Source organism: Petaurus breviceps, unplaced genomic scaffold (assembly GCF_028583685.1).
Source record: "Petaurus breviceps papuanus isolate PSGF00001 unplaced genomic scaffold, PetGlider_PUasm1.0 229, whole genome shotgun sequence".
In the NCBI taxonomy this organism is placed as follows: Eukaryota; Metazoa; Chordata; class Mammalia; order Diprotodontia; family Petauridae; genus Petaurus; species Petaurus breviceps.
In genome coordinates this window covers 4,306,582-4,376,483 of record NW_027185903.1, presented here as the reverse complement: position 1 = coordinate 4,376,483, position 69,902 = coordinate 4,306,582, and the positions used below count along the sequence as shown (strand labels likewise).

Genomic DNA, 69,902 nt, shown 5'->3' with positions numbered 1-69,902 from the left:
GATAGATAGATAGATAGATAGATAGATAGATAGATAGATAGATAGATGGATGGATAAGATTAATCAGAGACCCCCGTGACTATCTCACCCCTTTTAATGAGATTGTAGAATGAAAGGGATGGGTGACAAAGACAAAAGGTGTTACAGTTTTTCTCTTTTGAAAATTAAAGAAGTCATAGTTGTACCTCATAAAACCTGTGAGGACCTGAGGCCCTCATGCCCTAGTAGCCTATTGGCAGATCATAAAGGCTGCAAAATCAGGAGCGACCTTTTCTCATCTGGTAAAGGAAAGGTAAAGAAGTGCTTATAATCCATTAGCTCCATTTGGCAATATAAAGGAAATCCTCCATCAACTTGATAAAATTATAGGTCAGCTAGCCTTTGACTGGCTGAAGATTTAGTCAGTCCTAGTGGCTTTTAAAAAGCAAACCAACTAGCTTTGTGTTCACTTTCAAAAGAGAGCTAGCAATGAAGAAAAAAATACAGCTCTTGAGAGAGAATAACTCTTTCCCTTGGGCCTCTTCCAAAGCAGGGGAGGTTGAGAAGAGGATTTCTTTTTGTCTTTTCTTCATTCTCAGTAGCATCTCACAGAGAGACTGTGTGAAGCAGAGAGGAGGCCCAGAGAGTCCAGTTGTGGAATCAAATTGAATTGTAGAGAGGGAGAGGGTACAGAAGTTTAACAGAGGAAAGTGCCCAGCCAATACGCTGCACCGGGAGAAAAGAAAATATATCTGGACCTAACAGTGTTGGGGGTGAGTTACCTTGACCATGTGAGGCCCCTATATGGAGGCCTCACTACTCGTGCCAGGAGTGTGCTGGGGCCACTTGCAGTGTCTGAGATAGAACTAACTGTTCAATTTTTAGCATGACTATTCACATCTCAGGAACTGGCAAATGCTACAAGTAATGAATGACTTGATTTATTGTTTTGCTGATTCTCTAGACTTAAGAAAGTGATGAAGAAAATGTTACTAATGCACATTAAATTTAAAAGTGTGTACTTCATATATTATTTTTCAGAGAACCTGTTGATAAACATTTACCAGAGAACCCCTAATTGTGGGTTATGTGTATATATACCCATTCTTCCCACTGCTGCTGTGTGTATTTGTGGGAGAGTGTGCCCCAGGTTCATGGTCTAGGGGGGAAATATTTTGTAGTTTTTGTCCTTACTATGCCATTTCAGTAAGTACTTTTACTTTTAACTAATTGTATTAAAGATTTGCATTTGCATTGGTGGGAGCCCATGAGTTTTAGTTCAAGGAATGTATAACATCCCTTCTCTGGGATACCCTCCCGGCAACTTACATTCACAATGTTCCTGAGGGGCTGCTACTTGAGGGTCTCAACTATTTGACAAAAAGTTTATAATGATCCACATCTCTACCAACTGTGTAATATGGTGGCCGTTTTTCCCACCAGAACAAAATTTTATTTTGTTTAATCTATCTCTGTATAAAGTATTATCTCACAATTATTTCCATTGTCATTTAATTATTAGGAAGTTTAGCCAATTTTTTTCAAGTGGTTGTTTATCACCATTATTCCTTCTTTTGAGAACTGATTATTCTTTTATACCTTTGACCTACAGACCTTTGACACCTTATGCCTTGGGAAATGGATTTTATTCATATAATTCATATTAGAAAGGCATAATCTTTCATTTTCCTCTTTTAAAACTGAGAAATTCAACTGTGTACCTAAATAAATTTTTACCTTCTGAAGCTAGAGCTTGAGCAAACAGAAATTAAAAAACATAATGGCATGACTTGCACATCAGACTCCACTTAGCTGATTCCTGTAACAAGAGTACTAACAAAGATATGGGAGAAAGCAGATTGGGGGAGGGGATATTCAGTGGAATCGCTGTTTTGGGGTGGTGGGTAGGGAAAAATGGGGAGAAAATTTGTAACTCAAAATCTTGTGGAATTGAATGAAGTAAACTAAAAAATAAAAAAGAGAGAAAAAAAGAATACTAACAGGATGCGTTCCAAATTTGCTTTTGTAGCAACTGCTTTCTGAGTTTATGTTTTGTTTATTGTTTTAAGCATTAAGAATTAGACTGTGTGTGTGTGTGTCTTCAGAGTACAGAACTATTATCAATGAAAGTTATTTAAAAGGAGAGACTCCCCGACAGTTAAAATAGTCCAAAATTCAATGTGTTACCTTAAGAGGTAGTGGGTTTCCCCATCCTTGGAGATCTCCAAGTAAAGACTGAATAGTCACTTGTTGGGAATATTGTAGAGGGAATTCATTCTTCAGGGAGTAGATGGACTAGATCATTTCTCAGATCCCTTCAGTCAGTGACCCTGGGAAAGTCACTTAACATCTCCATACCCACCCCACCCCCACCCCCGAGAATTTTCTAAGACTAAATTTCAGAGCAACCAGTATTAATAGAGCAGAGATCCACTCAAAAATAAATCAGACAGAATTTTAGCACCATTTCCACGTCTAATAACCCAGATAATAACAAACTCTAATTATGCCCCCTGCCCCACAAGCAGAAGTCAGTGTCAGTAGAGATCGTTTATTCATATGTTAACTTGTACGTTTATTTAAACAGTTCATGTGTGTCTTTCTTATCTCCCTCAACTAGATTGCATGTCCCTTCTCTGTCCCTCAGAATGTCCGGTGCAATGCTCAATAAATATATGGCTTGAATTTTAAAACAAAATTCTGGTACCCAAGTAAATGAAGGCTGAATAAGAAGAACCTGGCCAGATGGCTGGCTGTAACCATGATCCCTCATTGTGCCATTGCTGTGCAAAACAAATGCACATTAGCATAGCAGTGTGCCTGAAATGGAAAATTTCCATCACTTTCTCTAGAGCTCCAACTGCTATGTTTTTAATACTTTTCCTTGATAAACTTTCATTGTTTTAAGGCCTGAGCCCTGGTTGTATTATAAAAATAACACAAACCCAATGAATGCAAGCTGGGAAAAGGCTTACAGAAAAGACCAATTTTTTCATCTTACATATAGGGAAACTGAGAAATGAAATTACTTTTCTTATGCTCTACATTGCATAGCAGGAAGGACAGTCACAGTCAATTTTGTGGTTATAGATGACCTACCTGGAGTGGCCAGAGGCATACTATTGAAGCAATGTCACCCAAATATAACTTCTCTGGATGGACTGATATTTGGAATACATAATTAACCTAATAGGATCATTGATAAAGAGTTAGATGGGACTTTATAAGCCATCTAATCAAATCCCATCATTTTACAGATAGGGAAACTGAGGCCCAGAGGGATTTAGTCACATGCTTACACCTTACATATAAGGAGTAAGAGACAAAGACAGCATTTGAACTTAGATCCTCTGACTCCATGGTCCCATCATGGCACTGAAGGAACGGGTCTCAACCCATAGAACTGGGAAATTTTGATGGGGGTGAAGAGGTATATCCCACTCTGCTTGTTTCCTGAGCAAAGAGGGCCCTAAGAGACTAGAGCCAGGGGTGGGGAACCTGTAGCCCTCTAGATCCTTAAGTGCAGTCTTTTGACTGAATCCAAATTTTACAGAACAAATCCTTAGTATTCAGTCAAAGGGCCACACTTAAGGATCTAGAAGGCCACATGTGGCCTCAAAGTTGCAGGATCCCCACCTCTGGACTAGGTAGTGAGCTACCTGAATCAGAAGATAAGAAGGGGAGGAAAAATACTAAAAAGAGCTTCTGACAAGTGAAGGAGCACCATAGACAGACTTCATAAGGTTGTCTCAGGACAATCAATCATCAATCAATCAATACACATTTATCAAGAGCCTGTTTTGGCCCAGGTCCTGTACTAGTGTGAGCAGCCATTTAAGTAAGAACCCTCTTGATTCATACCTTCCTGCTGTAGTTGACCTGGAAAAGCATTTTTAAAATACAGTCCCAGGATGAAATATTCCTGAGATGTTCTACCTCCCTTCCAAATTAAAAGTGTGAGACAGAAGAACTCTGCCCAAACTGTATCACTGGCTTCTATGAGCCTCACTCTGGAGAGCTTTGGCTAAAATACACTCTAGGCATTGCACCAAGAATTTTCTGTATTTTTTTCAAACTCCTATAAACACAGAGTGCCAATGCTGGATAGGTATTAATACTGAGTTGTTGCTTCTGGCTCAAAGAAAGCAACCAGGAAAGACAGACAAAATGTAATTAATCCGCATATACAAAAATAGTTATTGCAGCTTTTTTGTGGTAACAAAGATTAGGAAACTAAAGAGATGCTCACGAATTGGAGAAAGGCTGAACACATTATGGTATCTGAATTTAATGGAATATTATTGTACAGTAAGAAATAATAAAGGTGATGGTTTTAGAGAAATCTGGAAAGATTTGTATGAACTGATAAAGTGAAATGAGAAGAACCAGAACAATTTTTACAATAACAACAATACTGTAAAGAGAAATCACTTTGGAAGTCTTAAGAACTCCAGGGGGCCACTAGGTGGCGCAGTGAGTAAAAGCACTGGCCCTGGAGTCAGGAGGACCTGAGTTCGGTTCTGGCCTCAGACACTTAACACCCACACAAAAAAACTAGCCGTGTAACCTTGGGCAAGTTACTTAACCCCAATTGCCCTCCAAAAGGCAAAAATAAAAAAAGAACTCTAATCAGCACAACGACTAATCATGATTCCAGAGAACCAATGATGAAGTAATACTACCCACATCTTGATTGAGAAGTCATGAATTCAGGGTACTGAATAAAGACATATATTTGGGGGCATGGACAATTTGGATATTTGTTTTGCTTTACTATGTGTGTTTGTTTAAAAGGTGTTTTTTTTTTTTTAAATTGGAGGGAGCTGGAGGAAGAGAAATTGTTAATTAACATGAAATAAAATTAATAAAATGTCTTAGAGAAGTTTGAGAAACTTCAAACAAGTCTATATTCTCTATTTGAGAGATATTCTGTATTTACTTTGCTCTTCAGTCCTAGGTTGGCCATTACTGATATGTAAGAGGTATGTAAAATATTTTCTTTTCATTAGGATATTATAGAAACTTTAAAATGACTGTTTGTAACCGGCCATTCACCTAGTCTAAGACTAAGTAGAATATCTGATGACAGCGGTGGTAAGGAAAGTTATAATTGTACTTACAATTAGATGGTGCTGTAGAGAGAGCACCAGGGCTGGAGTCAGGAAGACATTTTCCTGAGTTGAAATCCAGCCTCAGACACTAGTTATATGACCCTGGGTAAGTCACTTGACCCTGTTTGCCTCAGTTTCTTCATCTTTAAAATGAGCTGGAGAAGGAAATGGCAAACCACTCCAGTATCTTTGCTAAGAAAACTCTAAATAGGGTCACAAAGAGTCAAATATGACTGAAACAACTGGACGAGAAAAGAAAAATTGACTAATGTCAGCAGTAAATGATGGATAAGCCTGTTGGTTGTTCAGAAGAAAAGGGAGAGTTATCCAAAATCACTTTCAAACAAACTTCAGGCTCTCAAACTCTCAGCTCCACATAGGATAAGTGCAAGCTCTTCACCATGGCATTTAAAACCCTCTAGTTCAGCTCGTTCCAGACATTTCAGATTGCTCCTCTTCAAGCTCTCTCTGTTCCTCTTAAATTAGGCCTCCTGGCTCTTCTCTATACATGACTTTCCAATTTTCTACCTCAGTGCTTTTGAAGAAGAGTTCCCCCCCATGTCTGATGGGCACCCACTTCTCACTTCCCCCTTACACAGCTGACTCCAAAACACAGTTCAGACTTCTGATTTCCCCCAGTTGTCTTCTCCCTCCTGAAATTACTTTTTATTATTTCATGTATTCTTTGCATTTCCTTACTTATTTGTGTATTCTTTGAATTTATGTACTTACTTACATGCCGTTTCCACCCTCATCCCCCCAATAGAATGTAAGCTCCTTGAGGTCAGAGATTAGTGCATTTTTTTTCTTTATACCTCAGAATTTAGCACACTGTCTAATTCCACAGTGAACACTTAACTGTTTGTTGAATTGAATTAAAACCCCAAAACTTTATTTAGTGGAATTGTACATTGAAAAAATATCATTTGCTTCTGAGAAACAAGGAGATTTTGGCTGCAAAACAAATTTTAAGTGTATCGAATCAATAATTTTTATGCAACAACTAAAGAATATGACTTCTTAGGACTCAAAAAGCATCATCTGATTCAGTGGAAATAAGGATTTCTCTTACATTATGGTTCAGTAAAGTCATAAGCCCATAGAGGAGGAAGGATCCTTAGAGATCACTTAGTTTGAGCCTTTCATTTTAGAGATGAGGAAACTGAGGCCCAGAGAGATTAATTCTAGCTATTCAAATCAAAGCATCCTAAAAACAAGCCAGCCTACTAAAAAGCATTTGCACCAACATGCCCCAAAGTAGTCTGGAAGTAGGTAGAAAGTGAGACAGTCTCTCAACCACTTCATAAAAGCCCAGATGCTCTTCTACCACGAAACCCAAAGGGCTTCTGAGGATTAATGTTCCCTTTTAAACTCAGAAGTGTTCAGGAAAGCAGAGTAAAAGGCAAATGATATTTTCCATACAAACCTCAGGCTGCCCTTAAATAAATTATATGCCACAACGAAGCCACTGGATCATCCAAAATGGTGGCAGGGTGAGGTGTGTGCGATGATGTGAGGAGGAGAATGGGGGAGTTTCAGATAAGAACTCTTTATTTTTTGCTAAATTTTGAAGCCAAGAAGGTGGGCATTTGGAGGACTCAGCCACCTGGGGATCTTATTACCTATGTCCCAGCGTTAACTTGACCTTTTTCATTTCTGGAAATTATTAGACACATCCTCCATAGCCTTTAGGTAACATTCAAATTATTTTTAATTTGAAAAGCAATCACCAGCCTTTTCCATTGGGGTGGGGATGAAGGGCATTTCACTATAGGAGGAAGTCAGATAGATACTGGGACAGCTGAAAGATTTTCACTTTTTTTGTGGGGGGTGGGAGGTAATCATGTGTGCAAATCTATTAAACTTTGTAATAGCTTTAAGATCCCTAACCTTCAAGCTATATTCCATTGCTGTTTGGAATTTTGAAGCTGTATATTTATCAGTCTTAGCCTTTTGTTTAATTTGCGTTTCATTTAATTTGTATTTCATTTGTTAGAAAGGCCTTTGTGAATTTTAGGGACTGAATCTGTAATTTCATTGATATACAAAATTCCCTCCACCGATACAGGACAGCACTTTTTCTTTAATTTACAGCCTTAAAGTTCCATAGAACACTGAATAGTTGTCACTTGCCTGAGATTACACAGCCAACACACATCAGAGGCAGAATTGGAACCCAGGTCTTCTCAGCTCTGAGGTCAGCTCTCTATCCAGTGTGTAATGCTGCCTCTCTCTGCTAGACTACGATACCCATTTAGGGTATTGGTGGCTCTGTGCAGCACTCTCTTCTCAGGTGTCCTAATCCCAATAACATCTCAACTACACAATGAAATGAAACAAGATTTTAAAAGCAGGAAAATGCTTGTTGTGTATAACTATCACTTAGAAGATATTATGATGGGTTATAAAACATGCTAGGAGGGAAAATTAGATTTTTAACCCATTGAGAAGAATAATATTTTCCCACTACTATTCCCTTTGAGGAGGGGTGCTTTTTCTTGGGGGAGAAGAGTGGCAAATGTCTTTGTGTAGTAAAATCTCTAGCAGGGTGGAAATAGCAATGGATTGGAGGAGTTCTGAGGCTAAAAGTCCAGTCGCCGCTGATGAGCTGTGTGATCCTGGGTAATCTTCCTCATCTGTGATATGAGAATTATGGGATCATAGGATTAGATTGCAAGCAGGAAGGAGCCTTAGAGTATCTATCTCCAGGCCTTCATTTCTTTCGAGGAGGGTGGTAGGGGAAGGTTGTTTGATTGAATACAGCACTGGCCCTGGAGTCAAAAAGACCTGAGTTCAAATGTGACCTCACACACTTTAACACTAGCCATGTGGCCTTGAGAAGGCACTTAACCCCAACTGCCCTTCCTTCCCCCCTCCAAAAAGCAAAAAAGAAAAGAAAAATAAATTCCTTGATTGGTCATGTTAAAAAAAATATGTCTCATTCTGCACCCCAAATCCATTACCTCAGTCGAACGTGGACAGCACGCTCCGTCATCAATCACTTTTCAGGACTGTCCTCTTAAGTGTTGTTGCTATTATACAAATTGTTCTACTCGTGTCCCTCATCGGTTTATAAATCTTCAAGATTACTCATTTTCATAATTTTAACATACAATATGAATTGTTCTTCTAGTTCTGCCCACCTCCCTCTGAACCAACTCCTAGAAGTCTGTGTCTCTTTGAAATCACCAATTTTCATTTCTTACAAGTACAAAAATATTTTGACATTTATATACAATAATGTCTTCAGCCCTTCCTCAATTGATGAGCACCCCTTTAGTTTCCAGGGTTGCTTTTTTTAAAAATCACCATAAAGAGAAGCTATAAATATTTTTGCACATAAAGGACCTTTACCTCTCTCTTTAATCTCTTATCTGTATGGGCCTAGCAGTGGTATAGTTGGGTCAATCTTTTGTGCACAATTCCAAGTTGCTTTCCGGAATGGTTGTACCAATTCACAGATCCACCAGCAGCACACCAACCCAATGTGCCTTTTTCTTCACAGCCCCTCTAACAGTCATTTTCGTTTTTTATAATAGTTACCAACTTGATGGGTATTAGGTGAAAATGAGGTGAAGTGATTTACCCAAGGTGGAAACCTCAGATCTGAGCCCAGATCCTGATTGCATATCATGTGTTATTTCCATTTCACCACTGTAAACTTGGCCTAGAGGGTCTCTAAATTCTCTTCTAACCTCTTAAATTTTAAATCTACTTAATAAAAATATTAAAAATGTTAATTACTCTTGTTGGGTGGAAGTATTTTATCATCTCTAATAAGGAAACTGCTAGCCTCTAAAAATAAAAAAAAACCTTTAAAATTAATAATGATGAATCTGGACTGCAGAAACTGTATGCGCAAGACTGCATAAGGATTAAAATTTAAAACCAGGAAAATGTTCACTTTTCTGTTGGAAGATTGAGCTGCACAGCGTCCTTGTGTCTGCAAGTGACCTCATGTACCAGAAATGCTTCAGAGTTTCTTGTTCCATTTTAAAATGGCTGCTCCTTTTAAAACTTCCTTTGTGTGTTATGTGCCAAGCTAATGACTCTGGGATTATATTAAAAAGTCTGCTAGACCTTTCAGTCTCAGGAGCAAATTGCCTAAAAGTATATTAGAGGCAATCGGTAACTTGGAAATGAGTGAACTAAAAAGGGAATCAGGTTCAAATCACAGCTCCTCCACTTACAACCTGTGTGACATTGGACAAGTCAACCCATTTCTCTGAGGCTGTTTCCTCACCTGTAAAATGAGGAGTTAGGAAAGCTGACCTCTAAGGGCCCTTCCAGCTCTAAGTCAATGATCTGATAATTCTAAGTGTCTCATGAAAAATATTTTATCTTCTAGGATTTCAGTAAGTTCAGCAAACACGAAGCCTTTCTTACCAAGATGACAATGCCATCAATCAAAAGGCCTAGGAAGCTTTTTCAATTTCAAAGGATTTGCATTTATCTATCCTCACATTAACACCTCATAACCAAGGATAGGTACCAGCAAAACAATTGGCTGGGGAAAAGGCAGTCTCTTTACCATGAAAGAGAGCAAAATTCATGGGTGCTTCAAATGATTAATGTGAAGCTTTGGCTTCATTTCATGAAGTACAGCAAGGTAATGAAATTATTCCCTCCCTACTAAGGCCAGGTCCTTAGGTCTCATCTCCCCATCATCAAACACTACTGACGCAAATTAAATTGTGAATGCATGTTAAAAAAAATTAAAGTATACATTTACTTTTTTTTGTTTCTGGTCTTAAAACATTAGAAAAAATTTCAGTAAGATGAAGACTTCATATGTGGCAACTTCAAACATACTGGAATCATGACAAAAGTTTATGTTTCCGTTCTGCTCAACAATTTTAAAATACTTGATTCAACGCATTGAAAATACTGTTTAACTTAAACACATCTCTAACTCAAAGCATAAGGCCTATAAAGACTTTAACTAAAAAGTATTTAATGCCCTTTGAATTTAATATATTTACCATGAGTCTTAATAATTATGGTTGAATTGTGCTGCTAATAACACAGTACAAGTAAAAACAGAGTAATACAAAAGACATTTGCAAGGTTCTTGAAGTGGGCAACTATAGCACTGGTTAATCTCTCCCTAGACTATCACAACACTCTTATTAGTCATTTAATCGGTTCAAAGGAGAGAGTTGTAAGTTCCTTTGGACAGGGAACAAGAGGATACAGAGGAGCTGAGAAAGTTAAATTTGGGGGTGGCTAGGTGGCGCAGTGAATAGAGCACCAGCCCTGGAGTCAGAAGGACCTGAGTTCAAATCCAGCCTCAGACACTTAACATTTACTAGCTGTGTGACCTTGGGCAAATCACTTAACCCCAACTGCCTTGCCCTCTACCCTCCAAAAAAAAAAAATAAGTTAAATTTGTCCGTTTCCAACTGTGTAAGGAACTTGGAAGAGAAAAAATGAAAAAGGCAAAGACAGAGTTAGACTTGATAGGATGAATCTTTAGGATCAGAAGACATAGAACTGTTAGTGAAAGATGAAAAAGCTAGAAATTCCATACCTTTGGCTCATATATTACACCACTGGGCACATACCCCATGGAGTCAAAGACAGAAAATTTCCATAAAAACCCAAGTATTAATTATAGCAGACTTTTTTGTTGCAGCAAAAAAAACAAAAACTAGAAATGATGTAGGTGCCCACTGACTGAGTAATGCAATCTGAAAACAAGTTGTGGCACATTAATATTATGGAATAGCACTACACATTGAGAAACAATGAAAAGGAAGAAATCAAAGAATGGGAAGATTTACATGAACCAATTCAGAAGTAAACAGAGTTAGTAAAACATTACACACAATAACAACACAGAACAACAAAATAAATCCTGTATAATCCATTATAATGACCAAGGTAGGCCCCTGATATAGAAACTGCACCTTTTTCCTTCTTTCCAGAGGTGAGGAATGATGGATGGATGGATGGATGGATGGATAACATTTTTTACATTATCAGATACAGTTGATGTTTTGGTTAGTTTTATAGAACTACTCTCTCCCCCTTCCCTTTATATTCTTTGTTACAAGGAATGGCTTGCTGAGTAAAGAAAAGCGCAAAACTGTATTTTAGAAACTAAGGTGACATAATAATAGCTAGCATTCATATAGCACTTAAGCATTTTATATACATTATCTAATCTGACCCTCACAATAAGTCTAAAGATTATTTTCCCCACTTTATAGATGAAGAAACTGAGGCCTAGAGAGATTAAATGATTTGCCCAGGGGTCAATAGCTAGTAAATGTCTGAGGCAAAATTCTAATGCAGGCTTTTCTGATTTCCCACTGTCACCTAGTTAGCTCAATGTAAAAACAGAAAATTTCAAAAGGAAAAATAGGGAGGCAAGGCAAAGCAAAACAAGGAATAAGTAGCCCTAAATAGATTAAAATTTTACCAATTTTGAAGCTAGAAAATACACTTTGAAATAAGCATTAGATTCATCATAACTTATCAAAAACTGGTAAGACTCTCAGGTTTCCAGAGAATTGCCATTGTGGTCAATGTCGTTTTAGCAACTTATTCTCTAAGGATAATTCTGTTGTGCATGCATGTTTACGGAAGGTTTATACCCTCCAAATATTAAAGGAAGAGGTGACTTTCTTTAATAGTCATATCTTGTCTGCCCTTCCCTTCCCTGCAAAATTTGGACTTCTGGAGAATGTATTTTGAGACATGTTTAAGCCCTGACTATGAATCATTTTTATTCAAACTGTGACTTGTTACTGACCAGCGCATTTTGGAAGAGCAGAGAACATCTAATTATAATAACCATCCTTGTTTCTGGCATCCTATCGCTTCTCTTTTCCTTCTTGTTTCTTATCTTCTATCCTGTCTTGTAGAGGTTAACAAGAACATCATTCTCATGTAAATCCCAAAGCCCCAACTCAATAAAATTAGAGTCCAGAAAATTTTGTCTTAGTATAAAAAGTCTAAGATTTCTCATCTCCAGAATCTATCCTTCTGACAATCTAAAAAATCTGTAATGCAGAAAACATCCTGCTAAAGTGTCTCTTTACATAATAAATTCTGAACCATCTGCTGCTTGCCCCATCCTATTTTATGGCTGTCACTGTGCCCAGGGACAAAGTGTAATAGAAATACATTTCTATTCAGTCACCTTATTTCAAATTACAGATCTAAAAAATTAAGGATTGTGCCTAGTTTTTATATTGCTACTAAAACACCAAGCTGGACTAAAGCTATACCTTAAAGAGTTATTTCTACTAACACTGCTTTAAATTACTTACTTAACTTAACTAACCCTAACCCTACTAAAACCACTGCCATTGGTTTTCAATCATTTCTTTTTCCTATTTATCTATCTCCTTGACCAATATTTTTAAAATTAATTTTAAAAACATAACAGGGATCATGCTATTAGAAAGAAAAAGGGGGAGGCTAGGTGTCGCAGTGAATAAAGCACCAGCCCTGGAGACAGGAGGACCCGAGTTCAAATCCAGCCTCAGAAACTTAACACTTACTAGCTGTGTGACCTTGGGCAAGTCACTTAACCCCAATTCCCCTGCCTTCCCCCCTCCAAAAAGCAAAAAGGAAGGGAGGAAGGAAGGAAGGGAGGGAGGGAGGGAGGGAGAGGGAGGAAAGGAGAGAGGGAGAGGGAGAGGGAGAGGGGGAGAGAGAGAGAGAGAGAGAGAGAGAGAGAGAGAGAGAGAGATTGAGAGAAAGAAAGAGAGAAAGAAAGAAAGAAAGAAAGAAAGAAAGAAAGAAAGAAAGAAAGAAAGAAAGAAAGAAAGAAAGAAAGAAAGAAAGAAAGAAAGAAAGAAAGAAAGAAAGAAAAGAGGAAAAGAGCTCCCTCTCCTAAGCCTCAAAGCTCTCCTTACTCCAGCTATGAAACAAAACTTAAAACAGAACAGAATAAAGATGACTGGGCTGCTTAAAGGGAAAATTAGAAAACAGAACAGGAAAAGACCATGTGTTAAAATAATTTATTTCCCCTCTGTACATTTCTGACCCACATGAACCAGAAATAAATCAAGAAGATGAGCTTTAGAGTATTTCACCCGTTTTAGAATTTCCATTCAACTGAGACAACAAAAGTGTAAATCAGTCAATGAAATGTTTAAAAAATATATATTAAACAAAAATGTTTATACAAGATAAAAATACTCGTCCACACTGCAAGAAACTGCAGATTCCATAGATGTGTTACATTTTAATAATTCCTTAGATCATTTTCAGTCCAGGTTTTGGTTTTGAATTCTACAGACAATCAAAGAGTAAAATTGTCTGCTGAAGGCCTATCGGTTTTTACGTTTTTCTTTCTTGCTCCGGGCACTGGCTGCACTACTTAGAGAGGATGTGGAAGGGGCTCTCGCATGGCTTGTGGCCTTCAGGTGATCAAATAGTTTATTTCGAGATGAAAATTCAGCATGGCAGGTTGTACATCGGATAGGAACATCACTCTAAAAGGAGAGAAAGAAGTGGAAATAAAAGCAGATATAAGTACCAGGTAACATTTTCCTTATTTCCCGTTAAGACTACTTCATTAAAGATTGGTTTCTGACACACTCAGACCCAACTCAGATGATCTTTTCAAAGGATGCAGGATGTACTCTTCTCCACCACATTTAAAAGCCCTGCAGACATTCAAAAGCTTACACCCACACAGGGAAGAGAAATACTTAACCCCAGGAAAATTCAGAATAGTGCTACTTGGATGGTTTCTTTTTTTGTAAACCAAGGTCTTTAAGTTTCCAAAGTGATTTAAACCACAAGCTATGAAAAACAACCCATCTATCATAAGCACCATGCCACAAGAGCTTCACATCCAGTTTGGTAAAGAGAAGTACACCTTTGGCACATGTTCAAATGCTGCACCCCAGAGTACCAAGACTATCCTTACACTTAGCTAACATTTATAAAACATCTATGTACCAGACAAGACAATACACTCCGTGAAGAATGGCCCCTTTTCTTTCCTCTGCAACTTCAGGGTTACTGAGATAACATTTATGCTCACAGAAAAAAAAAAAAACACTTCCAGTACATCAATCTCTATACCAAGGTTTACAAATGGTTTCTACCTACCACTACTTGTTGTTCATCAGATGTTTTGACAGATTTTTTCAGATCCTTGGCTTTCTTTCCTTTGGGTTTTGGAATACTGAAAAGAGAATTGAAATGTTTAGCATATTTGACTCAAACTGGGTACATTTTCATTCCTATCTCATAATCACCAAGGAATGAGAAACATTTAAAAGGTTTCTAATGAATTTGTTTAATTAAACCTCTCATCAATCACAAATGTGATGTATGTGTGTGTGTGTGTATATATGTATATGTATATACACACTGTCATTTTTAAGTGAAATTAAGCTTTATAGAGATTTACTCCAAATTAAAACCAGTAAATAAAAATAGAAACAAAATTATTCAGAAATCAAAAACAGAAACAAAATTATCCAGAAAGTAAATCCCCAATATTTTCTAGCACTTTTTTTACTCATGCTGGTCTTCGTAACTTTCACCCTTCAAAAAGCCCCCTCCCTTTTTTCTCAACCACATTCAACTCTTGAATAAAAAATTACCTGTCAATGCCCGCTAGGCCCCTTCTATTCTACTTCCAATTTATGAACACTCCTCTAATTCAATTATGCATTCTCTCTTCCAGAATTATTTCATTGTTCCTTATCTTTAAATGCCCAGTATAATATAAGTTTACTGTGGGCAGGGACTGATTTTCTTGGTATCTCCAGTGCCCAGAAAAGAGCCCAGCACGGAGCAGGTATTTAATAAATGCTTGTTGAATAAACTGAATTGCCTCACCTACCTAAGAAAATAAGCATAAATATTTGAGCAGGCAACTATTTATGGAAACAAGTAAGTAATGTTTTAGAGACCACCTATGGCAAGATGTCAAAGTTTATATTAAGGCAGAAGTTTCAGCTCTTACATCATCATAGAAAGTGAAAGGCAATGTAGGAAATATTGAAAGGTAATGATTCAGAGTAAACTGGGCAGTCTTGTATCAATTGATTCAGAGTGAAGTAGGCAGAAGCAGCAAAACAGTTTATAACAACATTATAAAGAAAAACAACTCTGGGGGGCAGAGCCAAGATGGCTGAGTAGAAGCACAAACCTGGTGTGAATTTCCAATACACGTAAAAAAATGACTCTAAACAAACTTTAGAGCTACAGAACCCACAAAGTGACAGAGAGAAACAAATCTCCTACTGAAGGTAGCCTGGGAGGCGGACAGGAAGGGTATATCACACTGAGCTGGGAGCCAAGCACAGTCCCGCATGAGCCACATGGTTCTGGCCCCAGGGCAGCCCTGATCAGAAGCAGCATGAGCAGACTTCAGGAGAGTGAATCACCAGCAGCTGTGGAGGTTTCTAGACCTCTCAACCCATAAACACCAAAGACAAAGTAAAAGGTAAGTGTGAAGCAGTGGAGGCACAGCAACCACGTCACGTGGCTGCCTCAGGAACTTCTGGACTGCAAATCATAGGGGGACTCAGCGAACATTCAGAAGCTAAGCACTCTTGCTTTGACCTGCTTGGATATGGACTGTGGTCTTGGGTGGTGGTCCTAGAGTGTGTGGCCAGTGAGCCAGAGTGGGGGCTGTAGAGAAGGCACCCTTCTAATAGCTCCAGCAGGTGCAAAAACCCCCGTGATTTAGGATAAAGCTCCCTCCATTCTGGAAGCAGAGTTCTACTATGGCAAAGAGCTCAAAAGTCAAGTAATTGGCTGGCAATATGAGCAAGGAGAGGAAGCACAAATAGAGCATACAATCCTTTTTTGGGGACAAGGATCAAGGCAGAGAACTGGAGGAGGACAAAAAAGTCAAAACTCCTGCATCAAGAGCCTCCAAGAAAAATATGAATTGGTTACAGGCCATGAAGGAGTTCAAGAAGGATTTTGAAAATCAAGTAAGAGAAGTGGAAGAAAAATTGGGAAGAAAAATGAGAATGATGCAGGAAAATCATGAAAAGTGAGTAAAAAGCCTGCTAAAGGACACCCAAAAATACAATGAAGAAAGTAACGCCTTAAAAAATAGACTAACTCAAATGGCAGAAGAGTCCCAAAAAGCCAATGAGGAGAAGAATGCCTTAAAAAGCCAAATTTGCCAGATGGAAAAGGAATTTCAAAAACTTACTGAAGAGAATAACTCCTTCAAAATTAGATTGGAGTAAATGGAAGCTAATGACTTTATGAGAAATCAAGATACTATAAAACAGATACAGGAGATAATTTAAAAACTATTGGACTACCTGAAAGCCATGATCAAAAAAAAGAGTCTACATACCATCTTTCAAGAAATTATCAAACAAAATTTCTCTGATATTGTAGAACCAGAGGGCAAAATAGAAATTGAAAGAATTTATCGATCACCTCTTGAAAAAGATCTCAAAAAGAAAACTCCTTAGGAATATCATAGCCAAATTACAGACTTCCCAGGTCAAGAAGAAAACACTGCAAACAGTCAGGAAGAAACAATTTGAGTATTGTGGAAACACAATTAGGATAACACAAGACCTAGCAGCTTCCACATTAAGGGATTGAAGGGCTTAGAATATGATATTCTGGAGGTCAAAGGAGTCAGGACTAAAACCAAGAATCACCTACCCAGCAAAAGTGAGTATAATGCTACAGGGGAAAATATAGTCATTCAATGAAATAGAGGATTTTCAAGCTTTCTTGATGAAAAAACCTGAGCTGAACAGAAAATCTGACTTTCAAATACAAGAAGAAGAGAAGCATGAGAAGGTAAAGAGGAAAAAGAAATCATAAGGAACTTATTAAAGTTGAACTATTTACATTCCTACATGGTAATTCATGAGACTTTTCTCAGTGTGAAGACAGTTGAAGGCAATATATATGTATATATGTATACATACATATATGTATGTATAGGAGGGTGTGTGTGTATATAAATATGTATGTGAGTGTGGGCATATGAATGTTCATGTATACATAGACAGAGGACACAGGATGAGTTGAATATGAAGGGATGATATCTAAAAAATAAAATTAAGAGGTGAGAGAGGAATTCATTGGGAGAAGGAGAAAGGGAGAGATAGATTAGGGTAAATTATCTCACATAAAAGAGGCAAGAGAAAACTGTTACAATGGAGGGGAAGAGCAGGAAGGTGAAAAGGAATGGGACAACCTGATTCTCATTGAATCTGGCTTAAGGAGGGAATAACATACACACTCAATTGGGTATCTTACCCTACAGGAAAATAGGAGGGTAGGGGATAAGAAGGGGGATGGTAGAAGGGAGGACAGATTGGGGGAGAGGGTAGTTAGAAGCATACACTTTTGGAAAGGGATAGGGTCAAAGGAGAAAACAGAATAAGTGGGGAGCGGGAAAGGATGGAGAGAAATAGTCTTTCACAATATAACTACTATGGAAATGATTTGGGTAACTATACGTGTACAATCTATATTGAATTGCTTATCTTCCCAGTGGGGGGGGGGGGAGTAGTGAGGAGGGAAGAAGGGAAAATATCTGGAACTCAAAGTTTTAAAAACAAATGTTTAAAAAAAATTTGTTTTTTTATATGCACCTGGGAAAGAAGATATACTGGCACTGGGGTCTAGAAACACATCTTGCCCTACTAGAAAGATAGGGGGGTAATGGGGGAAGATATAAGAGAGAACAGATTAGGGGCAGCCAGGTGGCGCAGTGAGTAAGAGTGCCGGCCCCAGCGTCAGGAGACCTGGGATCGGTTCCAGCCTCAGATACTCGGCACCCACACAAAAATAACTGGCTGTGTAAACTTGAGCAAGTTACTTAACCCCGATTGTTTAAAAAAAAGAGAGAGAGAACAGGTTGGAAGAAGGGGTAATTCAATAGGCTTGCTATTTAAGGGTGGGGTTAGAGGAAAGATGGAAAGAAAAAAATTGTAACTCCAAATCTTATGAGAAAACCCCTGCGTTTGGGATGAAAGCTCCCCTGTCTGGTGGCAGAGAACTACTGTGGCAAAAAGCCCAAAAGTCAAGTAATTGAGTGGCAAAATGAGCAGGCAAAGGAAACAAAGCAGACAGAAGATTCCAACATTACACTCCTATTTTGGAGACAAAAAGGAGCAAAGCATGGAACAGGGGGAAAACAGTGAAGTAAGAACTCCTGCACCAAAAGCTCCAAAGGAAAATACAAGCTAGTTACAGGCCATAGAGGACCTTAAGAAGCAGACAAGAGAAGTGGAGGAAAAATTGGGAAGAGAAATGAGAACTATGCAAGAAAATTATGAAATGAGAGTCAACAGCCTGACTGAGGAAAATAATACCTTAAAAAACAGACTGACTCAAATGGCAAAGGAGGCTCAAAAAGGCAATGAGGAGAAGAATGCCTTAAACAGTCAAATTTGTCAGATGGAAAAAGAATCTCAAAAGCTCAATGAGGAGAATCATTGCTTCAGAATTAGATTGGAGCAAATGGAAGCTAATGACTTTATGAGAAATCAAGATGCTGTTAAAAGATCCAAACAAATGAAAGAATAGAAGATAATGTGAAATATCTCATGGGAAAAACCACTGACCTGGAAAATAGATCCAAGAGAGATAATTTAAAAATTATTGGACTACCTGAAAGCCATGATCAAAGAAAGAACCTAGAAATCATCCTCCAAGAAATTCTCAAGGAAAACTGACCTGATGTTTTAGAACCAGAGGGCAAAATAGAGGTGGAAAGAATCCACTGATCACCTCCTAAAAAAGATCCCAAAAAGAAAACTCCTAAGAATATTATAGCCAGGTTCCGGAATTCCCAGATTAAGGAGAGAATATTACAAGCATCCAGGAAGAAACAATTTGAATGTTGTGGAAACACAATCAGGATAACTCAGGATCTGGCAGCTTCTACACTGAGGGATCGAAGGGCTTGGAATATGATATTCCAGAGGTCAAAGGAGCTGGGATTAAAACCAAGAGTCACCTACCTAGAAAAACTGAGTATCATGTTTCAGGGGAAAATATGGTCATTCAGTGGAATAGAGGACTTTCAAGCATTCTTGCTGAAAAAACTAGAGTTGAATAGAAAATTTGTCATTCAGATACAAGAAACAAGAGAAGCATGAGAAGGTAAACAAGAAAAAGAAATCATAAGGAACTTATCAAAGTTGAACTATTAACATTCCTACATGGAATAACAATAATTGTAACTTATAAAACTTTTCTCAGTAGTTGAAGGGATTAGAAATATATATATATATATATATATATATATATATATATATACACACATACATATATGAATAAGGGTATATGGGCATATGAGTACATATGTGAATGTGTACATATATGTTTACAGGTATACATAGATAGAGGGCACAGGACCAATTTAACAGGAAGGGATGATACTTAAAAGGTGAAATTAAGAGGTGAGAGGAATATAATGAGAGGAGATGGGGAGAGACAGATTGGGGTAAACTATCTCATACAGAAGAGGCAAGGGAAAATGGTTACAATGGAGGGGAAGAATAAGAAGGCAAAAGGGAATGGGTCAACCTTATTCCCATTGAATTTGGCTTGAGGAGGGAGTGAAATACACACTAAATAGGGTATCTCACCCTCCAGGAGAGTAGGGGGGGGAAGGGGATGAGAGGGGGGATGATGGAAGGGAAGGCAGGCTTGGGGGGGGAGGGAAGTTGGAAGCACCCACTTTTGAAAAGGGATGGGATCAAAGTAGAGAACAGAACAAGTGGGAGGTGGGATTGGAGGGAGGGAAATATAGTCTTTTACAATATATCTACTATGTTATTGTTTTGCATTAGCCACACATGTACAACCTATACTGAACTGCTTATCTTCCCAGTAAGGGTGGGTGACAAGGAAGGAAGGGAATGAATCTGGAATTGAAAGTTTTAAAATCAAATATTCAAATATATATATGTATATATGTGTGTTTGTGTGTATATATGTATGTATATATATATAAACATATATATGTGTATGTATATCTATATACTATTATTAATACCATCTTACATGTAATTGGGAAATAAGATATACAGGCACTGAGGCATAGAGACCCACTGGAAAAGTTGAAAGGGGTATGGGAAAAAATATGGGAGAGAGCAGATTGGAGGAGGGGATATCCTGTGGGACTGCTATTTTGGGGCAGTGGGTAGGGGAAAAATGGGGAGAAAATTTTGTAACTCAAAATCTGGCGGAAACAAATGATGTAAATCAGAAGTTAATAAAGCATTAAAAAAAAGGCTTTCTGAGTTTGAGACCAGTTTGTATTCCCCTTTAAGGTTTGGAATGTGGGTATATTGACAATGTTGTCCTCTCCTGAATTTGTGTTGATCTTCCCTGTCACCAAGATACTTCTCCATGATCATTGTTTTTATTTGTTGCTTTTTGCTCATGTTGTTTAATTTTTTTCTAGCTTTTAAAGTTGATCTCTCCTTCTGGGGTACAGAGGGCACCGTTCCGGGCTTCTTGTGCTGGAGAATAGAGGCCTGGTTACTGGTTTTGTGTGCTGGAGCCTCAGGTGCTGGCAGCCAGAGGCTGAAGTGGTCTGGTAGCTTACCTGGTGCTGAACTGAAGCTAGTCGTGGAGGCTGGTATGTGCCTGGTGCTGGTGCTTGCCCACTTCTCCACCCTGGGGCTCAGGATCTCCCACTGGTTTGCTGAGGTGGGGTTTGCTACTGGCTTGTTGGGACACCTCCCATCCTGTACTGGTCCCCTTCAGCCTCAGCAAGAGGGGCCCTTCCCCATAATCCTCCTAGCTTCTCAAGCTAAAAGACTGCAGCACCTTGTCTTTCTGCTGGCTCAACTATTTCAGGATTTTTCCTGGGGCAACATTCTATGGGCTTTTCAAGGTCAATAAAAGAGGGTGAGAGGGACTTACTGCTTACTCCACCACCTTGGCTCCTGGAAGTCAAAATAGGTGACTTTCAAACACTGTCTGTGGGCTGACAGCTCCAGGAGCGGCTGCTGCCACTGCCACTGCCACGACCACTCTTGTTACCAATTCAGTCACTCCCAAGGTCTGTTCCTGGTCTGGTGGGGCTGTATTGGCATGCCCTGCACTGGAATGCACTTCTCTCTCACCCAGTTCTGAGAGACCCCTCTCACTGACCTTCTAAGTTGTCTCTGGTGTCTGTGGACTGAGAAGTCCGGAAACCACCCCTGCTGCCAGTGAGTCAGTCCCTCAGGCCTGTTCCAGCTTTGCTGGGGTCAGGTCTGAGCTGGCACGACCTGCACTAGACTGCGCTCCCCTCTCAGCCTGGTGTAAGAAAACTTTCCTGTCGACCCTCCAGGTTGTCTTGGACTGGAAATCTGCCTCACTCTGTCTCTTTGTAGGTCTGTCACTCTAGAGTTCAGAGTCACTTTTTAGAGGTATCTGAAAGGATTTGGAGGAGAGCTTGGGCTATTCCCTGCTTTCACTCCACCATCTTGGCTCCACCTCATCTGATGAGATTCTTAAGAAGATGAGGAAGCTTATTCTGATTTCATGATGAAAAAGGGACCTCAAACATTTGAGGAAGAACTAAACAATGAACAAATTTAAGACAAAAGCAAAGACCTTACTTTTTTTCTGCCTTTTTGGGATCTTCAAACTGCTCATCAACTTCTGAAACAACGACCTTTTCCTGGGTACTGTCTTCCAATCCTTTGGTGCTGTTCTCACTTATGTTGGTAGCTTCTTTTGATTCAATAATCACTTCATCTACAGACTCATCTTTATTGAAGTTGTCATCATATACCTATATATAGAAGAATGAACACCATTTTAATGTAATTAGGACAATGAAAAGATCTCAGCCACATAATGGCAACTTTCCAGTTATCTTCAAGCCCTCCTCATTCAGAACTGTCAGCTTTGGCTTCTCCCTGGTCTTTTTACCTAGTACCTTTAACCAGGAGCAAGGTAAAACGGGGATTAATGAGTATTAGAAAATAGCCACTGAAAAAGGCATTTTGGAGAAAGGTAATCAATGGTCTGGGACACTGAGTTTGTCCATAACAGAGGATGCTGGTTTCCTGTACAGGATTGGTTTGGGGCAAGCACAAATAAATTTCTTTCCAATCTATTCCATGCTCAAACTGGATGCCATTATGGTCTTATTAGCAATATAGCAAGAAAAATGGTGTTGTATAATGCAAAGGAACATCATGGTATTTAATACTATGTAATAATACCATCATGCTATTACAATTATTATGCATCACCTATAAAGCTCTTATGTAAATGCTTTTACATTTCCAAAGAGAGGCAGGATGAAATAGTGAATAGAAAGCTGAACTTGGAAGGCCTAAATTCAAGTGATAACTGATATATACAGGTTGTGTAACTCTCTGGGAAAATCATATGACTCTTCAAGGCTCCAGGCAACATTCTTAAGACTTTAAATTGCCAATAAGCTATTGTTCTATATTGGAAGACAGTGTCCCTTACATTAATAAAATCACAGGTTTGCTCTAAAATCAATTTTTGTCCATAAAAGCAACTCCTTACATAATATCTGATTCGCTCTCTGAAAAATTTTTTTAAAGACACCTTGCAAGGGAAAAGAAAATGAAAATCAAAGCGAGGAAAAAAACAGAAAACACAAAATAATTTATTCAATAACACTGTAAAAAAAAACTTTGAAAGACTTAGGAATTCTAATCAATGCAGTGATTCCAGTGACAACAAGGAAACACTCTACCCACTTCCTGACACAGAGATGATGAATTCATGGTACAGAATGATACATACATTTTTGGACATGACCAATGTGGGAATCTGCTTTGCTTGACTATGCACATTCATTACAAAGTTGTTTTTTTTTTTTAAGGGGAAAAAGCAAGATGCAAGATAGAGAAATTTATGGTTCATGTACAATTTCCTTTACTGTTCTACTTTGTATATGGAAATGCTCATTTTATTTGGTGTTTAGTTCAGAATTTTTTTTAAATAAATGACCCTGCAGGGTAGGTAGGAGAAATGCCACTACTCCATTTTACAAGTAAAGAAACAAACTCAATGCAGTTAAACTCACTAAGTTATGAAGATAATCACGTCTATTACCAAACAAGAACATAGAACTTCCCATGTGGCTTTATTATGAAAGATAAATATCTCAAGTGAAAACTCTAATCATAAAGAATATGGCACTCTATCTTTCCTGGAAATGGTGATTAAAGAACAAGCAACCAACATAATCTCTTGAACAAATAGGCTAAACCCAAGATTCTTATACTGAAAAGTTAGCTATTCATGATCTAAGTTATTCTGAAAGCATACCCTTTCCTTTTAAATAGAAGTTATCTGGTGGTATAAATTGAAATCCACTGTTTTCAGAAATATACTGAATCTTCTCACCCTCCTTGTTAAAACAGATACAGGCATCAATTCATTCTATTCCTATGGGTTCAAAGACATCCGCCTCCCCCAAGGATTTGGCAGGCTAAATATATAAAAAAATAACTTAAACTGGTGGCAAAAATGATTTGAGGCTTACTCTAGTGATTACTGGGTGAAATCCAACAGGATCTTATTTGTAAATAATATCTTAATAACCAAATAGGGTCCCATGGTGTGTGGAATTTAAATAAATCAGGTTTTTTTAAATTTTATCCTTGTCTTAACAAATATAACAAACATTTCCATATATACTGTAGAATAGGAGATGAATATATCTGAAACATTGATTCTCTATTACACAGAGCCTGCCTTTCTTTTAGTATAAGATAAATTCATTGAGTAACTTTCAAAACTATCCTACTTGTCTGTAATTCCTTCTAACCTCCCTTCTGTTCTCATTTTCCTTTAATCTTATCCTAATCCCCACCCCACTCCCACTCTCTCATCTCCCATCTGGATATAAAAAGCAAAAAAAAAAAATCCTTATAGCCGGTATGTACAGTTAAGCAAAACAAAACCCTGTATTGGTCATAATATTACATATCTGTCAGCCAATGAGTAACATGGTTTATAATCGGTCCTCTGAATCCATGGAGGACATTATATTGCTCAAAGTTCTTGAGTATTTTTTAGTTGTTTTTCTTTACATTGTTTTTTTCTTCTTGTAAAAACTGTTCTAATTCCACTCACTTCAGTTTCTCTGAAACTGTCCTTTCATCATTCCTTACAGCACAATAATGTTCTAATGTATTTGTATACCCTAATTTGTTCAACCATTCTCCAACTAAGTCCAGTTCTTTGCAACTAGAAAACGAAAAACTTAAACAAAAACAAACTCTGAACTAAATATTTTTGTGCATTCAGGATTTTTTCTTCTTTCTTTAGTTTCTTTGAAGTACAGGACTAGTGGTGGTATTGCTGGATTGCAGAGTACACAGTTTAGTGACTTTGGGCACAGTTCCAAACTGCTTTCCTGAATGTCTGGACCAATTCACACATAGCATCATCTACTACATATTAATATGAATATACTATCGTATATTAATATGCCTGTTTCCTCCAATATGTCATTTTCCATTTTTGTCATACTTGTCAATATAATGGGTATAAGGTGGAAACTCAGAGTTACTTTATTTTTCCCTAATTACTAGTTATTTGGAGTGTGCTTTTCACATGGTTGTTGATAGCTTGGATTTCTTCCTTTAAAAACTACCTATTCATATCCTTTGACCTTTTATCAATTGTGGAATGGCTTTTGTTCTTATAAAATTTTTTTCTTTTTCGAGGGGCAATTGGGGTAAAGTGACTTGCCCAAGGTCACACAGACAGTTTTGTGTTAAGTATCTGAGACCAGATTTGAACTCGGGTCTTCCTGACTCCAGGACTGGTGCTCTATTCACTGCACCACCTAGCTGCCCCTTGCTCTTACACATTTAAATCAATTCTTTATCTATTTTAGGAATGACACCTTCATCAGAGAAACTTTCTAAAAAAAATTTCCCCCAGTCAGCTGTTTTCTTTTTCATTTTACCTGGACTGGCTTTATTTACACAAAAACTTTTTTAATTTTATGCCTTCAAAATTGTCCATTTTCTCTTCCGTGATCCTCTGTATCACTTATTTGGTCAGGATCTCTTCCCCTTTCTGTAGATCCAAAAGATAATTTCTTCTTTGCTCCTCTAATCTATTTATTATGTGACTTTTTATATCTAAGTCATATAGTGATTTAGAGCTTAAATAAATCTTAAACTGAATTAAAGAGATCAAAATTACCTGAAGACTAAGGATCACCACAGGCTTCCAGTCAAATGCTTACTTTGAAATCTTTCTATGTAATATGCAACACAGAATTAGATATAAGATAGATGTCTGCCTATAAGTCAATGTAAGAACAGCATTCTAAACATATATGTTTATACATTCAAAAGAAAAAAACTCTTCAAAATTTGAAAAGCCAATGCTATCTCTGGACCCTTTGACTCTTTTTGTCAGTAATGAAAACCCAGGATGGAAGTTTTTTAAATCTCTTCAAAATTTATATATTATTTTGTATCAGCTAAATATCCTGAGTTTGATTATAATGACATTCAATGTTTAAAGTTACTAAGATTTTTTTTTAAAGTTACTAAGATTTCTCTTTCAACATACCAGCACAGATTTCTGTTTCTTTTTCTTCTGTTTTTTGGAAAGTCTAAAAAGTAAACAAAAATAATGTTAAATACTTAATCATACAAAAATTTAACAATTCTAAGCCAAAGGAAAATATTTATACCCTGGGAACAAAATGTTTCAATGTTATTCAACTTTAAAAGGATGAAAGAATTTTTACTTCAAAAAAAATTACATTAAGGAAATTAAAATATTTAGTGATTCAAATTAAACTGCCAGTATCCCAGAGGGTCTACAATTATCTAAGCATCAACAATTATGATGTTTGTTTACCCATAAAATAGAGTACTATACTTTTTAGAAAATGTAATTTAAAAAAAAAAACAGTAATTCAAGTAGAAATCTGCCTTCATTTGGAGGATATATATCCCCTCCTCATATTAAAGAGAAGGAAAATAAATTCTGTAAATTAGTACTACAAAATGCTACAAACAAATACAGTTATCCCTAAATAGTAAAAATTTTATATATATGTATACACACACACAGCAATTTTGTATATTTAAAAGTACTTTTGCTTTGGTGTATCTTCTGTTTCTTCCTCTGCGTCAGCATCCAACCCATTTTCATTTGCCTGCTGATGTGCTGAAAAATCTTCCTCCTCCTCTTCCAACTGCTGTTTTAATAAGGCAACCATCTCCCGATGCTTTTTTGATTTTTCATGATTCCTCATGCTGAAAGAACATCAAAATGGTGTTATTAACTACAACATAATTTATGAGGCGTGATTATTATTACAGTAAAGTGTTCTTATACATAGGGAATACAAAATAATTCTTTTAAAGTGGCAATAAAGATATTACAAAGTGAAACAAAGTGTCAAGTTAGGAATACTTAAGCAATGATACACTGGAGAATTAGGGATACAGCAATGGCTTTGTTTTCTTAATTCCTCAAACTTCATACTTCTACTTTCTGCCAGTCATCCCCTCCTTTCTTGCTATTTTCTTTCTAGTTCTCTTCACTGTTCTGCTTTGTATTTAATGTTATGTCATCTCTGTTCTGTCCTTTCTATCATTTCATTAACATTTACTGAGCATCTCCTCTGTAAACAAAACAACTCCATGTATTTGGGGTTATATAAGACAGGTACAACTTCCTCTCTTCTTTCTCGCTCTCTCTCTCTTTCTCATCTCCTTTCTCTCTCCTCTCTCTTGTCTCTCCTTTCTCTCTCTCTCCTCTTTCTCTCTCCCTCTCTCTCTTCTCTCTCACATTTGTATATGTGTGTGTGTGTGTGTGTGTTATACCTCTCCCACACATTTTCTCTTTCTTTTTTCTCCCTGATGATTTTCCCCTCTTCCTTTTTCTCCATGTGCTTCTTTAAGCAGCTTTATCGCTGCCATGTTTCTGCCTCTGTCTTTTCCTCAGCAGGGCTCTTTTGGGGCCTCTTTTCCTACCATCTCCAGAATTAGTCTGTGATGTCCTTGGATAAAGTCTCTGTACCTCATCAAGTTTAGCTGGCCATACTTGTGGGCTGGCAGCAGGAATATGTATGGGGAAGTAGAGAGATCTCGAGTCCAGCAAAGGAAATAAGAAAATCATTAAATATGATATGTTCATCTCTTTAAAAGCAATCTCTCTGATATTTCCTAGTTCACTAAATCAGTAAGGAAGAACACTGGACCTGAAGTCTGGAGATATGGGTCTGACTCTTGCCTCGGACACTGATTTCACTCAATTTCTCAAATCTTTTACTCCCTCTCTATCTGTGAGTTGTGAAAAAAACCTTTAACTGCTAAATGTAAGTTAATTAGTTAATTAATTATGACGCAGAATGTATAGGACCATTCAGAGAACAATCAAATATTAAAAGAAAAGAACACTGGCCCTGGAGACAGAAAAAAACAATTATGAATCTCAATTTTACCTACGTGACCTTGGGAAGTCATTTAATCTCTAAGCCTCAGTTTCCCCATCTGTAGACACAACAGTACTTGTCCAATCTATCTTTTCAGGCTGAACTGTGATGATTAAATGATATAATTTACATAAGGCATGTATAGATGTCCACTATCATTATCATTATAGTTACTTTTATGTAGGAAAAGAATTGAACCAGGAACAGTAGAGGAAAGCACTATTGATTGTATGTCAATTTGCCCAGCAGTTGGTCCAAAACACATTCTTATGCTAGAGCCCTTATAAGTCATTACAAGCAATGTTACAAGCAATGATTTTAAAGAATCTCTAAATAGAAGATATTTATTTCTAATAAAATAATAATTGGTATCACTGCCTATTTTTAAAAAGTAATAAAAAAACAAAGTTATATGTTTAAAGAGGGAAATTTACTTACGCTTTTTCTGTCTTAAAGGATTTGTCACATGCTGGGCAGTACAAATCATCATAAATTTCAGCATCTTCACCCTCATCGCTTAGTTTACCTAAGAGAGAGAGAATTTCTAAGTAACAATTCTGAAATAGTCTGAACACAAAAAATACAGACTATCTTCAAAGCTACAATCCCTCAGTAATGTTCTAACGTGGGACTGAGACAGTAAATTGCTACTTTAATCTCCTAGAAGGATGTTTTCTCTTGCTGCACCAAACAACTTTAATACACCTAGATTTTTCTATTAGTGGAAAAAAGTACATTAGTTCAAACCAAGGGAAACTCTGTGGTCTTGAGGGGACCTCTTTAAAAGCAACTCTCCATTAACTGAGAATGTTTTTGATGTCATTCCATAAAACAACATGTATTTAATATTCTTATTCTTCAGGTTCTTCAACATAGATCAAAACAAAACAAAAAAAAAAAAAACAGAAGGGATTCTAATTAGCTTTTTCCACATTGAAGTTCTAGAGGAGACAGAGGTTTAGAAAATCCAGTGTAATTTAAATGGCCCCACCATAAAGTCATATTTTTTCAACCATGAAGTTTCTAACTTTATACTTTGCTAGACTTCAATTAGACTTGTTTACAACTATGACTTTCAATCTTTAAACAGACTTAGTTTGCAATGTTTCATCATTATTAGGCAGGTCAGGGATATACATGATTACATAAACCTGAGCTTTGTCATTTACTTTTTAGATATTTTCCCTATACCTGAGGTTACATAGCACTGAAAAAAATTGCAATGTTACAATATCCAGATCCATATACCAGGAAAGCTCTTTAATGGGAGTGAGGGTGTGGGCAACAGTATAGTCCCATTTCTATTGAATGAATGAATGAATGAATAAATAAATGAATGAATGAATACATAAATAATTGAGCAGAACTGCAAAATCCTGATGTCTCAGAGTTCAAGTCACAGTAGAGGTCATCTTGGTCCAAGCCTATTCCTTGAACAAGAATACCCTATCTAGTGCTTCATACAAGTGAGTTTTAGTCTCTGCCCAATGTCTACCAGTGATGAAGAACCCACTATCTCCAAAGATAGCATGATCCACTTTTAGAAAGCGTAGGAAGTTCTTTCTTTTATTTAGCAGAAATCTACCTCTCTAGCTTCCACCCATTATCTGTATCCTACCCTTTGGCAGGAAAGTAAAGAAAAGCAAATTTAATCTCCTTTCCACAAGAAGGTCCTTCAGATACTAGAAGGTAACTCATATCTATTCCCTTCTCCTCAATACCATCACACCTAGTCTTCTCTAGGTTAAATATTTCATGTTCCTTTAAGTCAATGCTCCTATAGCATGATTTCTTATGCCCAGGTTATGCTCCCCTTAAGTCTTTTCATCTTTGATTAAACATTCCCAGTTCCTTGAATTCTTCACTCTCCAGCTACTCCTCCAGGAGTCAATAGTCAAGTGAACCTGTGATCACATCAACTTGGATTTTCTTCCTCCAATGATACAGAGAGCAATCCATCCATACTGACCTGTTCAATCTATGTGGACTCCTTTCCATGTCCGTCCATAAGCTCAACAAAGGGAATCCACCCAACATGACAACAGCATTACTTGCCTTCTCTTGACATCATGAGGATACTAGTGAACACTAGGGCTATTCTGGGCAGCTAGGTGGCACAGTGGATAGAGCATTGGGCCTGGAATCAGGAAGATCTGAGTTCAAATCCAGCCTCAGACAGTTACTAGCTATGTGACCCTGAGCAAGTCACTTAACCCTGCTGGCTTCAGTTTCCTTGTCTATAAAATGAGTTGGAGAGGGAAATAGCAAACCACTCCAGTACCTTTGCCAAGAAAACCCCAAATGGGGTCATGAAGAGTCGGTCATAACTGAACAACAACAGGGCTATCCACCAGTCATCCCTCAAAGTCTCCACATGACCAGCCTATTTTCTTCTTTTCTGATCACACACTTTCCTGATAACATCTTTTATTTCTGTTCTCCAAAGACCTTTGTTGGTTATATGTCACAGACAGCTCACATATAATATGCCTCTCCATTGCCCCCTGTGTTATACTGATTTTCAGTTCTCCAAAGACTAATTGCATTCCATATGTCCCTGCTATACAACTAGTCAATGCTCTTGGCCTAAAATATAGCACTTGCAACTGGACCCAATCTGCCAGGAACGGTCTATGGACAGAGTACAGTGGTACTATCACTTCCCTTACTCTGGACTCTATGTGTCTATCAGAACTTCCAAAGTCCTCATAAGCTTTGCTCCCACATCACAATGTTGATTCATGCTGAGATTTGTCTGTAAGCTACTAAAACTCCCTTAATCTTTTTTCCATTAACTACTGTCTGGCTGTGCAAATGACACATAAATAAACTGGTCTTAAAGACTGACTAAAAGAAACAATTTTCAAGATTTATCCTGGTAAAGATCAGTTCAATCTCATACCTTCCACCTACAACACTGTACAATGATACAAGGATACAAAGATGTCATCTTTCAAAAAGTGGAAGGAGCCATGAGGAGAGCAGCCACTGTGGACCTGATTATCACCAACCAAGAGTAGTTGAAGTAAAATGATGAGAAACTTGAGACTGAAGTGACCTCCTCCATCTTGGAACTTTTGATAGAAGAACTCATATGTAGTCTTGGTATGCACCATGGATTTTAGAAGAACAGATTTCAAAGAGCTCTGGGAAAGGAAGCTAGGACTGTATCACAGAATTTTAGAAACAGAAGGGACTGTGGCAGCCATCTAATACAACTAATACCAAAAACAGAATCGCCTGTACAACACATTTGACAAGTGCTCATTCAGTCTTTGCTTAAAGACCTCCAAAGGGAAGTTTCCTATCTCACCCAGGGCAGCTCATTCCACTTTTGGAGAGCTCTAAATGAAACGAAGTTTTTGTCTTTATATCAAACCCAAATTTGACTCTTCCACCTATAGATCCTAGGAAATGGAGGATACCACTGCCTAAAATTCTCTAGAAAAGTTAGACCAAGAAGAATAGGAAGATCTCAAGAATTAAATTCTGAGAACAAAAAGAAGAAAATACCAATGAGGCAGTAAAGAAGGAGCTATTTAAAAAGGCCTATGTGGTTCAACAGGAAATATCTCAACCAACTTAGATTTTGTTAGACTTTCACAGAATATGAAATAAACGCAGGCAACAGAAAATAGCTATTAAAATGCAGCAAGATTCTATATGAATAATGTCAGCTAATAAGTACTAAAGCTCAGAATTAATTGAGCAAAGAATGCTAAGGACCACAAAAGTGTTTTCAGCTACATTAAGGAAAAGAAGGTTTAAGGGATCAAAGAAAAAAATAGGATCTCTGCTCACTGTGGATGGAACTATGACAAAGGGAAAGGAAAAGAAGAATACTAATTTTTAATCTGCTTTTGTTTTCTCTGAGAAAGAAAATAATCTTAGAATTGGAAAGGAAAAAACAAAAATGACAATTATGTAGCTGAAACAAAAGATAAGTAAAGAGATAATAAGACAGAATCTAGTTGCATTCAAGAGTCACTAGACTCAAATGAACTCTACCCCGGTGAACTCAAAGAACTGGCTATGAAGCCACTATCAGTGATTCCCTGAAAGACCATGAGGAAAAGTGCCAAAGGACTAAAGGAAGGAGAGTAGAACCTATAATCTACTGAACCACTGCTATTGATAGATCAATAAGCTATGGATTTTTACCATATTAGACATTTAAACTAATAAATGCTTACATTTCATTTATTCATTAAAATAACAATAATAAACCTAATATAACATGGGCACTACTACTATAAAAATTAAGCTATTAAAATATCCATCTTTTCTAACTATCTGTAGGAGCCCAGTTTTCTTCATATGCCGCAAACAAAACACACTGAATGAAGCAGATATGAAAACCTAGCTGTCTTGTATTAAGCCAGACATTAGAGAAATTTGCAAACATGTGAAATAACATTCTCGCTAATTTTTTCAAAAACTTATTTTTCAAAAAACATGTTAACATGTTATGCGTTTATCATTATTTTAATGAATTAAATAAAATGTAAACATTTATCAGCTTTAATTTCTAATGCGGTAAAAATCAACAGCTATAATCCACATGAGCAAAAATTCAGTGGAGTCTCAATAAATTTAAAGAACATAAAAGAATCACAAAACCCAAAAGCTTGAGAACCCCTGGGAAAGACTATTACAATAATCTCATAACTGTTCTCCTTGCAAGGGGCCTCTCCCATCTCCAATCCATCCTCCATACAGCTGGCAAACTAGTATTTGTAAAATAACAGTTTAATCATGTCCCTCGTTTACTCAAGAAGACTCACTGGCTCCCCACAGCCTTCAAGTGAAGCAACAAAATTCTCTTAAATGGCATTTTGGCATCCCTCACAAACTGTTTCCAACCTATTTCCACAAGCTGATTGTTTACATGGTATTCCCTCCTCTCACACTTAAGTTCCTGCCACACTGGCCTGTTTGCTATTACCTGTGCATGACAATTCAGCTTCTTCATCATCTGCACAACAGAATCCCCCTGAGCTCCCTTGAATCCTCATTTCAAACACCATCTCCTTCAAGAGACCTTGAAGGATTTCGCCAATTATTAGTTCCTCCCTTACCACTGTGTAACTTTTTTGTATACATCCTAATTTATTTGTTCATTTGAACTGAGTTGATGTTGTTTTGATCAATATCAACTCAGTTCAAATGAAATAATATAAAATAATATATGCAGAGAGCTTTGTAAACCATCAAGTATTATAAAAAATGCCGGCTATCATCATTTTCATCTCCTCTAGCATAATTTAAGTTCTTTGAGGGCATAAAATGTATTACTTTCATATTTCCATATCCAGTACCCAGCCACCCAAAAATGCAATATGTCCCAGAAATATAATATGCTCTCCCTCACTAAATACTGTCAAGTGAAAACTAGAATGAAAGCTCCTTAAAATAGACCTAATAAATGTCTATAGAATTTAAGTGAATGGCCACTTGTCATGAATGTTGTAAAGGGAATCCTCAATCAAATAGGAGTGGTTTTGGTGACTGCTGGGGTCTCTTCCAACTCTGAGATTTTGTGATTCTGGGTTAGAACAGCACAGATCATCCCTACGCATTCATCACCTCTAATTTACAATGACTGTACTACATTGCAAGACCCTGAAGTGCCTTCTAAATCAATCAAAGTTCTAATTAGGTCCTTTAGTGTTAAGAATATCCAATTATATTCTAATTCTTTGAAATTAGTTATCTATATATGGCAAATGTGAGCTAATCATAAAATAGTAATATTAATACCATCCTACAATTTCACAGTGCCTTTCTTTGTTTCTCTCATTCTATCTTTTTTTAAAGTAGCCCTTCAATTTCTTCAGTATAGGAAGATCCAGATAAGGCAGGTCCTATACCAGTGCAGATTAGTGCCTTCCCTATAATTTAAACCTCAGAGAGATTACCCAAGGCTGTCTCTCTAGTACTTCACAGCTATCAAAATGCTTACATGCTTACACAAAACCTAGCCATGTGACCTTGGGCAAGTTACTTAACCCCAATTGCCCTCCAAAAAACAAAAAAAAAAATCTTTTCTTCTAGCCACCCTGGATAAATAAGAATACGCAATACTATCCCTTTGAGGGAATTAGATTAGCAAGCATATACTTGTGCAGATAGATATTTTGATAGAACATATGACTGTTCAAATGCCTCTTAGGAAAGTCTAGAGGCAGCAGGACAAAGTTTCTTCAGTAATAACTGTCAATGCTTAAGTGACATCTTTGATGACTGTATAATGTATAGTGCATCTGTTCATACTCTTGTGACAACCTGATGGGAAAATTCCTTCGTAACTTGCTCAAAGAGAAACTGCTCTATGATAGCCAGCAATGAAATACAGTGGAAGGAACACTAGCCTGAGAAGGAAAAGGGAAAAAGAATAAGCATTCATGTTGCTCCTACTATGTGCCGGGCACTGTGCTAAGGCCTTTACAAATATTATCTCATTTGATCCTCACAACAACCACTCTGTGAGGTAGATGCTAGTATTGTCCCCATTTTACAGATGAGAAAATTAAGGCAGACAGAGGTAAAGTGACTTGCCCAGGGTCACACAATTAGGAAGCGTCCAAGATTGTATTTTAACTCAGATCTTCCTGATTCCAAGCAATTAGAAGGTCTAAATTCTAGTTCTAGATCTAGATCTAACTTTTGTGTGGCTCTGGGTAAGGCATTTTAAGCTCTTTGGTCCTCAAACATTGGACTAAATGGGTCTTTCTGTCTCTAAAATTCTGTGAGAGAACCTACAGACAACTCATAGATTAGCAAGATGACATGACATTTTACCTCTATACAATGGTTATCTTCTGTGGTACATTACTTAATCTACAGTATGCACACATAAATTGAGAGGCAGTGTGGTGCAGTGAGCACAGCACCATCCTTGAAGCCAGGGAGATGTGGGTATAAGTTTCACCTCTGCAACATATTGACTTCATGACTCCAAGGGAGTTGCTTCAACATTCGGGACTCCAGGTAACTATTTCAGACTCTCAGCTGCAGAGAGGGTGCCAGCTTGCACTAGTAGAGTGAGTCTGCTCACTTAGGAAAGCCCTTTAGCAGTGAAATCTGAGGTCCATTACCTATGCCTACGTATGCATTTCATATGATGAGCTACACTGGCCCCTACCAATCAAAAGTGTTTTCACAAGGCTCTTTTGAGCCTAAACAGGCTAGGAAAATAAAGGGGCAGTTCAGCTATCAGTCTGAAGACTGTCTGGCTCAGCTAACTTACTCTGCTGGGCTTTTTCTGTTGCAAGAGAGAAGGTTGGATATAAATCTTCCCAGAAAGGTGTGCTTTGCTTCTAAAATTGCCTATCATCCACGGAGGCCCCAAAATAGGCTTACCATCCCGTCCCTCCTTGGTCTCTTGTTCATCCATTTCTTCTTCAGCAGACCCATCTCCAAACTCCTTTTCATACTGTGCTTCCATCTCCCTGAGCTCCTTCTCAATGTCAGCCATTGTCATCCAGCTCTGCTCTTTGTACTGCTCTGCCAACCTTAAACACACAGTAAGTAACATCTTAGTCACATCACACTAAGGGGGAATCCCCATCAAACCATACACTTCTGGCTTCTGTTTTTCCATAGAGTTATTGCTGAGATTAGATAGCTCAGAAGTCTGTTCCATTGAAAACGAGCTGCTCAACTGTTAGCAATTACATTGGCAGGCATAGAGAGACAGGACCCAAAGACTGGCCACCAAGTCATGGTTTTTGCCCAAAACAACTCATGAAAACTGTCTACTGAGGCATGGAGAAATTATCTGAGGATGTGAAAAAAGTAATCACAATGATGAAATTACTGAATTCTTTAAGTACTGATGGAAACTGTATGGTTGCTAATCTTACAGATGTATGCTTAACTCCTAACGCTGGGAAATTCATTTTAAGAAAGCTGTCTCAACTACGAATCCACCAATTTTGTCCCAATGTTCTAATAAAAAAACTTTGTAGAAATTAAAATCAATTGGATATTTAGTCTGTACCGTGGGGTCCATGTTATAATTAGAAATTTCCTTTTTAGTCTCACCCTCATATAATGTCACTGGAAAAGAGAGCTCCTTAGGGAGGAAATTCTCTCCACACATGCAGATAGGCATCTGCCCTACGACTTTTGAGTCTCAGAGACCCTAAGAGGATTTATCCAAGGTTACACAGCCAGTAAATAAGCCGAGGAAAAACATGAACCTATGTTATCTTTATTTAAAGCCAGTTATTCACTATGTCACTCTGCCTTTCAATTAGAAATAGTTCTACATTTTATACCAAAGAATCTTAAAATAAATCACAAGTGATGCATAAAGACCAATGAGGCAAAATAACACCAACATAATATTGTTTATTTCTATTTTGACATCATATGAAAAAAAAATCTGCTGTCAAAGAAACAAAGAACAAATGTATGTAAATGCTAAGGAATTGGACCAAGGGGGAAGCCATCATGATTCATGTTTAATTCCTTGCTATTTATTTAAACAAATGGAAAAAAAAAGTTGATGACATACTTGGCCTGTTTTAGCTTCTGTTTCCTCCTCATCTCCTCTGCTTTGCGGGCCTTTTCTGCATTCTGCTCTTCTACAAGTTTTCGATGAGCCTGAACCCTTCGATCCCTTTTCCGAATAAAGGCCACTAGCTGACGAACCAACTCATTCTTCTCTTTTCTTGCTTTGTCTCTAGTCTTTTTGTTCTCTTTTTCCATCGCTCGCTTTTCCCAGCGATTGGAAGCTTGTCGGGTGTCATACTCTTCTTTCCAAGCAAAAGTCTTTTGCGTGCAGAAACTCTGCCAATATGCATAGAAAGGATGGACTACCTATAGGGAGAAAGAGGCAAACATTATCACCTGGATAGGTGATTTGTATGCTGTTGTGTATACTGTGTTTTCACTCCGTGGAATTTCATTCTTAGGAAGGGAAAGAAAATCATTCTGAAAATCTTTATCAAATAAGTAACTATTCCAAAAGGGAAGGAAAAAAAGCTGGTAGGGAAAAAGGAGACACTGAAACAACATGAAGATAGAAAACAAGGAAAAGATGTGAAAATGGAGACAACAGAAACTAGCTTTAAAACATCAGTTACAAAATCAACATTATAAAACAGTCAATAGTTTTTGTTTTGTTTCGTTTTGTTTAAGAGGCCTTTTTACCGTGTCATAATCACTCTGGGAATCTCCAAACGTTGGGAATTCTTCAATGTCATCCTCGATCCTAGATTCTAACTCTTCCTTCACAATCATTTCAAAAACATTCCGGTACACTGCATAGAAGCCCTGAAACGTGAAACAGTTGTTACTAGGACACAAAACACGTATTTGTTTTCCTATTCTAGCTACAGAACGAGATCACCGTCATAGCCACGGGAAAAACATCACCAATGTTCCAAAACAACAAAACCAAAACCAACCCTAGCTTCCAAAGCCCATTGAAGTGCATCCAGCACACTCTAACTACACCCTGGATCTGGGGTATAATTAGTGACATATTACCCAAGTGCAAGATGATTTTGATTAAATGTTTATCACCAGCTGAAAACTTAAAACTACTCAGTCAATTTTTTTTTCCCCATTTGCCAAATTGAACTAATTTTATTCTCCTTCTGTAGTAGCGTGCTTCAAACATTCTTAGAGACTCGTTCTACAGCAGGGCTTGGTGTGAAATGAAGACATTAAGCTGAAACATTTGCTTTTACCTTTTCATCATCTCCATACCCAGAATAGCAGGTGACAGTAAAATAGTGTAGCAGATCTAAGCTGTCATCTTGATAATCTCCATCAGCTCCTCCTTTGAGCAGAGCCTCCCTATGATTATCATACCTAAGAAAAATACAACAATATCAATGAAGGCAGACTAAACATGAATTTCAAAATGCTCTACTCTGGAAAAGCCAAAATATTATTATTTTGATATGTGTCTAAGACACAACAAAAAATGTTATGGAAAAACAGGAATATCTAAAGATTTTGTAATTTTTCTTCAAACTGTTATTAATGATGACAAGAAAATGACCCCAACTTCATATTAACTTCATTAAATTCTTGCTTTCAGTTTATACAAGAAGAGGAATGTAATAAAGTGTGGTATTTCCATATACTGAATGTTACAAATAAACCCCTCCTGCCCCTTGCTGCCATCAGGCCTGGGAGGCAAGATAGAGATGGTGATAGAAAAGACAAAGGAGGGAGGAGGGAATGGGCCCTTTCACTGCTTCTCTTGGAAGGCAGAAGGGGTGGCCATCCTTCTCAACCTCAATCAACAAGTTTTTAATAAAGGCTTATTCTGTGCCAGGCACCATGCTAAACACTGGGTATACAAAGAAAGACAAAAAACCAGAGACCTTGCCTCAAGGAGCTCATACTCTAGCTCCTAAGTCACTCTATCATCCAGGAGCAACCATGGTTACTGACATCATGTAATAGTAATGGAATTTAAAGATCTCCCTGTATTGGCTTGGTTTTTGGATTGATTGTGTTAAAAACCAGAGCTTGTGAATCCCACTTGTGGGATGGACTTGTTGATGTGAAAAGAGAGGGCTGAACTGGGAGGAGCTGGTGACGTGAATTTAAAGAGGCACAAGCAGAGAGAGGCAGAAGAATTTTTTGGAAGCAGCATCTTGGAGGCAGAGAGAAGGAGAGGATTGCTGAGGGCCAGTTTGAATTGCCCAGAACTTTTGAAAGCTGCCACCCAGAGCTGCCAAGGACTGAAGAGACATGGCTGTTATGCTGGTACTTTGTCTGTCTGTTTTGATGTTGTTTTGCCATATTCGTCCACTGGTGAAGGACAGTGCTGTTGTTGCAGAGGTCCTGGAACCTTGCTGTTGGTTCAGAGCTCCTGAGACTGTTCTGCAGAAAGAGAGTGAATTCTGTCCACTGGTGATGGACAGTGCTGTTGTTGCAGAGGTTCTGTAACCTGGCTGTTGGTTCAGAAGCCCTGAAGAATGATTTTCTTGTTGTATGTTTAGAGAAATCCTGGAAGAGGGTTTTGCTAATGTTTTCAGGGGTCCTAGGACTGTTCTGCAGACAAAGAATGAATTAATGAGGACATTGGCAATGTATCTTGTGGCCTGGCTAAGCTTTGCCTCCCCAGGAACAAAGATTGCTGAGAACTTGCCTCGGGTCAAGATGAAGAAAAGACCTGTCTTTGGGTATTAAATGCTGTGCTTAAGCTTGTTGTAACTCTGGGGTAGATTCGATTGTGATCCAAGGGTGGGGAACTTTTGACTTTTTTGTGTTCTGTGACTGACCAAATGAATGTAGTTTACTTATGATTGGAAACTAATCTCCATTTGAAAAGAGGGGCTTTGTGGTTGACTAAATGAATGTACTGCCTAGGGGTGGAGTAGTATAGTATTTAGAAGAGGGACTTTGTGATTGATTAAATGAATATATGTCCAGGGATGGAGTAGTACTTGATTGAATTACACTTGGTGAATGCTGTATTTTGAATTATGCTATATTTTTATTTTCTCTGTTTTTAATTTGTCACTGAATAAAATGGAGAGCAGCTATGCTGGTATTTTTAACCTTGGGAAGTTGCCTTTGCTTGGCATTACACATCAGTCAGGGGAGTTCTCTGGGTCCTCTCCTCAGAGGAGCTAGACTGCACATCTAGTTCTGTAGGGAAGGGGGGAGGGCAGGCTCCCTCCCAGTGGGGGGTCTACACCCTGGTATTTTGTATCCTTTGGTGCAGGGGTCTCCTCAGAGGTCATCTAACCCAACTCCCTAGTGACCAATCAAGTTCACTGCTTTGCCGAAGATTGCAGAGAAACAGTAGCAGAAGCAGGATCTAAACCCACATCTTTCAACAACCAAGCAGGACTCTTTCCACCATCCCATATTACCTCAAAATTTGCTATAACACCCTATCCCCGATTTTTTAAATGAAGTCAACAGAATTTTCTTAATTGCCAACTTTGTCAAAACATTCTATTATGCAAAAAAAAAAAAACTGTGATAAAGAATACTGCTAGCTCTTTGTAACTGAAACAGTTTACACATCCTTGGGACATGTCACACAACAATCTATTTTACAAAACTTCATTCATGACAGAGAACTAAGACCAAAAACTCCACCAAACATTTCAATTTAGTGAAAAAAGTAATTTATCAAATTACTCCTTTGTTACAATAGAACTAAATGAAGAAAGGAAGCCCCATCTAGAGAAGGCTTAAAGCCCAATTTTTTCATAGTTTTATATATAAAATTATGAACATTAAAAACATTATTTTCAAGTATTTGCTTTTACATGTTTCAAGACTTTTTGTCTGAACCCAAAAACCCTGCCCTACACCTTACCCTAGAGGCTCATGAACCTGTTTTACACCCACACACACACACTTTTTTGATAAGTGTATTTCAATATAATTGGTTTCGTATATAATTCTATACATTTTATTTTATACATTTAAAAAAACAATTCCAAGAAGTGGTCCATAGGCTTCCCCAGATTGTCAAAGGGGTCCACAACACAAAAAAAGTTAAGAATTCCTGCGTTACAGGGGCAAGCAGAGTGACCTCATCAAAATAAGAAGTTATTATACATGAGACAGAATAAGTACACTATATATCATATTAAATTAATATTATACTAATTATTAATAATTATTAAATTAATAAATACACTAATATCCTATATTATAGAAGCAAATCTAAATCTATGTAGCATATTTTTAAAAATGTATTTACTTTTAGTTTACAACATTCAGTTCCACAATCCCTTGAGTTCCAAATTTTCTTCCCCTCCCTCTCCTTCCCCTTTCCTCCCCCATGGCAGCATATAAGCATACAATTCAAAATAGGTTATACAAATTATGTAGCATATTTTAATATGCTAGATGTAATACAAAGATGTTTTTAAAAGGTTCCTTTACTGACAATTCTATATGTATATATAATTATATACATACATACAGTCACACACACGTACACGTATGAAAAACATCTTCTTATTTACCATGCTCTTTCCTGAGGGTCACTCAGCACATCATATGCTGCCTGGATTAATTTGAATTGTTCAGCAGCTTCTGCTGCATTATCCAAATTTTTATCTGTGAAAAAAAAATCATCAAAATTTAGACATATGAAGAATAGGTACTCAAATCAATTTAAGAAATATTAATTAAGCATCTACTGGGTGCAAAGCAAAGCATTAGGTGCTGGCCTGGGCTTCTAAAGTGCTTTTTCTCCTACAAACATCATACAAATCAACACAGCCTAAGTGACTAGCTAAAGAATAACTCTAGTCCATATTTGCTTTAAGAATCTATGACCACATAAGGACACTCAAGAGGTTAATTATGACTCAGTATGGTGTAGCCTGCCCCATCCAGCACTTCATCTAATAAAGAAGTCACTTTATACACATTTTCACTTGTTTCAAACATCTGTGACTTTGTTAGTCTGGTGCTCTCTCCATCCATGTTGACCACAAGTCCTCTGCACTGTAGTAGGCAAGCTTCAAGAACTTTTGTGGCTAAACTTCTCTCTCCTTCCTTGAATGACAAATTCGCCATCTGTCACTCAGACCAGATTAAAATCTTTTGCTGACTAGAAAAGCCTGTCAAAACTTGTCCCCACATTGGCATGGTCTTCAAAGACAACAACTCATATTTATCAAGGCCAAAGTTTAGCTGGGATCCCATCTGTGAACTTGATTTTTTTTTTTAAGCAATTGGGGTTAAGTAACTTGCTCAAGGTTACACGGCCAGGTGTTTCTGGGTGGCTGCTAAGTGTCTGAACCCAGATTCGATCCCCAGGTCATCCCAACACTGGAGCTGGTGCTCTTACTCGCTGTGCTACCTGGCCACCCCTGAAGTTGATTTTTTAATATTTTAATAATTGTATGTTAATAAAATTGGTTTCCTTTGTAATCCTATAGGTTTAATGTTATGCTTTTAAAAAACACTGCTCTGTGAAAGGGTCTATAGGTTTCACCAGACTGCCAAAGGGCTTCATGACACACGTTAAAAAGTTAAGGACCCTTGGCCTTAGCCCTTAAACAAGGTACATTCCTCACAACAACCTGTGTGGCAGCTAGCCCAAGTAGCAGTATCCTCATAGCTGAGAAAACAGAGGCATAGAAAGATAAAGTTATTTATCCAAAGTTTCTGAGCTGTGAATTGAAACTAGAATTCATGACTCCAAACTCATGATTATTTCAACTATACCTTGCCAGATTCACTTCCCTGACACAAAAAATAACTATTCAGGTACACTTTAAAAGGATGCTCTCTTTAATGTTAAATCATACTGTACATTGCCCACATTACCTGTAATTATCCTCTCCAAAGAAATTTACAAAAATAAATCTTAATGAAGAGAGGTAATCACCTCTCATTCACTATATTTCCTTAATCACAGAAAGCAATAAGATCTTTTTGCCTCCCTTAAAAAAAAATATTCTGAGTCCATATAAGGAATTCCAAAAGTACTGGTTACATTGAAACAGCTCTATAAAGTCAGAAGAAACTGTTACAAGTCTTATGGTGCTGGAATAAGGCGCCCCTCTCCCCACACGTCCTCCCCACCCCCAGTCTCCTAATGTGTAGCTCTCTGCCTCTTAGATCTCACCAGAAGTTCAGAGTACAAATGTAAGCTGGCTCAAAACCAAATCATAATACTTCACATATTGCAATTTGCATCAACCCTTTATAATTGAATGTTTTCTAGATCCTAAAGAGACCTGCCAACATCTTAGTACTAAACCGTTGCAGACTTCTGCCAAATCCCTGATCTCTGCAAAAGTAGGATCAAAATTTCACCTTCCCTAATTTCACTAAGTATCTAGGTATCAACTCTGAATTATGCAAGAAAATTAATTACACTAGCCTCTGACCTGGCAATCTTACTATTAGGCATACAAACCAAGGAAGCCAAAGACAGAAACAATGCTCTACCAAAATATTCAAAGCACCATTTTGTCGGAGCAAAGAACCAGAACCAAAGTGGGATTCCAGGAAAAGAAAGGAAGAAGAGGGGAATATGCATTTATTTACTACCTACTATGTGCCAAGGAGAAGACTAAGAACCTTTGTTGTTGTTGTTGTTTGTTTAATAAATATTGCATTTGATCCACACAACAACTCTGCAAGGCAGGTGCTATTATCATCCTCATTTTACAGGTGAGAAAAGTAAGGCAAAACAAGGTTAAATGCTCAGGGTCATATTCCTATTAAGTGTCCAAGGCAGCCAGACTTAAGCTGGGATCTTTCTGACTCCAGGCCCAGCGCTCTTATCTAGTGAGCTAAAGTGGCAAAGAGAGAATGGCTTAACAAAAAAAAAAAAATACAGAGCACATGGAATGTAAAGGAATATTAGCATGCACTAAGAAATGATCAACTTTCAGAGAAATATAGGAACGTTTGTATAAACTAAACCACAGAGAAATAAGCAGAACCAAAAGAACAATGTATACAATGGCTACAACAATATAAGAGAAAATAAATGGACACTAGCTAATGATACAGGCTCCTCCCTCAAAAGACACAGTCAGAGAATTACTAGGACAGAATAGTGCATACCCTGTCAGATGTGATCACTGTACTAGATGCTTTTGCTTAACTGTTTTCATTTTCCACAAGGGAGATATTCAATCTGGAGGATGGAGGTTGAAATGACTGCAATGTAATGACAAAAGGCATCAAAATTAAATAAATAAAACCAACTTCAAAGTCAAACTTCTATTACATGAAAAACTAGAAATCTGGCTAAACCACGTGGAGTGTGATTTTATAATCTGGGAATAGGTATAAAGGGTATTTTTTTTTTAGCAGGGGAAAAAGCAAAACAGCTTGGAAAACATTGGGTCCAAGGCAAATCTGGAGACACCACCTCAAATTTCCTATGTCCTTAGGCTTGGACAATTCTGGCCGAGGTTGGGGTCTGGAGGAATATGAGTGGAGATAACCTGCTGTGGTATAAATCAGTTCTGGCCATCCCTAGTCTGAAGACCCTCTGGGATGCTAGCAATCTTCCAGAGGCCACGAAATAGACTCACAGCATCCAAAATAGCCACATGGCCTTCCCATAAGGTGGAACTCCTCCAAATCTAGAAACCAGCAATGTGTCTTAATATAAATTGGGATGCATGTAAACCTAAGCATTTGGTCAGGGACATTTTCCACAAAGATGGATTTTTCATGTGCACTGGCTGTGACTATTGCTTTACTTTATAAGCCAATTCTACCTTACATAAGTTACTTGACCCTTCTGGCAGTGTTTTCCTATAACAGTTGTTCCCTACTAATATTAGAGTATTATTCAGTGGATTCAAACAGATAATGTTTATCATTGTCAAACAGATAATGAACATAAAGCAGTCTGTAAATCAAAAAGGACTATATAAATGCATGACATGATGATGATAATGATGGCCTACTTAGGGCAGTTACACAGAGAGGCAACAATCAGACATTTATGACACCTATTTCCAAATTCAAAAACTTTACATTTTAGTCAAGCTTAAATTCTGTCATCTTGGAGGCAGTGCAGAATTTCTGATAATCAGCTATAGAATCAGGAAGACATGGTTTCAGTCCCACCTCTGAAATATATAGGACCATGGCAAGTCACAGCCTCTCAACATCTGACCTAATTCCCTAAGATTATAAATTTCAGATAAACTGTAGATCTGGATTGGTGGAAGGAGTCTCCTCATCCAGGAACTCCCTCAACCAATAAAACCTATTAAAAAATCTTGAGTTACAACTCAAGGGACCTTAGAGTTCAACTACTCCAACCTCACAGTCAATGAAGGAACTAAATATATGATATTCTTAACATGATCATCAAGCACATTAAAATACTATTTGTGGAGCTGTGAACTGATTCAGCAATTCTGGGAAACAATTTGGAAATCGTACCCTAAAAACCACTAACCTATACATACCTTTTGACCCAACAATATTATTATAAAGCACAAATACCACGGAGATAAAAGATGGCAGGAAAAAAATTCATATGCCCAAGATTATTTATAGAAGCACTTTCTGTAGGAGCAAAGAACTGAAAACGAAATAGTTGGCCATCAACTGGGGAATGGATGAATAAACTGTGGTATATGAATGCAAAGTGACTGATACAGAGAGACATGGGAAGACTTGTATGAACTGAAGCATGGTAAAATGAACAGGACCAGTACAACCATTTATGTAATGACAATAACATGAATAAAAATAACTTTTAAAGACCTACAAACTCTAATCAAAGCAACAAATAAAAATTTCTTCAAAAGACCGACAATGAACCACACCTACCACCTCGTGGTACTCTCATATATGGTATATGTGTTGATTTGTTTTGCTAGATTCTACATATAACAAGAAGGTTGGGTTTCTACTCTAGGAGGTGGAATAAGGGCAGCAAATTTAGTGTGAACAGATAAAACAGACACACAAAAAGAAAATGTATAAATAAAACTTATTTTAAATATCTAGGAAATTAAAATGTTCAGAAAGATACACATAATTTTATTACTTCTCTGTTAAACATTATATTATGCTATATTATATTATATTGTTTTATGTATATATACTTCTTAAAAAACAAACTATATTTAAGTGTTTTACAGTTTCTTGTACAAGCCTCTTGTGTATATTGATATATTTGTCTGTTGATGATTAAGTTCACAATAAAAAACATTTTTGATGATGCTCTTCCAGCCTCCACCTGAACACATCTACTGATGGACTCACAATCCTGTGTGTGAATAGCAGTTTTTATTGCTGGGCAGCTTTTTAGCAATTAAGGATCACAGAAGTACTGGTTTTGAGCTAGAACTGACTAGTTACTCCCTCATTTTATAAGCAAGGAAAATAAAACTCACAGAGGCTAATCAACTTGCCCTAGGTTACAAAGGCGGTAAGAGGAAAAGCAAGGACCTAACCTAGTCCCTTCCAACTCCAGTTCAGCACATATTCCATGATATCCTTCTATTTGTGTTATTAGCATTCAAATGATGCTATTGGCTCATACAGAGCTTCTCATTCATTCTGAACTTGTATAATTAATTTTTTTTTACCTAAATTCAGGACGACATTTATTGCTTTTAAATTGCAGTTGGTTGTTTTCAACCTCACATTTCTATTCACTGACATCACACTGGATTTTGATTCTGTCATTCAATGAATTAGTTATTACTAATAACTTTATAATCTACAAATTTGGTAAATACAAACTATGTGTTCTTCTAAACTATTAATTAAAACACTGAGCAGGGCAAAGCTAAGGAAACCTTTTTTTTTAAATTAATAGAAACCTCCATTTTGGATATCAAAGGATGCAAAGATCTTATCAAAGACTGAAACTTCCAATATTTCATGTAAGATAATAAAGAACAAATATTACTAACTCCATATATAAATAAAGTTTAAATGACAAAGTTGAAAGTTGAGTAAAGCTAGCAATTTTAGAAAAAAGCTGGCTCTTGATGTTTTGTATATATAGCTATTGATCCATTCGTTTGCTTTAGGGATTTTTATTATTGTTGGGGAGAGGAATGGACCAAAACCAAAGCTGGAAAACTACTCAAATATAAAATCTTAAAACCAATTTTAATCTCTTACTAATTCTTCTTTTTGAAACTAACACTTTAATCTGCAACATCTGGTCTTACACCACATTTCATTAAACTATACTTTGGTACAGAATAATCCTGGTTAGAATAACTATAAACAACTAGTTATGATACAAAAATCACTGGAAAGGTAAATCTAGTCACTAAAATAGGTACCACTGGCCTAACAATCAAAAAAATTCCTCAGTGATGAACTTATAAAATAATGCTCCAAAGTTGGAAATTAGTAACCCTGATTCATAAATTTTCTATCCTGAAAGACTGCTGCTATTACCAGGTTGTGTTAATCACTCAAACTATAGAAAACTGATCCAGTTATGTCCTATTCATCTTTCTATCTCCCTATACTACACCTAGCACACAGGAGCTCAACAAACATGACTAATCAATGATAATAATAAAACATAATAACAAACTCTATCAAAGGAGTTTGTGCATCCATTGTGTAATTTCACAAATGGAAAGTTTAAATGACTTAAATCTCACAAACCACTTGGGTGGGGTCTAAAAGCCCATACAAAACCCACAAAGAAGCCATGTTTTTCAGACATTTCACTTTAACACTATACCACCCATTACACCCTCAAAACCTTCTTAGGTTGAAGAATGTCAGGTCTCCATTGAAAAACTGATGAGCAAATCTGGCTAAAGATTTACTTCACTACAGGTGGAGAAATGGGAGAAGCTGGAGCTAGGAATATACCTCCCCGTGGCTAAAATTAAAGCCCTCTTGCATCTTGGAAATAGGGGGCTCTGAGAGACAAAAGATTATATTTTTGAAAGTTGCTGTGGTCAGAAAAGGGCTCTCGGCACAGACCACCCAGACTCTAACTTCACAGGTGAGAAGGCTCCTCCGTGCACCCGCCCGTGGCCGGTCACCGGCTGGGGTCCGAGATGGGATCCCAAGGCCAGAAGCTCAAGCGCGGCCTGACAAGCAGGAGGGAGCCGTCAGCTGCAGGCTCCCCAGGGCAGAGGGGTGGCAAGCCCGCACTTGTACAAATAAATGTGTCTAGGCTGATGAGCTCTGGCTGCCCAACCCCTTTCCTGACTCCCCCTCCCCCTTCTTCGCTTCTCTAACAGCAAGAAATACTACTCCTATTATATAAATGATATGTTATGTTCGCGGCTTTGAAGTTGGGGGGGGGGGGGGACGGCATTCTCGCTGTAGAGAAGCCAGGAGGAGCAGAGCGACTTAGAGGAGGGGGCGAGGGGAGGCAGCGGGGGTGGTCTGGAGGGAACCTCTGCGGGATGGAGGTGAGGGGGTGGAGAGAGAAGAGGGGACGGTTCCCACCTGGGAGTGGAGAGGGCAAGTTACTCAAGGGATAAGATGGGGTTGAGGAGCATTCAGGAAGGGGAGAAACCTGTCGCGGGGGGTGGAGGGAGCCACAGATTGTTTGGGGAGGTGGGGAGGAGGACTTGTCTGGACTGGGAGGGGGGTTAGGAGGGGAGAGGAGCGCTCGCTGGGCAAGGGGGCGGGATGGGGGATGGGGCATTGATACCCGGCCGGGGGAGGCGGTTGGCCGAGTCGGGGTCAGGCCCCGGGGCTGGTAGTTACCCGGGTGCCATTTCAAGGCCAGCCTCCGATAGGCCTTCTTCAGCTCCTCCTCGCTGGCGTCGCGCCGCACCCCCAGCGCCTCGTAGTGACACTTCATGCCGGGGCCGGGGGCCCGGCAGGAGGCTACGTCCTCCTCCTCCTCTGGCCTCTGGAAGAGAGGCGGCGGCGCCGGCGGCTACCGGAGGAGGGAGTGGAGCGGGAGCCGGAGCCAGAGTTGGAGCCGGCGGCACCACATGGAGAGGGGGCGGGGCCTGTCCCGGAAGGAGCCCAGAGTCCCGGTCGGTCCCGAGCAGGGCCCAAGACCGGCCCAAGAAGGTGGGGAGGGGACGGGAGGCGGGGAGGAGGCGGGGCTCAAACCAAAGAGGAGGGGCCTAGACGGAAGGGCGGGGCCTCTGGAGGTGGGAAGGGAAGCCGGAAGGGAACAGAGCAAAGCCAAGAGAAACTGGTTCGGATCAGGGGGCGAAGTCTAGAAGGGAGGTGGGGATCCCTGACAGAAGGGGCTTGCCTGAAGCTGGGAAGGGGCGGGGCCTAGCCAAGACGGGGCAGAGCAAAGCCTGGAAGAGTTGTACACCGAGTAGGGGACGGGACTTAGGTGGGACCGAATGAGCCTAGACAAGAGGGAGCGGAGCAAAGACGAGGAGGGGCCACTACTCCAGAGTGACGGGAGAGAACCTGGTGGACTTGCTCCCGGGGATAAAAAAAAAAAAAAGAAAAAGACAATCCTGCTCTCCGGGAGCTCACAATTAAAAAGGGAGACAACAGTGGAAGTTTCCGCTGTGTCAGATAGAAAGGTTCCGTGGTCTTTTAGGTTCAAATCATCAAGCATTTATTAAACACCTACTGTGTGACAAGTATATGTGCTAAGTGCCTAGAATGCAAAAAAGGGGGGGAAAAACCCTTCTTTTAAGGAGCTCAGTCTAAGGGGGAGACACCGTGAAAACAACTATATACAAACAAGATAGATAATGGATAAATGGGGTGGGGGGTCTCAGATAAAATAAAGGAGGACTGCGAAAGGTTTCATGTAGAATGTGAGACTTTAACTGAAACTTGAAGGAAACCAGGGAAGCCGGGAGGCAGGGACGAGGATTCAGCAACAAAGCAGATGGTAATGCATCTTCTTTAGTGTTATTTCCAATGATAAAAATCGTATCAGTTTTTGAGGCTGAATCCTTTGATGGTGCCAAGAATTTTGATGGTGAGAACTTTCTTTTCTAAGTCTTCAGTAGCTCCCAAAGAAGCAGTTGCCAGGCTACAGTTTACCAGAGTTGCTTCCAGGGCTGATGGCTTCAATGGCAAGACTGAAAGTGGGACTGTTGGTCTGGCAGTGGGGTGTACTACTCCCCAGGCCCTCAGGCTGACCTGCCAGTTGGCATTTGGTGATGGTGGTAGCAAGAAACAGGAGGGCCCCTTCTCCACAGTGATTGCTCCTCTCAGTGATGGCTGTGGGATAGCTAGGGGGAATAGTCAGGAAGACGAGTACTCAAGTTCAAATCTGCTCTCAGACACTCTGGCAGTTACCCTGGGCAAGCCACTTAACCTCACCCCATCTCTGTTTCCCAAATTGTAAAATGGGACTAATAATAGCATCTACCTTAGAGTTGTTGTGAGGTTCAAATGAGATAATATCGATAAAGCACCTAGCACATAGTAGGAGCTTAAGAGATGTTTGTTCCTTTTCCCTTTTTGCCCTCTGTAGAGCCTTGGGCTGGAAGCAGAACTAGTGATGGGGGTGGGGGCGGGCGGGAGGGTGCCCACTGCTATTCCCAAGCCCCAAGTTCAGAGTCATGCACTATCTCTATCAAAATATGCAGAAAGGTGGCGGTGCCAGGTTTAATTTGCCTGGCATATGCCGCCAAAGAAATCTCTAGGTAGTGGTGGGAGGACAGTACTAGGAGCATTAGAATAAGCCTCCCTTTTAGAAGATGACATTTGAGCCAAGCATGGGAGGAATCCAAGTATTCTATAAAGTAGAGGTAAGGAGGGAGTACATTTCAGGTAAAAACTGTGCATCCCATATCTGTTCGGAATTAATATTTACCTTAAGGTCCAAGGCAATGATAATTTGAGGACAGAAAGACTACTGATGTTTCCTCCCTGAGTTCTGAATCAGTGCGCACCCACAGAAAACAGTTCCAGCAGACAAGGAGATGTAACCAGGATTCCCCGAGGGAAAGCTGACACCAGATTGTAGAAGATGCTGGTAGCTGCAGCCCAAGCCTCTCTCCAAGGTGTTGAAGAATAGTGAAAAAACCATTGCTATAGAAGTGATCAGACCAGGCAAGTGCTGTTCAAAAATCCCTGGCCATACCCAAAAGCGAGTAGGGTAGTTGGAAAAGAATCGTGTTTAGAGTAACAATCAAATTAAGGTTTATAGACAGTCTAAAAACTGTGTGATTCTTAGCATCCTCTGTCTATTTCTCTGGCACCATTACTACAAAAACAGAAGGGGATATCACAGAACTGAGGCCATTTTGTATTTTTCTTTGTTTGATGCATTGTCACTGCCAAAAAAATCATCCCCACATGGTTAGCTTAGAGGTGATGAAGAAATATAGTAATAAAAAAATTTAAAAAATAGTAATAAAAAAATTAAAAATATAGTAATAGGGGCGGCCAGGTAGCACAACTAGTAAAAGCACTGGCTCCAGTGTTGGGATGACCGGGGATCAAATCTGGGCTCAGATACTTAGCACCACACCCAGAAATAACTGGCTGTGTAACCTTGAGCAAGTTACTTAACTCCAATTGCTTAAAAAAAAATTATATATATATATATATATATATATATATATATAGTAATAAAAAAAAACTGGTGCAGTATTTTCAAAGCACCAGGAAGATAGGGGCCCAGAGAAATATTAAAGGAATATAAAGGAAATTTAAGCCCATTTTATTATGCAAAATAGCTAAATATACTTTTGATATTCACATGATTTCATATTTACACAAGGGGCTTAAACAGGAATGTTCCTCCATTTGATGAGCATATTTCTTCCCATGTAACATGAATGTGCCCATTGGCATTTTTTAAAACCACTAAGAAAACTCCTGATTAGTGTCCCCTTATTGGGCTGCCTCCAAAATGATTATCTGGGATTCCTAGGAGGGCAGACTTTGGTCACAAGAAGACACCCCTTTATGCCAGACTATAGGAAAAAGTCAACAAACCACTCCCATCCTTTGTCCTTTTCCTTTTTTCTACTTTCCTCTGTGTCTTTTATTTTGGGGGGTGGGGGAGATGAGGACTGTAGAGTGGGGTGAAAGCAGGTAGATTTTTTTTCCATTCTCCAACATGAAGAGCAGTTAATGGTATCTTGGGGTGAAGAAGATTATGTGTTTTCCCAGCCAGCATGAGCATAGAGTTCCTTAGTGTGGATGTTCCCAGATTAAGACAGGGTAGTAACTGGAACAGTAAGTGAATCAATGTGAATGTTTTATGTGTTTTCTGTGAGTCATTTCCTCCAGTATTTTCTGTGAAATAAAGGCTGTTCTCTTTCATTAGGCATTTTGTCACCTTGAGTGCTTTTGTAGATACTGGAGATTATTTTCTATGTTTGTGGAAATCTAGGCACTAGCATATTTGGATATTTCCCAGAAAAAAATTCTGGGAAGAAACAAATCAAAAAGTGACCATTTGGGTCAGTCTCCAAGTTCCGGGTTTACATGGACCGAGTCTGATTTCAATGGGTTAGTCAAAAAAGAACTGAAATTGTGCCATCAATGAGACACCTTCATATTCCAATGAAATCCCTTCTCTAGTCATACACAGTCATAGTGCCACTCTGATTTAGACTCCTCCAAAAAGGTAAACACACTTTGAAAGCAGTGAATAAGAAATTCTTTTCCCACTGGAAACTTCAATGTCCAAATAATCTCAGGGAAAATGACAACGTCCTGGATCTCTTACTTCTTGATGTCAGTACTTAAAGCCAGGTCCCCAGCGTCCCTAATTTAGGATTATTCAAAACCCCCAAGCCAGTCTGCCCAAGAAATCTCCCTTAGCTGTCCAGAAGCCTGGATTCTGGGATCACACACCACACACACAGCAGCTTTAGCTACATGGGCAAGTACCTGTCTCTCTCTACTATGTGCTTCTGAAAGGATTCTTGATATTGCTCCAGCTGCTGCCACCCCTTGGGATAGATAACAATGCCCAGGTTTGGGAACTTTATTCCTAGGCCAAGTGCACCTGGAGCCTATGGTAGGAGGCTTGTTTTTCACCTTGGTGCTTTGTTTATTGGGCAGTGGGTCAAGAGGGTTGTTACATTGTCTGACCCAGGAGAAGGCTATATAATACGTGATGTAAGACTGTTTTGGGGCTCACTTTAAGAAGTTGTGTGATTTGACCAGATGAGACTCTGGGCAGCCATTGAGAGCCCCCTGGCTTTGAAAAACCCAGATGTTGATGCTTCCCTCTCTGGTAACTGTGATTTGGTATGGATGTAATGGTTGGACAGTTTGGAAGCCTGTCTGCTTGATCTGTTTTTCTGTCTCATAACTTGGCTGTATACTCTGAAGTTTGGGGTGCTTTTCCCCTGAACTAGGTAAACGATATGTTTGATTGATTTAAGTAAGCTTGTTAACCGATTTTGAGTTGCTTCCCTTTAGAAAAGCAGATCTAAGAACCTGTGTTCATAGCCACCCTGGAGATGCTGGGGTGCTTGCTGCTACAGTGGGCAAGTACGTATCTGCTTCTGCCCTAGACCCCATTAACTACTCAGGGTTGGGGAAGGAAGAAATTTACTCACCCAAAGTCACCATAACCTATACTCCAAAAAAAAAAAAAAAAGGCACAAGGAAAAAACTGAAAAAAGACAAGGGATGAGAATGGCTTTCTGACTTTTTTATATAGGCTGTCACAAAGAGGTGGTTCCTGACCAAAACCAACTCTTCTGAGTTCCAGATAATCAACCAGTCATTAGAGGAATACTGCTTGTAATTGGAGATTAATCAGTTGTCTTCCTCTTTTTTAACAAGGTGCCAGTGGGCATGACCCATGACAGGGAGGAATGCTAAGGAAATTGATTAGGGAACTCCCAGGGATTAATTTCCTTTACATTTAAAGTTAAAAATATCATCAACATCAAACTTAAAATCAAAATAGGAAATCCTATCTCACATCAAAGAATAGTAGAGTAATTGTAATATTGTATAGTTTTTGGTATAGATTTGGTATAGATTGTGAAAATTAAGACTTGTGAAAATATCTGTTCAAGGGAATTTCCCATTCAAAAAAGCATGCTGTACATTTCTTATATTTATTCTTTTTCTTTATTCTTGTATTTTCTTATAGTTCTTTTACATTTCTTTCTCAATTTTCCTACGTATCACTTTAGACCATTTTCCTCTGCTGGATACCCTCTTCTGAGCTATCACCATTGGTTCTTCAATGTGTTGTTTTGTCTCTTTCCTGGGTTTTTATCTATGTCATGCCCACTAACTGTGGGTACTCCCCCAAAGCTTTTTCCAGGGCCTTCTCTTCTTGCTCTACACTATCTCACTTTGTGATTTCATTGGCTTCTTATCAGTTCAACAATCATCTCTATGCAGATGATTTACAGATCTATTTGTCTAATCCTAGACTCTCTTCTAATGTCCAGTCTCATATCATCATGAACATTTGTAACTGGATGTCCTGTGGCATCTCAAGATGTCCAAAACAGAATGTTTTCCCCAAAACTTCTCTTCTGCTTCCCTGTTTTGGGGAGTTCCCCACTCTTTCAGGCACTCACCATGCCTAGTGGGTTGCCAAGACTTCTAATTTCAGGGCAGCTAAGTGAATAGAGCACCAGCCCTGGAGTAAGGAGGACCTGAGTTCAAATCTGGATTCAGACACTTGACATTTAACTAGCTGTGTGACTTGGGCAAATCACTTAACCCCAACTGCCTTGGCTTCCCCCCTCCAAAAAAAAAAAAAAAGACTTCTAATTTCTTTCTCTTATGTCCCCTTTTTTCCAGTAACAGCCACCACCCCAGTTCAGACCTTCATGTCTGTCCAGGTTTATTGGATTAGTCTTCAAACTGGCTGCCCTGCCTCAGTTCTCTACTCGCTCTAATCCATCTTCCACAAAGCTGTCAATTTAGCTCTCATAAAGTACAGATCTGACCATGGTAACTCCACTATTCAAACTCCCAATAGCTCCTGATTACCTCCAAGATAAAACATAAAGTTATTTGGTATGTAAAACTCTTCACAACCTGCCCCCTTCCTTCCTTTCAAATCTCACAGGAGGCAGAGCCAAGATGGCAGAATAACAGGAAGCAGTGCTGCAAGCTCCCCTGCCCCCATATTCCTCCAAACAGATTTAGAAAATACACTAACTAAATCCTGATGGGGAAATCCGAGAAAAAGTCACAGTGAGTCACTTTTCTAGCCCAGAGATTCTACTGGAATATGGAGACAGAGAAGTCTAAGGATCTTTGGGATGAGGCCTGGCCAAGAATGGTCTTGCAGAGCACTCCAGCACAAGAAGAGACTGTGCAACAGGGCAAGAGGTTCCAAATATATACATTGGTCATAGCAGAGTGAACGAACAGGTGCCAACTGGCAAATCTGCTATTCACTACCCAATTGTGAGTCACAGATCTGGAGCTTAAGGGTGACGTTCTGGGGTAAAGTGGCCACAGGCCATAGGCCAAGAGGAGGAATTCAGAAGCTTCTCTCCTCTGACACTACCACCACCTTCATACAAGCCCTCATCAACTCATGCTTGGACTTTGCAATAGCCTGAAAAAGCAGGGGGGAGGGGTGGTTAGATAGCCCAGTGAGTTGAGCACCGGCCCTGGTGTCAGGAGGACCTGAGTTCAAATCTGACCTCAGATACATAACACAAAGAAACTAGCCGTGTGACCTTGGACAAGTCACTTAACCCCAACTGAACTATCTTCCCCTCTCAAAAAGCAAAAAAAAAAAAAAGCAGGGGGAATGGGGGGAGGTGTTCTGCCTGCCTCATGTCTTCCCACTCCAATCTATCTTCCATTCAGTCACCAGTGATTTTCCTAAAGCACGGATCCAAGCATGTCACTCACTACTCAACAAACTGCAATGGTTCCCTATCACCTCCAGGATCAAATACAAAATTGTCATCTAGCATTCAAAGTCCTTCATAACCTAACCCTCTCCCTACATTTCCAGTCTTCTCAGACCTTACTCCCTGCCACATACTCCTAAAGAGGGACACTGGCCTTCCAGCTGTTCCACAAACAAGACCTCTCTTCTTGGCTCTAGGCATTTTCTCTAGTGTCCCCCATGACTTAAATGCTCTCCATCCTCACCTCTGCCTCCTGGCTTCCTCCAAGTCTCAGTTAATTAAATCTCATTTTCTACAAGAAGCCTTTCCCAACTTTTCTTAATTCTAGCTCCTTCCCTATTTTTCCCATTTATTGATAGGATTGTTTATTGTCTCCCCCATTAGATTGTGAGCATGAATTGTCTTTTACCTCCTTTTGTATTCCTAGCACTTAGCAATGTGACTGTGTCCATGAGAACAGGGTCTCAGTTCCAGTTTCTAGCCCAATCTGAAGCCTGCAGAGTAACAATCAGAATAGAAATCCCAGAACAAATGCATTTCTGTGGCACAGAACCAAAAGTGCCTTCTTAACTGGCTTACAGTGACCGAGTCTAGCATCTACTGTTGCTCAGACCCAAAGAACAAGAACTTGCAAAGCTCAGCTAGAAGAGGGGGAGTTAACAATCAGACCACTATGAGAACACTGAAAACACAAGTACCCAGATTATCCTTGAGATCATGGGATTAACACAACACTCAATACCCCAAGAAAGCAGCAAGAGGACTAGGCCAGATCTTCCCTACAGGAGTAAACAGAACATAATCCTAACATCAAATCTTATGTCAGCAAGTAAGGAACCAAGCAAACAAAAAAAGAATCCTGTGATAAAAAGCTCTTAAAGAGTGACAGGGATGCTCAAGGCGTCCCCCCAAAATGACTTTTTAAACATCTGAGGCAAAGCCTCAAAGGAAAAGACCATTTAGGAATAGTCATCTAGAATTCCTGAAAAGATGAAGCAAGAGGTTTTTTAAGAGCTAAACAATGTATACAGTGACAAGGTAGGCAACTCTAAAACCATTAGGAACACGTATTGGCATAATTATCAACCACAATTCCATTGAGAACAAATGAGACATGCTACCATCTGCTGATAGAGTTGAAGGTTTTAGAGCACAGCATGAGACAAATACATACATACATATATACATGTATACGTATGCATATATGCATGTGTACGTATATATATGTGTGTGTGTACACATATATATTTAAATCTTCTTACATTCTCTTCTCCCACACAAAGATCTAGACTTCTTGGTCTTACTTGCTGCTCCCTACACACAACACTCCATCTCCCGTTTTCCATGTTGGCAATGATCCTGCCAGCCTGAACTCTTGGAATGCCTGGCTTTCTGAAACTCAGCTCATGTGCAACATGTCCAGCAAGTCTTTCCTAGTCCCCTACCTGCTAGACTACCCTTCCATCTCATCTGTATTTGCCTTGTATCTTCTGATTTATATATGTAACCTCCCCCCACTATAATGTAAGCACCTCAAAAGCAGGAACTGTTTTTTGCCTTTTTTTTTTTTTTGCATCCACTTGTGTTTTAACACAATGCATGGCACATAATAAGCACTTAATAAATGTCAGCTGAGTAACTGATAGTTAAGTACTTTTAGCTCAATAAAATGTGTTTGAATCTTAAGCCAGATTTAAAACACTAAAGAATATTGCCTTAATAGTGCTATGCAATTAAATCCTTTGAAAACACTTTTTAAACACTTTTAGTTGCTACTAAATTATTAATTCTGAATTACCAAAACACATCACAGAAAAATAAATGTCACCTTCAACTCTCCTGGCATTTTATTTTATTGAAAAAATGCGATGACCAAAATAATCTTCTATTAAACACTTTTGGCCCAAGATCTGTTTATCAGTCCACTAAACAAGTATCAAAGTCCTGGATAACAAAAGAGTATTTACATATTGGATGCAAAATAAATACAAAATAATGGAAAACATTTGTTTTCCACAGATTTATTCTGCTTTCTTAGTCTTCAAAGCCTTCTGCTTCATTTTTCTTTGTCTTTTGTATATCTTTTTCTTTCTTGTTTTCAAACTGACTTTGGGCTCTGGTTTCACAAACAGTATTTCCACTGGCTTTTCTTCAGCTGGCGTCATAAAGACATCATCAGTAGGATCTTCTGGAATAATTGTTCTATCTTCTTTCTTCTTGAGCCTCTGTACATCTTTGACTTGTTGTTTCTCCCTGTATTTTGCGGCTGTGGTCATCCTCACTATACGTCGATGCTAGAAACAGAATGAAAAGTATAGGGCTAAAATAAGAGAATTTTGGAATTTGAATAAGACAATTATGGACAACAATTTCTTTCACCCAAAATAAAAGATCATTATGTTGCACAAAAGACCAAGCAGAAACTATTTTATCCAATTAAAATTAATTTTACAACTTTTATCATAAAAACAGCTAAATAACTACTTTACAGAATAGATCAAATACCAATTATCTCAAAGAATTCACTGAAATACAGCTCTAATATGACAAGAATCATTAAAAGTAAATCCCAAACCCAGCTTACCATATTGGGTGACTGGTAGTGTGGATTTTCATATAAAGTTGGCCCCCCAAAACTGCCTTGGAAAATCTTTATGAGATTTAAAACAAAACGAGGTCCAATTTCTACGAGAGCAGCATCTTCTTCTATGATCTATAATAAAAGAAAGATACTTCTCAACTTGTTTCTAACATGGTTAGAGTTACATCACAATTGTGTCCAGGACAATTATGACCAAATTTTCTTTCGTTACATTTGGGTATGACATCTAACAAATGAGAGGCAGCATGATAGAGTAGGTTAAGAGCTGGCACTGAAGCCAGAAAGAAGTAGTCAAGACCTGTATCTGACACCGATTATAGAACTCTGAACAAGTCATTTAAGTTTTCAGGGTCCCTACTCACCACCACACAGGTAACATTCTGAATTGTATACATCTCTTGTATACAGTGACAAGGCAGGCAACTCTAAAACCATTAGGAACACGTATCAGCATAATTATCAACCACAATTCCAGAGAACAAATGAGACATACTAACATCTGCTGATACTTGAAGGTTTTAGAGTACAGAATGAGACAAATACACACATATACATATATACACATGCATGTGTGTATATATGCATATATGTACGTGCATGTATATGTACACTGGCTTTTTCTCCCAAAGAAGTCACGTGTTACCATATGAACTGGTAATAATATGTATAAGAGCTGACAATTATATAGCCCTTTACAATTATAAAACTCATTATATACATAATTTTAATTAATCCGTACAAAAATCTTCTGAGACAGTATAAGTACTGTACTTATTTACAAATTGTGAAAATGAAGCTCAGAGGGGTTAAATGACTTGCCCAACATTACTAAATTGCTAACTATGGACCTGGAGGCCTCTCATCACTGAACTGAAGTCTCCTCATTTGTAAAACAGGTTGGTGGGGGAGGTAAGGAGTAGTTTGAGGTTCAACTAGACCTCCAAAGTTCTTTCTAACAATAAATCTACCATATATCAAATTGGGACGTGGAACCTGGCACTTCTAACTCAAAATCTAAGTGCTCTTCCCAATAAACCAAGCTAACTTACAAGTAACTTCCTGTAAAACTTCCAGTTTTACAATATACTTTTGAGCACCTTAAAAAAAAAAACTTTTAATTAGCTTACCTGATAGTTACGAAACCAGATCCTATTGTCCATGATGGTGAAGGTGAACACATGGTCAACAAATGGTTGGCTCTTGGGATGGTATTGTGGAGTACAAAAAATCTATTGAAGAAATACATGCATATATACATAAATATACATATAATATATGCATTGGTCTAATTAAAATTTCCATCGTTTATATCTGCTATGTCAAAAGCTAGGTCTAACATATGCGTTAAAAATAAACACATTCTCCTCTTTAACTGCACAAGTGGGAGACTATAAGTATGAAATATTATATACACTGTCAGTTGAAATTGATGTCTTGGTTGGTTTTCCAGAACTGTTTCATTTTTATTTTAATCTTTGAATTCATAAGTGTGGGGAAAGGAGGGAGTGGTAAAGCTTCCTAAATGGATGTGATATAAAATCCAAAAACATAAACTTTTTTTTAAAGAAACTCAATTTGTAGCATGCTTCTATAAATGTGAGAACTTCTAAAGATTTACCTGAATAAGGAGTTCTTTTATCAAAGAATAATGTGGAGATTCATCAAAAGTCTACAAAAGCAACATAACATTATTATTGGCCAACAGATAACAGTTTAACAATAATCACATTAAAATATGCTATATGGAATTTTTTTCAAAATCAGATGTCATACAAAAATACAGAACTTACAGGATCAAAAGACAGAAGAGGACGTGAGCCTCTCAAACAGTTTCCAGTCATCTTTAATTCAGCCAAAGTATGAACTGCAATGGATTTTGAAACAACAGATATAGGTTTGTTATAGCTAATCCAAAAATATTTTAAACAACATATTAGAAAAGGATTCACCATTGTATCAACTTACTGTTTTGAACTAAGAACTTAGCTGATGGCCCCTGAGGTGAGTTTGAAAGCCTAAAAACATTAAAGAGATTATATAAGGAATTAGGAAAAAAATACAAAGAGCTCACTAAACAAATGAGGCTAAGAGAAATAAAATGCATTTTTAATATCCTATATTAAAAACAGTTTATCTTTAGTGGTTATTTTTTTTAGGAAAAAAAAACACAAATCTTTCATTTTTATGGAAAACTTCACAAAAATTAAAACAGTACCTATGAGTCAAACAAATGGCTTGAAATTTAAACTTCTACACACAAGTACACATTTCTATAGTATGTGCACCACAGGTACTTTAAGTTGAACAATTCCAACGTTTAATGGTAATATATCTTACCACATATAGAGATCTTGTTTTTTCTTGGCTTCAAAATAGATACATTTATTGCAATTCTTTATTTCACAGACCTAAATAAAATAATGGGAAACAAAGCTCTAAAAACTGACCCAAATAATCTAGCAAATTTGGCAAGAATTCTTTTCATAAATGTTCAGGAGATGTGAAAATGAGGCAGTCATTTGATATCAATCAACAAGTACATAATATGTGCCAGGTGGTGGGGATGCAAAGACAAAAATTAACTTACATTCTGTTGGAGGGCAACATAATTTATGCCCAAATAACTATGAATAATTACAAAGGTGTAGGGAGGGGGATGCATAACATCAGGAAAGACCTCGTGAAGTAGCTGAACTTAGAAGGAAGTAAGGGATTTCTAACAGCTCTGTACAGGTGAGGGGGGTGCACATTCCAGGTGAAGAAGTAGGTGGGGGTAAGTGGTCTATGTAAAATTAAAAGCCAAAAAATGTACTACCTTGTGTAAAGAACAGCAAGAAGGTTAATCAGGCTGGACTGTTGCAGTACAAAAGCAAACAAATCTTAAAAAGGACTATAGTAGAGAGAAGGGAAAACTGGGAACTAGAACAGGGTTCAAACCTGGTTCTTTTCTTAGGATTAATCTTGAAAATTAACCAGATGCTCTATCTACCTTCTCATTCCTTTCTTTTCTCACAAGCTAACAACTCCTCTCCTCTCCTCTCATATGGAGATAGCTGCCTTCTGCTTTAGCTCTAGCTTTCTGAAGTGATAAACTTAAACACGAATGCCCAGGAATCTCTGGTTCTGTTTCCAAACCACAAAAACAATGAAAATGAAAAGGGAAAAGATGCCTCAAGGCTATAATACATTCACATACTTCTTTCTGGTCAAAGTATAGTCAGGACGGAGGGGTCCAAAATCAGAGTAAGTGGCAGAAGAGGAATCAGTCTGAAGTTGTTCCCTGCTGTACGGTACAACCTAAATAGCACCATCACCCCCTTACACAAAGTAGAGACAAAGGTCATGAAGACAGTTAAATTTTGTTACTTCTAGTAATGAATGAGGTAGATACGCTGTTCTCTGTTGCCATTTATGTTGTTTTTCTTGACTTCAAATCCTAAAATTGCCATTCAGATACCTTTCTTTCCAGTGCATGCCTGGCTTGGCTTCAGCTCTCTTGCCACTTTCTGGGAGAAGTCTTTTCTGACCTTGAGATCATGCTCTCCCTACTCCAATTACACTGTAGTTATAAAACTATCTAACTATTCTATTTTCTCAATATAATGTTAAGTTCCTTGAGGGTGGAATCTGTTTTTTCATTTTGCCATTGTATCACCAATGCACTGCACATAATAAATGCTTGTTGAATTGCATTAAACATTAAGATAAAGACTAAAAACTTTAAATTATGCTACATTTCTAGAAATGTAGCTTAGCAAAACTCTTAATTTATGAAAGATATCTGAATATAATCTACCTCAGAATGACACTAAAATATTTCCTCAGATTTTAGAGAACCAAAGAAGCAATCTAAACTAGATTCTGAGTATGGCACAGGGCACTTATTAACAAACTCTTACTTTAAATATCTTGTCTTTAAAATGATCACAGTGGATTTCTTAGATTATACTTTCAATTACATAATGTGGCCTCAAAACACATGCTACAAATAAATGAATCCTCCCCAAGGTCAACAGAGATTAACAATTTAAGAAAAGGTATATCAATACTAAAAGATCACTTGGAAGTAAATCCTAAAACATGTCACTTGTCAGTTAAAAAATTTAATACTCTTAATAATTTATTAGTTTCAAGGAATGTTGTATAAAAGCAGCTGGACAGTGCAATGGATAGAACACTAGGCCTAGAGTCAGGAAGACCTAAATTATAGGCAGGCCCCAGACACTTATCAGCTGTGTGACTCTTGGCAAGACAGAACTTCTACCTTAGTTTCCTAAACTGTAAAATGGGGATAATCTCCCAGGGGTGTTTTGAGGATAAAATGAGATAATAATTGTAAAGTGTTTAGCACAATGTCTTATACACAATAAGCACTTAATGAAAGCTTGTTTACTTCCTTCCAGTAACTATCCAGTAAGTATTCAAAACACCTACACACCAAGTACACAGCACTGTCTTAGGTTATGTAGGGAACAGGATTTTATAATTTAGCTGGAAGACAAGTTTAAAATACAAGTGATAAGAAAAATGGTTAAAAAAATTACATACAAGGGCTAAATTACGTGCTAGAGACTAAATGCTCTAAGAGTCTAGAAAGGAAAATGAGGGTCAGAATAATCCAGGATAACCTCGTGGATGTGGGCCTTTACCCTGGAACTTGGAGAAGAAGGCCATTTTGAGGGTGGGAGAAACAATGCAAGTAAGAGGTTCATGTGAACAAAAGTAGTGTGCAAGGCAAATCTTGTGTCATGTTTAAAAGACAGTGAGAAACCTGCTTGACTAAAGAAGACCATATGTTTGGGAGTTAAGAGAAAGGCTGGATAGGCAAGACAAGCCTGGAAAGCTACTCGAGTACCTTGCCAGATACTTGGTAAAATTAAGCACTACAGTAAGGTAAGGGATAAGGAAGACATTAGGGATTTATTAGTATGGCAAACTCCCAGGTGAGAAAACTCCTACCAATGCAGGTTGGTACCTTCTTCCTGATGATCTCAGAGGGTAGTCCAAAGCAGTGGGATCAAACTCAAATAGAAACACATCCCTGAAGGCCACACATTGACTTAGAAAAGCTCAAATTAACGTTATCTCTGTTGTACTGTATTTTTTTTGTTAAACATTTCCCAGTTACATTTTAGTTTAGTTCAGGCAGCAACAGAGTTTCTAAGAGTTTGACTGGAGCATTAGACTAGTCTGGTCCAGATCATGAGAGATTAAATGACTCAGGTCTCACAGACAGTATGTGTCAAAGGGACCTGAACCTCGGACTTCCTAGCTTCAAAGTCAGCTCCCTAAGTCACTATGCCAAACGTTCTCTGTCTACACTGGCACTATTCTAATCAAGCAGAACATTCGTTAATGCTGTACTTATTTTGTCAAGTGAGTTAGTCTCAAATCAAGTGTCATCTTTTTTAATCAAAGTTCCTAAAGGATGTTTCAATAAATTCTACATGTAGTTCTTTTCTATATTACCTCATTAATTACAAACAACTTGTCTTTCCGGTCCATTTTGTTATCTGATAAAAGAAAAAAAAAAGAATTTTGAAAGTTCCGAACAAAAATCTATTCTACACAATCTTAAAGATCACACTCACAGAGATCAATTTAAATGTAACAAAACAATATTAATTTTCACACTGATACTTAGATAAACATCTTGCCCACAAGTTCAAATGGATTTAAATCTCAGGAGTCCTCCAATAATGCAGATGGCAACTATCCACACCTGTTCACTCTGTGACCCCTGTCCATTCAAGACCCCTGTCCCGTGTGCTGAAGGGTCTAACTGGCTTACTCCTTGCAACTCCTTTCCAATCTGGCTGTCCACCTGTCAGCCCTCATCATATTACCAACTCATCTTCTCTTACTGGCATCTTTACCTCTTATTCTTCTCAGTTACATGTTAACTCCCTGCTCATCCTCACCCTGTATCTCTCTATTGCTTCTTTCCATATTCATTTTTAATCCTTCAGGGCATACTGTATTCCATGTTATATTGCCATATGGAAACACTGGTAGAATGACAGTTTTCTTAAACAATGGTGGGCTATTTCATGGCCATTAGAAGAGCTTTGCAATTACCCAAAAGTGATCCAGGCTGATCTCCTTTCTTTTTAACTCTGGGTCCAACCTGATGACCATTTATACTTTCTGTTCCAGATTTATATATTGATAGACAAGTACTATAGGTTTTCTATCCAAATATATACACGCCACAATCTAAGCAATAAGCATTCTTCACCTAGCTCGATCTTTCCTGAGACAGGCCAAACTCCTCTGAAAGAGTTTGAATGGAACTTTAGAAAAAAGCTATCTTCCAAGGTATACTTTGTGTTATATCTCCTCCATCACCTAGATGGTCAAACTTCTACCTGTTTTATGGTCTATTTGACATTAAAGGTTAGAGGGTCACTAAGTAGGGTGATTTTTATTGTTATATCTTGAATGATTCTGATGTCTGAATAGGAAACACTTTATTATAAAAGAGCCTATAAGGCAGTTTTTTCTTCTATGGAATCCAATGCTTTTTTTTTTATGTCAATAGTAAGTACAGTGTATTTTATTGCGAAAAGGTAAAGATGCAGCCCACTGTTGAAAATCATATTTGAAAGCCTGCTTGTTTCCTTACTGTTACATTTATTGAGGAAGCTAACATTTATGTAGCACTTGAAGGTTTGCAAAGCACTTTACAAAGATTATTTTATCTGACCCTCATAACAACCCTGGGTGCCATTATTAAACTCATTTTCACAGATGAAGAAACTGAGGCAGAATCTGAATTCAGATCTTCTCAACTCCCAAGTCTAATGCTCTATCGACTATGCCATCAACCTAACCCTTTATGACCCAAATCAAGATTTTATATTAAGGGGAAAGCAGACATATGGAACAGTTAGGTGGTTCAGTAAAGAGAGTGTCAGGCCTGAAGTCAGGAAGACCTGAATTCAAATCTAGTCTAGGAAGCTTACTAGCTGTGTGACCCTGGGCAAGTCACTTAACCCTGTCTGCCTCAGTTTCCTCATCTGTAAAGTGAGCTGGAGAAGGAAATGGCAAACCACTCTAATATCTTTGCCAAGAAAACCCCAAATGGGGTCATGAAGAGATGGACAACTGAAACAAGTGAACACCAAAGAACAAAGTCATCAATTATTGAAGTCTTCCTCTCAATTCCCTTTCTTTGGTATGTATATGGTCCAAGACATTTTTTCTGTGCCTCTGGTTTCTTACCTTCCTCCAGAGACTTTGGTCCCTCAATATTCTAAAGATGTTTCCTCCAATGCTGATCTCTCTATGACCTTGGTCTGATGTGGTTACTTTGTTGTTTGGACTTTCAGTGACATTTTTACACCCTCTTTAAGTACATCCAGGACTGTGAAGTCAGACAAGGGGATGTCTCTGATGGAAAATACTGTTTGTCATGATGAATTTTAAAAATATTCCATTTTCTTGTTTTTTGTTTTGTTGTTCTTCCATTATCATGCTTAAATGTTTTCTTTGGGCTGTTTTTGCTCTCCACAAATGAGGTCTAGCTCCAAATGTATAAGAATGCTTTAAAATTGACAAAGTCTATTTGTGGGATTATTGATTTAGAGATGGAAGAGACCTCAAGTCAACTAACTAGTCTAAGCCCTTCAGTTTATAATGTAAGAAACTGAGTCAGTTCAGGGAGATGAAAAGTCCAAGCTCACTCAGGATTTGAAGCCAGGCTCTCTGGTTCCAAACCCAGTGACCTTCTTACTATACCATGTTCACCTCCCTCAACATCCTATGAAGCAGGTAGTGTGAACATTTAGCTTGCAGATGACCAAACTGAAGATTTTTCTGTATACAAAACCACTGCTCTAGAAAGAGCACAAGACTTCAGACCCCATTACATCTCCCTTCAGTAATAAAAGCTGCAATATTCCTGACTTTGACAGTTTCAGTTGCAGTGCCTCTTTAACCACTCAGCATCCCAGAGTGACCCAGCTTGGGAGCTCAGTCCTCGCCCAGACCTAAGGCTGGATGAGACCCAGAAGCCTAGAAGCAGCACCAAAATCTAGCAGCTCTGGAGAACATCCATGGCCAAGAACTAAAGAATGGCAACTGGAATTATATAGGGAAAGAGATGGTCCCACAGACTCTGAGTACAGTACAGTGTTACAGTGCAATATAATACTTTATGTTTATATTATTATGTGGCAGCTAAGTGACAGTGGACAGAATGCTAGGCCTGGAGTCAAGTAAACCTGAGTTCAAATCCATCCTCAGACATACTTAGTAGCTGTGTGACCCAGGCAACTCACTTAACCGCTGTCTCAGCTTCCTCATCTGTTAAATGGAGTTGAAAGGATAAAATGAGATAATAATTGCAAAATGCTTAGCTTAGTGCCAACCATATAGTAGGCATTATATAAATGCTAGCCATTACGGTGATGATCCTGAGCCATCAAGAAAAATTTAAATTGTGTTCAGTAATTCTTTTTATGGAAATAAGAAAGCATATAAATACATTTTAGAAAGATTTCTATCAATAAAAATGGACATAATCTGGGCACTTGAAGGATTACATTTTTGTAGTATTTTATTCCTTAATTATGCCTTACCAAAATAACCACAGCTCATCACACCTAAGAGACTATGCTACTTACATGAAATATTACTCTACATGGAAATATTTATAAAACATTTGCATATAACTATTTCCAACATAAAGTCTTAAAAGTATATAATAAAAAGAGATGGTTTGTAGGAAAAACCAACCTGCTTTAGAATGAGGCATCAATGTTCTTAAATCTTGCATTAAGTGTCTTGTTCTGAAATTTATTCCCCTTGATGAGAAGATAAGAACCCGTTCCTTATTCTTCCATTTACCCTAGAAGAAAAAATTTTTTTTAAATATACAAACTTTAGAAAAGTACTTAATGTATACCCCCAAAAGCAAGATCTCAAATTTAACTAGACTGATCAATAGTAGCACTGTTTTATCTGCTGACACACTTTACACATTTATGCTATAATTATACTTCTTAGTATGCATTTAAATGGGAAAAGGCCAAAGAAGTAATTTTACAAATGATTTATTCTAATAAAAAAGAGAATTCATAATTATATTCAGATGTTAAGACATAAAAAGTACTTTCCTCACAATACCTTATGAGGTAATAAAAGTATCATCCCCTTTTACTAATGAGGTCAAATGATATTGCACTGATACCAAGGGTCTGAAATGGGATTCAAAGCCAAGTCTCTGATCCTAAGACCCGCGACATCATATAAAAATATGGGAAAGTTTGATTGGATTGTCTATTCGTATACTTTTTATAAGATTTTAATATAAATGTTTTATCTAGCATTGATGCCCACCCCTCAGCACCCTCCACATTTGAAAAGAATTCCTTATTTATGTTCTCTTTGTATTAAAGATCTTTCCACAGGCTGCACTTATTAAACATTTTTACTATTATAAATTTGACAAACATGGTCATTTCCCTTCATAAAGCAAAAAAGAAAAAAGTATATATAAAATCTTGAATCTCTATTACATACATTTTTTTAAAGTAGCTAACAAATCAAACATGGTAGTTAGAATTATTTAATGTTTGACTGTTATTCTTTGGTACCTCCCTTCCCCATCTTCCTCATCTCAATGACCCTTCTTTGTAACAAATAAGCACTTTAGGCAAAACAAATCCACAGATCAATTGTCTTTATTTTTTTTTTAACCACGCTCTATAACTCCTTTTCATCAACTATATGTCCAGGAGTGGAAAGAATGATTCATTGGTAAGAACACTGCACTGATCAGAGTTCTTAAGTCTTTCAAAGCTGTTTTCCTTTAGAGTGTTAGTTATTGTATAAATCCTTCTGGTTCTGCTCACTTCATTCTCCAATCAGTTCATAAAAGTCTTCCCAGAGTTCTATGAAAGTCTCCCTGTAGACGTTTCTTTTGGCACAATGACATTTCAGTACTATATCAGTATTTGTTAAGCCATTCCTCAATCAATGGGCATCTCTTTAGCCTTCTGGTCAAAACAAAGTCAGGCCTCACTTTTAAATCTTCAATTGCTATTTACAGCAGTTCTATAAGGCATTACAAAATTTCAACAACAACAAAATTAAGTGGCTACTATGTTGTGCAAAGTATTGTACTCAGGAATACAAAGAAAAATTTTAAAAGGCCTTGCCTACAAGAGGTTAAAATTCTTCTAAGGGGTTGGGATTGCCAAACATGTGAAACAGAAGTCTGTTCTCTAGGAAGGAGGGAAAAATAAATAAGGAGAAATGAGTATAAACTGTGTTAGAACCCCTCAAATACTTCAGTTAACAGTCAAGTATGTGTGCATTTTCTATTTGTTAAATTGGGAAGCATAGGCTAAATTCTAAAGAGATGATAAAGGAAAAATGTTCTTTTACTGATCCCTCTATAACAAGTGGATTACAGTACTTTATTTCATAAAACTCCAAGAACGACCTAAAAGAGATGGAAAAATTAAAACTTTTTTCTAACTACCACAAAAACTTACTTCAAAAGCAATCATCTTCCAGGCAGGCTTCCTGGTCTTTCTGTGGACAATAACCATACCCTTCCCGCCAAACTACTCAAGCACTCTGTACTTTTATTAGAAAAACAACTATAACATGTATAACATGTAAGTGTATGTATTATTGATCCCTCAAAGCCTACTGGCTTCCCATGAGAGTAGAGACATCTTAAACTTTTTATTTCATTCAGCCACAAACAATTCTCTGCAAACAAATGGCTTACAATGCTTGAAATGAAAAAAAAAAAAAGGTACCATCTGATAAAACAGAACTATTTGTAATGTAAGTGGGTAAATGATGAGAACACATACCACAAATTATCAATTACTTCCCAGCCTGTTGCCAGCCCTCACCCTCTTTACTCTTTTCTTGGCATTTGTGGCACTACATCATTCCTGCTAAGTCTCCTTCACTTACTCATCTTTTCATTCATCAAAATGAACCTTCCCAGTCTTATTCCAAGTCCTCTCCCCTTTTCATTCATTCAAAAAACATTTATTGAGCATCTACTCTGTGTCATGAACTATGTCAGGTACAGGTACATGAAGATAAATACAAGACAACTCCTCCTCTCCAAGAGCTTCATAGTGCTTACTTACATTCTGTACTGAGACAAACAATATGTGTACAGAAAAGTGAACATAACATGTATACAAAGGAGATACTAATTAATTACTGGGGGGAGCACTATTGACTCAGAAGACTGAATGGGCTTTTAGGGCAGGAGGTACTTGAGATGAGATCTGAGGGTGAGATGGGGGAGTATCCACTCATGAGAGATGGTCTGGGAAAGGCAGAAGGTGGAATATGGATGGATGGAACACAAGGACATGATGGGGAATAATATACAAGTCTACAGAGCTTGGGGAAAGCCAGGTGGGGAAGGGCTTCAAACACAAGGAACAAGAAGCTATGCCAGTTTGGCTGAAATGTGGAGCCAGACTATAAAGGGCTTTAAAAGCCACAGAGGAGTTTCTATTTTATCCTAGAAGTAGTAAGACCGTGCCACTGGACCTTTCTGAGCAGGAAAGTAACAAGATCAGACATGTTTTTAAGATGACAATTTGGCATTTACGTAGAGAATGGACTGAAGGTGGGAAAGACTGGGAGATCAATTTGGGAACTAGCCACATGTGAACTAAGGAGCCAGCCATGTAAGGGGAAAGAAGAGGATGGCTTCAAGAAATACTGTAGATACAGAATCAGCAAGACTTGGCAAATGATTTACATGAGGGCTGAGAGAAAAATGGAGGAGGACATCAAGGATGAAGATCTGAAAGACCAGAAGCAGTACCCTATATAGAAACAGGTAAGTTAGGAAGAGCAGCAGATCTGCAGAGAAAGGTAATGAGCTCTTTTTAACATTTGAAATGTCTACAAGTCATCCACTTGATGTACTATAGGCAGCTGGTGAAAGAACACTTGGAAGATATTTTTTCAAGCATATAGTGCTTCAAAGATAGTAAGAGCTTAAATGCTTGTAGATCGATTACCTCCAATCTCTCAAACTTCTCATATTTCCACCTGCCATATCTCAAACTAATGCACCTCATTTCTCTTCCCTCAAATGGATTTCTCTTCTTAGCTTCCTTTGGTTAATGTTACTATACACTTCTGGCACTAAATCTTAGGATTTTTTTTTTACTCCACTTACTCTGTAGGCCCCCATACCCAAACTGTTCATTTTTTCCTTTATCTCCATACCTTCCTTTTTATTCTCAGTGCCAACACCCAGATTACGTCAATAATCTCCTAACTGTCCATACTGCCTCTAGACCCCCCAGCTCTTCAATATATCAACACACTACTGCCAGATTAATTTTCCCAAGGTACTTCTTGGACCTCATCGCTCCCCTGATGCTTCATAGTTTACCAAGTAAAATCCAAGCCCCTTAATTCCTGACAACCTAACTGTACCTTACCTTTCCTATTTCAACTCCACCATAATCCATTAACTCTTTGCAATCTGAACTCTATTTTCCCCCCAAAAAACATATGTGGCACTTTTGCCACTTTCATACATCTGTTCATGTCATCTTCTCCACCTGAACTGTTGCTTTTCTTCACCTACAGAAATCTAACCACCCTTTCAAGGCCAATTTAAATGGACCCTCACCCTCCTCTTCTTATGCCTCCTCTGA

At 38.2% G+C, this 69,902-nt stretch overlaps 2 protein-coding genes across 2 annotated transcripts in view; both read right to left on the bottom strand.

The window, feature by feature from the left end:
* Window positions 1–13,049: 13,049 nt before the first annotated feature.
* DNAJC21 (DnaJ heat shock protein family (Hsp40) member C21) lies at window positions 13,050–47,930 on the bottom strand. The gene is made up of 12 exons (XM_069096113.1): window positions 47,605–47,930; window positions 40,431–40,524; window positions 37,170–37,293; window positions 36,628–36,750; window positions 35,990–36,294; window positions 34,831–34,982; window positions 27,907–27,994; window positions 26,123–26,284; window positions 25,590–25,632; window positions 21,623–21,798; window positions 14,166–14,241; window positions 13,050–13,540 (listed from the first exon to the last, which is right to left on the bottom strand). Exons 1-12 carry the CDS (start codon window positions 47,699–47,701, stop codon window positions 13,376–13,378), a joined length of 1,605 nt encoding a protein of 534 aa, XP_068952214.1. The 5' UTR covers window positions 47,702–47,930; the 3' UTR covers window positions 13,050–13,375.
* An 8,543-nt stretch (window positions 47,931–56,473) lies between these two features.
* The window catches only part of BRIX1 (biogenesis of ribosomes BRX1), a 55,945-nt gene continuing 42,516 nt past the window's right edge, over window positions 56,474–69,902 (bottom strand). The window contains exons 3-11 of the mRNA XM_069096114.1: window positions 65,980–66,091; window positions 62,710–62,753; window positions 59,578–59,648; window positions 59,206–59,255; window positions 59,031–59,104; window positions 58,859–58,909; window positions 58,368–58,469; window positions 57,223–57,351; window positions 56,474–56,932 (exon numbers count right to left, since the gene is read on the bottom strand). Of these exons, the coding sequence (XP_068952215.1) occupies window positions 56,660–56,932; window positions 57,223–57,351; window positions 58,368–58,469; window positions 58,859–58,909; window positions 59,031–59,104; window positions 59,206–59,255; window positions 59,578–59,648; window positions 62,710–62,753; window positions 65,980–66,091 (906 nt within the window). The 3' untranslated portion in view covers window positions 56,474–56,659. The remainder of the gene's footprint in view (window positions 56,933–57,222; window positions 57,352–58,367; window positions 58,470–58,858; window positions 58,910–59,030; window positions 59,105–59,205; window positions 59,256–59,577; window positions 59,649–62,709; window positions 62,754–65,979; window positions 66,092–69,902) is intronic.

What these genes read in the sequence shown, in the direction of transcription:
- DNAJC21 (XM_069096113.1), bottom strand. Translation starts at nt 47,701, where the DNA reads ATGAAGTGTCACTACGAGGCGCTGGGGGTGCGGCGCGACGCCAGCGAG. An exon ending in GACCAAGGAGGGACGGGATG is followed by an intron (nt 27,995 to 34,830) that starts GTAAGCCTATTT and finishes TCTCTCTCTTAG; the next exon opens with GTAAACTAAGCGATGAGGGT. An exon ending in TCCTTTAAGACAGAAAAAGC is followed by an intron (nt 26,285 to 27,906) that starts GTAAGTAAATTT and finishes ATGTTCTTTCAG; the next exon opens with CATGAGGAATCATGAAAAAT.